At 42.9% G+C, this 67,124-nt stretch overlaps 1 protein-coding gene across 1 annotated transcript; it reads left to right on the forward strand.

The window, feature by feature from the left end:
- Nucleotides 1-8,446: 8,446 nt before the first annotated feature.
- On the forward strand, nucleotides 8,447-55,406 carry CELF4 (CUGBP, Elav-like family member 4). The gene is made up of 6 exons (XM_010023654.1): nucleotides 8,447-8,585; nucleotides 13,576-13,725; nucleotides 25,666-25,731; nucleotides 27,416-27,496; nucleotides 33,607-33,690; nucleotides 55,279-55,406. Exons 1-6 carry the CDS (start codon nucleotides 8,462-8,464, stop codon nucleotides 55,404-55,406), a joined length of 633 nt encoding a protein of 210 aa, XP_010021956.1. The 5' UTR covers nucleotides 8,447-8,461.
- Nucleotides 55,407-67,124: the final 11,718 nt, after the last annotated feature.

Consider the following 67,124-nt stretch of genomic DNA (forward strand, 5'->3'; position numbering starts at 1 on the left):
GCAGTTTTGTTCAGCCCGAACTGAAGTTGAAGAGCTAAGGCAAGTCAAGAGGAGGGAAGGTGAAACATAAAGAGCAGGGCTGTGATGACAGCTGATGCCACTGCCACCAGCAACTCATGTGACCTTGGGTGAATTGTTTGACCCCCTGGTTTCATTTCTCCATGTCCAAATAAAGCTGGTGATCACATTTATTTATTTTTCCTTCTCCCTCAGGGACGCAGGTCTCTCTTGTGCTGTCTCTCCATGGGGTATGGCGGTGACACCAGTTTAAGAACTGCCTCAGTGCTTAGTAGTAACGCCAAGACTAGCACGAGGCACAAGGTTCTCTGATTTGTACTCATAATCTGTCCTCCCAGCTATGCCACTGCAGTCCAAGCTTGAGTGATGTCTCCATATAAGAGTTCCCAAGCAATCCCCGGAGAGTTTCTAATGGTCTGTCCCCATGGAGAAGGTTGCCAAGTCCCATAGGCAACACTTTCTTATTGACTCTCCCCCAGAGAGGCATAATGCACATCACCAGCACTGGATTAGCTCCTGGAAAAAGGTCTCCATGCATCAACCAGTGCAGCAGGAACTCACACAGTGCAGCTGACTGAGAGATTGGTGGGCAGCCATGGATTTGAAACCCAGCAGCACCACTGAGGAGGGGTGGCAAGGGTCTCCATCCATCAGTGTTTGACTGATAGTTGTTAGTGTTGCCACCAGGCCTGCTTTGGGCCCCAGCTCCTCTTTAAGTTACCTCCTTTGCAGCTCAGCAAATGGCCATGTCACAGTTCACTCCCTGCTGCTGCTTGCTGCCAAGCCACTCAACCTCAGCTTGAGCAACTTTAACCTTGAGAGCAGTAACAGCATCACATCAGCTAAGCAATGAGTCCTTGGGTTCACCAGCCATGTGGCCTCAGATCCAGAGGTAAAAAGAAAATCAGGAAGCAAAGGGAGTTCTCCTTGGTGTGTGGTTTTTCCTCCCCTGCTCATGTGCCACCTGCAACCACACCAGACAGAGCTTGGCACCAACTCTGTGCGCTGTTTCAGTGACACAGAACGTCACATCAGACCCACCTCACCTCTTTTGTAGGCAGCTCAAGACAAGTCAGGTTTCATGGCTCCCTAAAGCTCCCAGAGCCCCTATACTAATTTGTTTCAGGGCTTTTGGTTTGCCTTAGGGTTTTTATTTTTTTCTTTTCAGAACTATTTTCCCATACTCATTTAACTTCCCCTTTTATGGGGCAATTATTTATTTTGGTTCACACATATACAGGTCACCAGCCCTTTTTGTTGTCAGGTTTCTGTGGATGTACATCTGCTGGCTATTGATAGCTGTTTCTGCAGTCTCAGTTAAGGCCAGCTTGAGGTATAGATCTGAACTCAGCCTGGAGAGAAGGAGACTGATGTTAAGTGGCACCACCTTTGATTTGCTGCCAGTAGAGAACAAACCTGGAGGCACTCACTTCAGCTCAGAGCAACACACCTTCTTAGATCCTGGTAAGAAGTGGGGTGGCCAAGGCTGAAGCCACAAGCAGTAAAAATCAAACCAGATTATGAATGGTGATAGTATAGTCCTGGGCCAAATAAGTAACAGTGGCAAAACATCCTGCAGGTCTTCTTTCTATGAAGAAAGTGGCAAGTAGTACTGTTGCCCCACCATGCAGAAAAGGAAATGTGCACAGATCAAAAAGGGTTGGGAAGATGGGAAAATGCAGAAGAGGAAAGCAAGAACAAAGGAAGGAGCCTTGGAAAGTGACAGATACTGTATAAATTATTTAATTTTTAAATTATTTAAAATAAGATCAAAGTCATAAATCAAGTTTGCATAAAAAATGGGGTGGGAGTGTTAGCCATGGTCTCCTGGCCACGTTCCATCCATGGGACTGATTGCATCCTGCAGCAGGGGACATGCATAGAGGTAGTGAGTAAAAACAGACGGATAGAGACAGAGGCAACACAGGCAGTGGTAACATTTGCTCTCTGGCCTGGAGCAAGTCCTTTCCCATCAGTAAATCCCTTCACTGAAAAGGTACAAATGGCTGCAGCTTGCGAACTGCAAACAATAACTGCAGCAAATCTTGGAACATCTAGCACAGAAAAGCTCTCAGTCATCGTCATAAGTGGTCACTTTGGGAAGCCAGGGGAGGAAGCAACTACCATGCTGACCCTAAAAGCCCCGGTGCCCCCCTCTGCCTCCCTATCCCAGCTCCTGTGGAGATGAAAGGATATTTTTGTTAAGTCTGAGGTAGTGCTGAAGGGAAGAACCACTTCTTCCAATATTTTTTCAATTCGTACTGTGAAATTATTTTGGAAAGATGCTTAAAAAAATTCAGCTAGCCCAATGAAATCAGGGAAAATTTACTGAATATATCTTCTGCATATAATAGCTGTTATATTTAAATGACCAAAATGGGACAGTATACTTGGTAAATACTACCTGTTATGCAAATCACTTGTTCTGATCCGTTCCAGAAGAGAAAGTTATTTTGAAGCCATAATACCTTTGCAGCAGGGCTGATACTGTATTTCTGACTGTCAGCTCCCTGGTAATTCAGAAATAATGAACACTCAGGTTTGGGTTTTTCATAGCTTTTATTTTTTTCATAGCTTTTGGTATTTTTCCAGAGTTCTCAGGAACTTAGAAATCTAAACTATTGTGTAAGAGGCTTCAGAAAAACACTAAGACATATGAATCCACATGTTCCACTTTTGTTTAGTTTTTAAAAAAATATTAACTTTAAATATTATTTTCAAAGCAGAAATATCTGTTTCCCAGAAGACATTAAAAAATATCTGAAGAACTATTATGATTTATTTACAGAATATCTTCTGTTTGTTTGAAGGCTTGGGAGGTTTTTTTGGTTATATTTCCCAGTGGCCAGTTAAGTAAAACAGATGTGAATTCATCAATTTTGTAATTTTATCAAATATGAGTCCTCTTACTGCTTGATTCATCACTTACTTACCTCTTTCTATAGATGGGATACCATGAGGATTAATTAGCTAAGTGGTTGTATAGATCATTAGAGGTGGGAAGCGTGGGACGCTGTTATTACTTTTATTATTATTACTGAATGAAGAACATGAAAAGTCAAAGAAAAAAAATCTGTAATTCAGAAACAAGGACTGAAAATATCACTAAAAAGATGAGAAGGACATCAGCTCATTCAGAGTAAGCTTTCTGCAAGGGTGATGATTGTGCTATTTCAAAATGCCCCCATCAGAAATAATCCTTCTTTCTCCTCATCTCATTCTTCAGTTTCACATGTAGTTCTTTTGGGGGCTGGGGAAAACAAGCAGTAGCACCCTTATCCTGTTTCTAGCAGGAGCTTTGGCTTTGAGAAAGTTCCTTCATCTCTCTGTATAAAACTATTCCTCCTGTAAGAAAAGGACATTCATTGTGTGACTCTCCACCTAACAGCCACCTAATGCCAGAGGCAACTGCCCCATTACCAGCCCCACCTCTGTGAGACCCTCACATTCCCTCACTCCACACCACTAGATTCCCAGTAGCCACATAGGGACCACTTCTGGGGGGAAAACTGGCACATTTGTGCTGTATGGTTAATGCAACAGTGGTGGTGTTCCTGAGCTGGTGATCATCAGTGTCACGGTACAAGATGTGGAGAGGAAGCTGTGCAGAAGCAAGCTCTTTTCTTGGTACAGCAATGCTGCAAAACTTCATCCTTTGCTGGTTTTTATCTTAACCTCCCATGCCATGATAGGGTGGATAAGCCTGTTGGAGGTACCTATCTATCCACTGATGGCAGAGCTGCCTCAAGTTTAGCCACCTCAAGCTGAGGTAGCAAAAACATATATGAGACAAATCCTCCCATCTCTCTCTGCTGACCAGCCATCACTACCACCCCTTTCTATGCTTTGGATGGCCTTACCAGTACGTCCCCAGCTGCCCCTTTGGTCCTCCAGCATTAGGATGGAGACTGCAGATTTTTAGTTCTTGAGGTGCTGCCCATTGGCATGAACTAGGTTGTTAACACCTCTTGGTCTCCTAAGAAGTTAAATATTTGAGCAATAGTAAACTCCAGGTTGTAGGAAAAAGGGAATTAAACTTTAAAATTAGATGAGAAAAAGCTCTAAATGCTGAGGTATAGATCATGCCAAGGAAGTAAGAGAAGCAAAAGGAAATACATCCTTTCAGCTGAGGAAGCTGAAAAGCTCCTCGCTATCCCCTTGGATCAGTCTGAGATAATAAGGCTGCTGCCTTTCTGATTAGTGCTCTGTGGCCCCAGCCCAGGCAGGGAAAATCTGCATTTCAAATGGCATATTTTAAAGAACACAATACCCAGGGGCCCTGCTGCTATTGATTTGCCTCTGGTGGGGTCACTGCCTCACTTTCTACAGCTTTATTAACTGGGACCATGCACTGGGCCTCTTTCAAAGTAAAAGGAGAGTGGATGGGACATTTGTCTTCAGGGGGAGCTGGGGAAGGAGTGGGGTGACTTTTATTGGGAATGCCTGGAGGTTTTTGTAAGGGAGACTGGTGACCCTCCCAGGACTTGGCTTCCTTTTGCAAATTTGCTCAGAGCCACCCTGGGGGGAAGGAGATAGATTGTTCTGTCAGCTTCTTTCAAGGTGACCGAGTCCCTGTCTTCTCATCCCTGTGATGTTGCTGCACTTGGCCAAGCTGTGACCATCAGCTTCTGGGCTGGGAACGACCTCCCTTCTCTTCCCCATTAGGAAGGGTATTCCAATTTCTCAGAATGGGAAACGTGACTGCAAAAGGGTGGCAGGAGTAATATCAAAGGTTGAGGTGTCCAGACATGTTTGGTGCATGGTTTAAGCCCCCTCTGAGGCAAAGAAGCAAACCTATTTAGCTGGGGTATATGGCTGTGTTCAGATACAGGATGCTATACTCCTTTCAGCTTAGCAGGAGACCCTGGTTTACCCATGGGCTGGCTCTGAAGGCTGAAGAGAGGTGTACATCCTCTGGGTCATAAGGTGTAGGGCTCCAGCTCATTTCAACATACCAAAAGGTTTTCCAGGTCTCTAGGGCATCTTGGAATGCACATCTGCAGAGCACTGAGCAGGACAGAAATGGGGTGGCCTGCTGTTGCAGAAGCAACTGAATCTTGTTTCCCAAATCACAGGTTAGGTTCTTATTTTAAATGTGGTAGCTTTTCAGCACTAAGCTAAATTTAACCTTTTTTCTCTTTGAGTTCCTAATTCTGTGGGAGTATGGCCAGTTTTAAGTGACTGTTTCACTGAAACTCACCAGGCTTCAGGCTGCAGACCATTCATCTTCAGCACTAATCATGAGATTAGGATTATCTAGTTCTTCTCATAAGGACAGAGAAAATATGTTCTTCTTTCTGAAGGTCTGTGGCAGAAGTGCATGAATGACATTACACTACAAAAAGGACCATACATGTAGCCAAGGTACATTCCACAGGCATGCATCTTCCAGTGCAAATTTATAAGCCCTCTGAACACACAAAAAGTCATACACTCAAGTTGCCTGGTTTGCAAACCAGGCAGAGCACCTTCTGTTGTGGGGTTAACTCTGAACCATTTGGAGACATCTATAGGCAGGAGAAGAAGTTGCATAAGTCATAAATAATGTTGAAAGTGATTGCCTAATGCAAAATGGAGATTGTCTTTGGAGCACTACAATCATTTGTACTACCACTGGCAATGCGGTATCTTTTAAAGAGAGCCCTGTTTCTTTTGCAGCACAGGTGAAACACAAACAAAAAATGGATTAACACTTTTCTTTTAAACAGTTGTGAACCAAGGCCCAGAAGTATCTGCTGAGGGTAGGGGTGGGAATGATTTCATCTGGCTGTGTTGCTATGTGCACTTAGAGCTCCACATACTCTCGATAGAAAGAAACAAAGCTGCAATTCACCTGCCCAGAGGCTTTAAGGTGCAAAAGAGAGAGGTGAGTTTTGGCCTAGAATCCGAATAGGTGACCAGCTCAGAGTAAAACCCCATGTGTATCTAGTTTACTAAATCTTGCGATGGGAAATGACAAAACAAAAATGGGAAATGACCCTGTCTGCTCTAGAAGGTTTGTGGTACAAATACCAGGTTGTTACCTGATGGTGATACTGATCACAGCACACACACAACCAGCCATATGTCACTCCATGGTTTGCGGTGGGTTTGCTCATGCAGCTCTAGTCAGCTTTTGAGTAACACAAAGAAAAGTCAGCAAAGGCCAGACTGGGCTGTCCTCAGCCCTTGCAAGTGTGTCCATTTCAGAGAGATGCTTCTTTGATCAGCAGCTCCAAACAGTTCCTATAGGTTATCATTTATGCAACCAGCCAGTTATTTCTTCAGCTGTCCCCAGGTGAAGATACCTAGCACAGAAAATGAGGTATGAGTCCATACCCCCAACACTGGAGTCAATCCAGTGTTAAAGATGGATGGATTCTCCCTTCCTTATTCGCTTCGCTGGCATACTTCCTAAAATCACCTGCCCAGTGCCTCCTCTGGAGAATAAAATCAAATGATGCCTAGAAACAAATGTACTCCTTAAGTGGGAATCAGCATTGTGCTATAATAGAAAAGATTGTCTAATCACTCCATCAGTAATTACAAAGAACAGGATATCACTAATTAAAATGTGAAAGTGTCTTATACAGGGTACAATAAAAAAGGGTAATTAACAATCAAAGGGAAAGCCACCACCTTACCACCAATCTGTATTAGGCTTCAAAAACTAATAGTACTCAGCTCTAGTACAGCACTTTCCATCTGTAGATCTGAAGGCACTCCTCGGTGGGGAGGCAGGTATCCTGTGTCCTATTTTATCACAGGAGAAACCAAGCCAGGTTTACACAGCTTGTGCACAGGTACACTGCAGATCAGTGGCAGAGAATCCTTGACTTTGGTCTCCTCGCCAATAGTGACAAGGAAAGTTTCAGCATTAGAATAAACACAGTGATTTCAAGGATTTGTTTTAGTGTGTAAGTGTACGAACAGGTAATTTGGATAATATTTCAATATTAAAGCAAACAGTAGGGAACAGCCTGTTCCTTCCCATGGCTTTTGAGGGCTGTTTAAAGCTGAGAGGTATGTCCTATGTGCTTAAACAACATCATCAGACGATGATTTCCTGATGGAGAGAATGAAACCACAGAAAGCACAAAAACAGAAGTACTACAACTCTGGAGACAGCGAAGACATAGAATCATAGAATCACAGAATCATTTAGGTTGGAAAAGACCTCTGATATCATCAAGTCCAACTGTTAACCCAACACTGCCATAAGCCGCTTCTAAAATCACTACAGAAAGTATCCTTCTCCACTATTATCATCAACTCATGCATTACCAGAGGCTGAGGAATGAACAGAGTGAGATTTCCGTCTGCTCTTCCTCTTTCCCCCACGCTTTCTCTAAGGATCCACCACTGGTCACTAGGAGGGGCTGTATATGGGCTCAGACTTACTTTGTTTGGGTCTTCATACAGCACTAGGGAGACAGACAAGAGGCAGCTTCCTCTAAACTGTCTTCTCACACCAGCAGCATTTTAGAAGCCCACTTCAGCCATTCTATACACACAAACTACACTGACTTGTGTTCGAGGTTCAGAGAGTAAAATAATGATAACAAAGTCTGGTTTTAATGTACGAAGCATTTCCAGCAGGCATAACCGTTCATCACCCTTCTGCTTCAAAAGAAACACAGCCTGGGTTCCTTATTTCTGCCTTTCTGCCCTAGAAGAGGCAGCATTTTGATCACTTTCTGGCGAAAAAAAAATACTTTGGGACGTCATCCCAGATCAAAACCACAGGGAAAGGATTTTCCCACTACACAATATTAATCGTTAAAGTAGGAGAGCTCCCATCTCTTGAGCAGCTCTTTCAGGAGTCTCTGCTTGGTTGTGCTGGAAATAGGTGCTATAACCTGGTTAGAAGGTTTGGTTACGCTGTTGTCCAGTGCCCACTAGAGGCCTCCCAGAAACACGTAAGAAAACTGTTTTTGTCACTGACAGATGGAAACAAATCAGGCTTCCCCAACAGCTCTAGACAAGCTTGCTGCTCTGGAAAAGGCATCCCTCATCCCCACTACTCTGCACAGACTGGTATCCCATCATCAGCCCCAGTGCTTTCCCAGAGCTTTGATACAAGCAATGGAAGCCATGAAACCTCCCTGCTCAAGACCATATAAAGTCTTTTCTCTGCTTTTCTCAGGGAAGTGCTGGGAAGCCAGAGGGTTGAGTCCAACTCATGGGAGACCTCCACACTGGGGAACACATCATGGGGATGGGGAGCGTAAAGATGCCAAGATGCAAAGATGCACTTTGCCTCCAGTCCCTGTATGAGGAAGGAAGGCCAAGGCTGGGGTGTACCGCAGGCATGCTGAGCTGACCTCTCCTAACAGTCTGGCTCACATCCTGCCCTGGTCCCCATGCTGGTGCCGGTGCCACGGTCCATCTTACCGGTGACCGCGTGATGTTTTTTCCCTGCTCTCTCTCTTTGTTCCAGCTGATGCAGCAGCAAGCCGCGATCATGGCGTCAGTGGCGCAGGGCGGCTACCTGAACCCCATGGCAGCCTTTGCTGCAGCCCAGATGCAGCAAATGGCAGCCCTGAACATGAACGGGCTGGCTGCTGCTCCCATGACACCAACCTCAGGTAAGGGGGCAGTGGGATGGAGAGGGGACAGGGTGGGAAAATCCTAGAAGAGACCTGTTAACTGATAGGTCTTCCCTAAGCGGGTGTCTATTGAAATGTTGGTCTTGTTGTAGAGGGTCACCAGAAGTGAGGAGTGGAGCTGATCAGATCCTTTTGTGGTCTTGGAAAAGGGGAAAGTGGCAGAGGAAGGCTGTCACTGCCTCTTCCAGGGCTGGGCCAGCTGCAGGTCAACTTCTGCACTGTGAAGTAGTTGCAAGGGTAAAGACAAAGGGCTCACCAGCAGTGGGCTGTTGGGCTAGATGTGTCCTGTGCTGAGAGGCACTTACTCGTGGGTGAGGAGAAGAAGAGGGTTGAAACCCATCAGAACCAAGACACAAAGGCTTCTTGGGGAGGAAAAAGGGTGCTGACAGAGAAGGCACTGGAAAAGGCTCTCAGACACAACCCTTCCCTTCAACCTTACCCCTTACAGAGCTTTCCTTTAGCTCTAGTACCCTGCAAATGTCACAAAACATCCCCCAGTACATATAGATACCTAAAGGGTCAGTGCTGGTGCTGTCACAGCCAGGCTGGTACAAAGACAAACAAAATAAGGTTTGTTGTGAGATGCAGTATCAGTAACAAGATGAGCTATGTCTTTGGGACACAAAAGCCTTTTCCCTGCTTTGAAATGGACAGGAGGCACTCAGGAAAGATCTCTGGAATGCAAGTGTTTGGTGAGAGGATTTTTGGCTGCTGGAACAGAGTCAGTGAAGCACTGCCAGGATCTGGCTAGGCTGCAAGGTGTCACAGGAGCCCATGCTAGGAGCCACAGTATATGATTCAGTGGACAGAGAATAAAGCTGAGATGGAAAGAGGACTGGCTTTCCTAGGGCTTAAAGAATAAGGAAATCACATGGGCAGGAACAGGACAAGGAACCAACAGGGACAGGTTGAGATAAGAGGGTCCCTGAGGTGATGCAGGTTGTTCCTATGAGAGGCACTGGAGATAGGACTGTGTTTAGACAGATGTGACATAGCAGTGCCTTTGTGTGAACCTTGAAGCATCAATCTGGCCTGGAGGGGATGAGCTTGACAAAGGTTTGGCATAAGACATGGGAGGAGTGAGGTCTGACTGAGCCAGCTGTGGTGCAGGCAGCATTGGCAGAGCAGGATCTGGGACTCCAGATCAGAGCAGTAAGAGAGGATGGGTCAGCTTCACTGCCAGACATAAAGAGTTCTGCAGCAGCCCTGGAACAGGAAAAGGCTATTTTAAAGAAGCCAGGAAGGATGCACTGGATGGCAGGGCAATAGGGCACCACAGCAATGCAGGCTGGGGTGCTGCTCCTGGCCAAGTGAGTCCTGCTAACCTATCTGCCAAAGAAAACCTCCCTTAGCATCTCTTTGCAATGGGTGGCTGGAAACAATGTCAGGAGCTACTGGATCAGATACCTATCTTTTCCTTTGTTTGTATTAGAATATGAAGGGGGAGAAAGGGGAGAGAAAGAAAGACAGATTTAATTTCACACAAACTTATGAAGACCCAAGGAAAGCACTTGACTCAAAAATCTCATACCACACATTTCAAAATACATGTTTACACAACGATAAATGTATAAACAACAAGTCGATGGAGCTACTGCAAATCCAAATAGAAAAGTGGCTTAATTATATGTGCACCCTTTAAACCCGCTGCCGGAAAGATTATCATATTTGCATTAGCTAGATTTGTTTTGTGTTGGTGGGAGCAGAGAGAACGTCAAACAAAGACTGCCTGGAATTCAAATGTTCCCAGGGCCTGGAGAACTGAATCCAGTCGATGGTTTATGATGTCCCCACCACAAAAGAGCACAAGCTCTTGTGCATATAAATGTCTTAAGAAAGAGCAAGTTCTATGAAATAGGTGTGAAAATACCAGTAGAACAGCCAAATCCTGTGCCTACCATGATATCCAGGACATGAAAAATAACCCAGCCCTTCTTTGGTGTAAACCCTTCTCCCCTTCTGGTGTGCCTGGTGCCTTTTGGGGACTGTTAAACTCTTACTATCAGAATACAGGAGAGGACAGCTCATGGTTTTTACTTGCTTTACAGAGCACCCATGGCTGGTCAGTACTGAAAATGAGATCCCTTGATCTTGTTCATGGTGGTAGATTTTGCAGTCTCCTTATGACATGATTTCAATCATGGAAGTCTACGCATTTTGGCATTACTACAGATTTATGTTGAATGGGTACCTTCCTTCATGAAAAACCTCTGTAACGGGTTGTGGAAATGTCCATTGACAATTATTCCTTGGGTGAAATGTTTATATTTTGAAATGACTCCTTGTATTAGTACAACATTCACAAAGCTTGTGATAAGATGCATAGAAAATGCTTCACATAACGTCTGAGCAAGGAAGCCTACAACAGTAGCAGCGATTTCTGAGTAGCCAGGAGATATCTGAAGCCTAACATGAATTCTCCTGCTGGCTTTTGTTAGCATTCAGAAAGCCAAATGGAAAATGATCATTCTGCTTCATAGCAGGATTTCCAGTCATTGAAGTATATCTTTGTTCTGACTTAGAATGAAAATGAAACATTTCAAAGTTCTCTGAAAAACAGGCATTAGAAAAAGCGTTTGGAACATTGAAAAAAATTGAAGTGTTTTGATCTTTCCTAAGCAAAAGAAAAATTGTGCTAGAAAAAGGACACTGGTAACCCAGAAGTCCTAGAAGCTTTGGAGCTGAGCACAGTGCCTCTGTGCTTCTATCTTCAGGCCTCCTAATCCAGCTGTTTTTCTGTGTGTCCTGCCTCTAGGAGAGTGGGTTCCTTGGGACATGGCCATGAGTTCATTCAGGCTCACGAGTTCCCATGGTACGTAAGAAAGAGTTTTGGTTCCAGGCAAACCTAACAGACTAGAGACAGGATCCATCTCACCTGGTTTAACTACACAAAAGTTAGACATTTAGTTTAAACTAGTCACTGGGTTTGCTTGCAGTCAGTGGAGTGCAGTAGGCAGTCCCAGTGGGTAATTCAGACCATAAAAATTGTATGCCGTTTGCTGGCATCTAGACAGCGAGAGTCAGGTTTCCCATCAAGAGTCAAGTTTATCTCATGCAACAGTCCGTGATTGCGAGGCAATTAAATTGACATGTCTGAAAGTTTGGTTGAAGTTTTGCATTTCTCCCATCATTGGTGTAATCTAGGTGAAAAGTGGGGCTGCTACTCTGTTAACTGAGCAGAGGGACTAGAAATGGTATTTCATTTAGGCGTCTCTCCATCCTTATCTTCTCTCTCCCTCCATATTGTAAATCTACATCTGGTGTAGCTGCAGCAAGAGACCTTAAACCAGGGAAGAAATCCACAACTGGCATACACCACCACCATTTGTTCTCTGCGGTGGCATTATGCCAATTTTACTCCAACTACAGATCTGACCTCTCGAGGGGGGATCTTTATAAGAAGAAAATTAAAGAATTCCTATGAATATGCCTAAACTTCCTTAGACATGCACAAAATAGCAAACACAAATCCCTTGCTGTGATTTTAGAAAAAAAATACTTACATTGTCTATGCAAATAAAGGAGAGATCTAGAAAAGCAACTGAAATTTTAACTAGCCTTTGTGATTTGCAAGCTGATGGCATATGCTAAGAGCATTGCCTTTGGACTCCAGTTGCCACCGCCGGCTCCCTGTACCTCCACAGAGGACATTTTTAAAGGCCAACACCATTTAAATAAGCAAAGGAGAAGCAGCAGCTCGTCTGCTCAGGGTATAGGAAAAGAGCTGAAATATTGCCTGCTTTTGGGGCTACTCAAATCAGAACATACTAAAACTTCTCATGCATCTGTATTGGCTTTCTTAAAGCACCAACACAGATTTAAGCAGTCATTAAAGTGTGTTATTGGACTAACCCATCACGGAACGCTGCTATGGAGAAGACAATCTCTGCGATTGGTTTTAAGAAGAGGTTACTGCAAAAATGGTGCTTTCAATCAGTAGTATACCCCAACACAGAAAGACACTGCCGAAGATAAGACAGTTTAACTTCTCACTCACAGCTAGCAGGAGGAAAACAATTTCACACTCATTGAAAACTCATTTTTGGTCCCCAAAAACAACCTGAATACCTTGCAAGAAGCACAGACTGTCCAGTCACTTTAAACATACATAGGAGCAGGCAGTGAGGTAGCAGAGGGATTTAATTCTCCCCTCAGAAATACAAAACTTCTTTACCAGTGGGTGACACGATCCCGCCCAAAACATAAAGACTAAATTTTTCTTCTGAATAGCAGCATTGCAGTCCCCCACAGGATGTGCCTGGGAAGAGGGAGAGGAGTATTATTCCATTAAAGAAAGAAATCTAGCCCAAATTTTGCCCCTGTTGAGTGGGAGATCTCTGCAAAACTCTACAAAGTCAAATTATGGCCAAACATTGACAAAACCAAAAAAAAGTATCACTGGCTGCCTTTAGGCTACAAATCAACTTGCCAAACCTTTTAAATCCCTGGTGCTGAGAAAGTTCAGAATGAGTCTGTACATGAAATGTGCATTCATGAGTGAATGCAGACAGAGTAGTCCTAGAAATCAGTACACCCACAAAGCTGACATCTCCAAAGAGAAACTGAGAGGGATTGCTATAGAAAGGTGGGACTGAGAATTTGCTTCTGGTGTTAAATGATATTTAGGAAAGAAACCTCTGCTTATTTAGCAATTTAAACAGGTAATACTCCAGGGAGAAAGTAGAGGAGGAAGGGTCATATTTCTATACTTTTTATTGCTTGATGTTAGCTGTGAATCTAGCCTAGAGAGACTGATCACCAAGCAAAACCTTCATTCTGTTGAAGAAAGTTTTGCAAGCCTTTCTTAAGTGCTTTCCAAACAGAGAAACAATTGGCAAGAAGTCCCTTTCTTTGCACAGCAGCTTGGGAGATCTTTCATTTATTATCAGAAGGTTTCTGTGTATTTTCGCTATGTAGTTCTTGCTTCCAGTACTCACAAGCTCTGGTTTTGTGTCCTCCTCACTTGCAGGTGGAAGCACGCCTCCTGGCATAACTGCACCAGCTGTGCCTAGCATCCCATCTCCAATTGGGGTGAATGGTTTCACTGGCCTCCCGCCGCAGGCTAATGGGCAGCCCGCCGCTGAAGCCGTGTTTGCTAATGGCATTCACCCTTACCCAGGTAAGTCAGACCAGTGTTGTTCCCACAACCTGCTCCGTCAGTCTCAGGGAGATTGTCCACACCCACAGGCTTCATCTACCATGATCCACCTCAGAAGGATTTACTTCCCACACCACTGGCACTTACTTTAGCATTGATGTAGTTATATCTTGCCCAGCTACAGTTGCTATACACTTAAATCTGGATGAGATGCACCAAGGGCATGTTGGATGTAAAAAATCTTTATGCAAAAGAACTGAGTGCTCATCTGCTGGATGACTTGTCTGGTGAATACAATCAGGACACCCAGGATGTTCTGCTTTAGCTAAAATTCAGTCTGAGTCCTGACTAGTTCATACTGACATATCTTCAAGCAGCACTCCCAATGGTCTTGCTCCTGGCTCACCTTGAAGGAGCTTTGCTAAGCCTGTTTGCATCTCCTAGCACCCACCATTAGTATCTCCCACTGGGATTCTGTTGCAGCTGGATGACTCTGAGAGGTTGAGTCCAGGGGGTTCACATGGCTGCTGACCAAAACTGCTCCATGCCTCAGACTATGTGTGCAGGCAGCATGTGTTGGTCCTGAAATGCTCACTGCATCCAAACCCTATTGCCTTACCAGGCCTGGAGACTGAAGCTCCTAAAGGAGCCACGGAATGGGCTCAGCTTCACCTCTTTGTGACACACCACCAGAGAACTGCTGCTGGGATACAGACTGTGACTAGTTCAAAAGATGCCAGCATTGAAGGAGTGATTTTGCAAGCCCTGGCAATCAGAAGTGAATGAGGGAGGTTAAAGGGTACATACCTGCCTCTATACCTGTACTTAAGTATATGGACACTCTCATGCTGTAATCACCAAGAACTCAGGAGTCTACAAGGCCTTAATGAACACCTACATGTTTTCAGCATCCTCAATATCTGAGGTAGCTGTCTACTCCAAGCTGTACTTCTGCTAGGAAGACATCCCTTACTATCACCATACTCATACTAGTAATAACAATTATAACAGTAAAAAATATAAATAAATGTAGCTAATTGATCCTAGCCACCAGCTGGCAAAAGAGTATTTCATTCTGGGGCACTCATAGATTGATCTAGTTCATTAGGAAATCAAATACTGACTCAGATCTCCAGCCAAAAAGCCCACAAACCCCCTAAGAAAATGAATTCTTTCAATCTCACCAGTCCTGAAAACTCAGAAGATTCAACATCACTGGGGACTTTGTGAGCTATAAGGAAAAATACCACGTAACGTAGAGATAAAAAGTCTTGCCTGGTTACAGTTCAGACAATGTCAGTGAAAAAAACACCCTGTGGATGCAGCAAAGCCCGGGTATACCCAGAGAACTGAAAAATAATTATCATCCTCCACACACACACTTTGTAAACATTCAGCTGTGAGTTCAGCTTTAAGCAGAATTGAAATCAAGTGCCTTACTGGGCTAAAAGTTAGGCATGTATGTACATGTTTGTAGCAGCTTAGAGGGATGGGGAGTTCTTGGAGGCTTATGGGAGCATTAGAACACATTAAAGCCCTTATGCTCAGTGAGCTCAACCATAGCACCCTGTCTCTAAGGTTCTATAAATATAACAATCTGTTTGACTATCCATCTACCTGTTTGCCAGTCTACCATCTCTCTGTTTATTCATCCATTTCTATCTTTTTCCTGGTTTATCTAGCTCCTTTTAGGTAATCTTCCATGATCCATTACTGCAGATATCAGAGAAAAGATGATCATTCTAGATGAATCTTAGCAACTTCAGCTTTTGTTACTATCTCAAACTACCCCCCATTATTAAAACAAGCTTTCAGTTAGGCATTTCATCTGTGATTATATAAAAGTCAATGGCCTTAGTCTGATTCTCTCTGAGTTGAGGAGAGACTTGCTCAGCCAGCAATTCACAGTAAGGCCCTGCACAGGTACCAGCAGCTCAACACACTGAAAGGTGACAGTCAGCCTTGCTCTGCTTTGCTGCAGGCAGAGGCCCCTTTCTGCCAGTAAAGCTGACATTCAGGTAGTCTGCTTTGTGTAAAGTTTCGATTCATCTCAGTGTGTCTTCAGCAATATATTGGTCTTTCTCGGTGCTCAGCTTCCCTGTAACTTAATGACATCTAAAGTTACACAGAGGTGTAAAGGGAACAGTGGTAAGCCATACCCTCACCTCTCAGTTTACTTCTGCCTGTCCACACGAGCAATGAAACCCTGAAAGCAAGCTCCTTTGTAGCAGTTTGGCTGTAGCTCATGAGCATCACGTTTGCTCTGTCTTATTCTCTTCCTTCTCATGAGCATTTATGCACTCTCCCAAACGTTACTTCTTGCTACAAGCTTTATTGAGGCCTGGAGCTTAGCAGCATTTAAAAAAATTGATTAGACATTTGTATGGGTAATGAGAACATCCACAGCCATATTAGACTGGATGAAAATGTAGGAAGGACACAAACCTTTATGCTTTATGATGTAAGACAGCCACTAATTGCTTGGGATTAGAAAGAAATTTTCATCACTGGGCAGCTTATTCCATCATTGTTCATTATGGGATTTTTCACACTTTCCTCTGTAGCACTTGCTATTGGCACTGCCCTGTGATTCTGCATGTCAGTGTTTCCAAATGCAAGGGTAGAAATAAAATATTAAAGCTCAGCATGCAATTGTGCTAATGTGAGAAGAAAAGAACGTGCCAGCCCCCATCCAAAGCCAGCATCTTCCAAACAACTTTATTTTATGGTATATCTCTCATTCTCAAAGTGGCTAAGAGTGTTGTGGTATTATATACATAACCATAGTCTTGCTATGATTGTGGCTTGCCATGTATTGTTTAAAGCCTGAATTTTGCTCTCAGATACTCTTTCATACTCCACAAAAATCTCAAATGTGGGCTCACACCATTCTATGCTGTAACAGAATGTTCTTTGCTGCCTGAAAATAGCAAACACAGAACTATCAAAATCTATAGAGGCATGACATACACATAATTCAGACCCAAATAAATCCCATTAATTGTGCAGTTTGTCTACACATCCACCTTTGTGTCTAGCTATAATATTTTTGTGCTACATCTAAAGGACTTCAGAACTGCACAGTCTTTGCACTATAAAAACAGGTCCATATCATGTAACTGTATTTACTCTGTAGTCTCATTCCTTTTTTTTCTTTCTGTCTTCCCCTGAGCTCTTTTTTTAAGATTCCCATTGTCTGGAGCAGGGACACACATGGTGACATTTGATTACTGAACCATCCATGGCTTTGAGGCAAAGGCAAGAGCAGGCTGAAAGTCCTGACTCACCAGGTCTCTGATCACATCCCCAGTCCATGCAGGAATCAGATATTTCTGTGGCTCTGGCCGGGTTGTGGGTCCATGCAGCAGCACTAGAAAATCATTCTTTGTAGGCATACTCTTTCCAAGCCATGCTCGCAACTTCTACAAGATCAGCCAGTACATAATGCCTCATAGTGCACCTTTTGGCATGGACAGAGAGGAGTAAATATTTCCCCTTCTACTAGTTTAAGCTTCTTTGGCGATTTGACCTTTTTGTGTATGAATGCCTGCCCTTTGGTCTTTCAGCTTGCAGAGCTACTGAACATGGCAATGTGTCACAACATATAGTTGGGACAAAAAGCATAGTCTGTTGTGCCATGATCTTGTGAGTCACTTTGCAGCAGCACAATAGCGCTTGCCATTTCCACATTAACCATAGTAACAGGAATTGTGGGTTTCTGCCAAATCTCCTTACCCACCCATCGCCCAGTGCCTCTCTCATAACAGTGTGTGATGTACAATAACAGTGGAGACCATCTGCACTGGTTTGTGCTGTGTCTCACACCATCAGCACTCTGCTCTCCAGTAACAGGTTCTGTGCTACTGGATTGCGTTGTGAAAGACTGGATGAAATGCTCGCTGCAAAAATAAAGCCTCCTTGGGAAGGGAAAGGGAGGGAGAGATGAGAAAATGGAGAGACCAAAGGGCAGGAAGCAAGAGAGAGGAGGGATTGGCTGTCAAAGGAGCAGTGAAACCAGGGAACTGGAAGGAGGCAGAAAGCAGACCCCTCAGAAAAGACTGAGCACTGCTTTGTAATCTTCTGCCCACTGATGTGCGCAGAAAGAAGCAGTAATACACCCCATAGCATCCAATAGCTCCAGACAAAATTATACCTCGTGGGCTGAGGGATGTCCAGTTTGACCAGAGCCAGGGATGGAAACAGTGGTATGGCAGCTTCGTTGAAGCTCAGGCATGGAATGCTTTCCAGGATGCTAAGTGCTTCAGTGCATTTGCTGAGGAAAACAAAAGCAAAGTTCCCTCAGTTGCTCATAATACATTAAAAACATGTCATCTCTTTTACTGTTCACAGGCACACAGTGGTTGCCCACCACTGCCAGGACTAGCTCTGTCTGTCCTCTCTACAGAGACAGCAGAGGTTCCCCCACTCCTCTTTGGTTACACTGTGGGTACATCTGGGCTAGCAAGACAGCCAGCTCCACTCCATGCCCTTCTTGGGGTTCAGCCCTCTCAGGTGAGGACTAGCTGTCAGTACAAATGGGCAGCCAAGCTTTTATGCCCACATATTTTCAAGTTACTGCTGAGATTGACAGTAAAGGTGTCCCCCACGGGTGAATTCCTGTGCTGTAGAAACTCATGTCTTAGGAACTGAACCGAGACCACCAATTCATTTTCCTTGGCTCAACAAATTGCTATCAGGCAGCAACCAGCTTCACCCATTGCCAGCAGAGACAGGATTCAAACTCTGTCTGTAATTATTATCATTACACAAGCTAATTTTGTAGGGGAGGAGTTGCCGGTAGGCTAATATGACAGGCTTATCTATTAGCTTTTCAATTGGCTAGCAGTGCTGCTGATGGGCAGGGTGCTGCTCTAGACCAGTCTGTCCCAGGATCTTCCATGTTCTTCCCTGTGAGGGTGCTGAGGTGCTGGCACAGGGTGCCCAGAGAAGCTGTGGCTGCCCCATCCCTGGCAGTGTTCAAGGCCAAGTTAGACATAATCTAGTGTGAGGTGTCCCTGCCCATAGCAGGAGGTTGGAACTTGATGATCTTAAGGTCCTTTCCAACCTAAACCATTCTGTGATTCTATGATCCTATTTTAGACAAGAAGAGCCTAGAAAGAAGGTGAATCGGGAGTTTAGAGTGACCTGCCTGCTCCTGTAGAAGGTCCTACAGCAGCCCTGAGGCTAAGCTACCACTGCAAATCTTTGGTTGTGTTGTGTTTGTCCAACCTAAATCTCTATGTGGGAGCTTTCCCATTCATATTTGTATCAGCGGTTCCAAAACTGCAACAGTGAGCACCTGAAACATCATTATGGCTAGGATGCATTTATTTGACCCATTTGTAACAATCTGCCACATACCATAAACCACACTGTACTGGTAAAATAAATAAATAAAGGAATGCACTCATTAAAACATAATAGCAAGTTGCCATCTTCAATTGTAGTCTAGGCTACTTTAATGATGTCATGTACTTCCAACAGTCATGCTGCAGCCATAATGAGTGAGGTTGTTTAAGGCAGTTGTGAGAGCCTTTCCAGAGCCGAAGTATTTTCTCCTCTGTCTGGAAGAAGGTGTAAATACAAATCAGGCTCTGTGCTGATGTTTTCAGAAGCATCTAAGTGAGTTAAAACCTTAACCTTTATTTTTAAAGGTGACTTAAACTAAGCTCCCCAACAATATGGAGTTAGAGTGCCTCAATAGCTTTTAAAACCTGACCCTGACTTATGTCTTTATGGCCATAGGCAAAGGGAGAGAAGTCTGGTCCTGACTCTGCTGCTGAATTAGTTTGTCACCTTGGCCAGCCACCTGTGCCAGTCTGCATCTCTGCGTATTCTGTGTCTTTATTGATTTGTCCACTGGAATCCCTTCACTGCCAGGCACAACTCCTGTTATGTTTTTGCACAGCACCCATCTCAGCAGGGGCTTTATTACGCATGGGGCTTGGAGGTGGGACTATTAAGAAAATAATAAAGATAATCCTGATTTCCAGGGATGAACTGAATTTTATAGTAGGCCCATATGTTGTCCCAGACAAGGGTCTACAATGCCTTGGATGCTACCAAAAGGGTTTCTCCAACTAACAGGATGGAGTAGAGGGCACAAATGCCCTGCATTTCTTGTTCGTTTGACATGTAAGGAAAAGAAAGTGCGGGACAACATGTCTTTGACTGAGCGGTGTCCAGCCCCTAAATGGTGAAACAAGACCATAAAACACAGGATCAGTCTCTGTTTTCTGCCGGATCAGCACATTCTTTCTGTTATTGCAGTTATTGTTGTGTCTGAATACCTAATTAATTACAACAGTAAACGCTGGCTTCTTTAATCACAGCATCAGCTGTCCTAATCAATCTTAATAATATGGAATCTGTACTATGGCACCCATGAATTTTAATCTACATAAATTTCTTAAGACCTCTTGCAAGCTTGTTGTACGAAATGATGTAATTATGGATATAGATTAGGGCTGTAGAAAGTGATTTAAATTGGATTTAAGGAGAAGGTGAATAGAGCCCTCCCACTCAGTTATTTATTTATTTATTTTAACCCTGGCCTTCACATAGATTTTCTTTGCTATCATTATTTAATCCTCCCCCACCCCACCCCACTGACTGAATAGCCCGGCCCCTGATTGCTCTCCACCCCATCCACCCTCCCAGAGGTGACAGTGGCCAATCTGCAGCTCCTGGGAGAGGTGTAAAATGCCTCCAGGACAGTGAGAAGAAAGAATAGATGGGGCAGAGCACAAAGCTGTGGATCCAGGTGATAACATGTGTTTGTAGACCCGTGCAGGGAGCAGTATTGCAAAATAGAATGAAATAGATGGAATAAAACATGTCTGTTGGGAAACGCATAGGCAATCAGAAGCAAGGAGCAAAGAGGGTATCATGTAGGCGTAAAGTTTGATGCTTCCTTCCACCAGAGTGAAATCCGGGGGATCTTAGCGGCTGAAAATATGCCAGACCCTGCTTTTGTCTCTCAGAGGCACTGGGCATCTCTGATTCCAGAGAGCAGATTTCCTTGGCTTCCTTATGTCCCCACACTGTCCCATACCCCACTGAGAGGGTTGCAAGGCCCCCTTTTAATGACTTGGACAGTAACCATCATCCTTTTTCCTTACCACCCCCATTGGCTTCAGTGCAGCTCTTCCTGATTCACATCCCTGCCCATCACAGCCCTCTGTCCCTTACTACCATTATCACCTGAGCACCCATATAACAGCTCGTCCTGGCCAGGCACTGTAGCTGGGTTATAGGCATCTCAGGAGGGATTCTTTATAGAACATCACTTAACCCGATTTTATTTATTTTTAACAACATGCTTCATTCTGCCACCTCCATCCTTTCATTCTCTGACAAAAGTTAAATGTCAGGTCTAACACTAGCTGAATGCCCCTTTAAAAAGTTTGATTTCAATCTCGAGATATATCAGCAGTAAGAAAGCTTCCTGGTGTTAATTTTAAAGCACTGGTATTTCATGCTGACTTGGGAAATCATCCTTGGGTTTTGGCATCAGGCAGAGGATTTGGAAAGTGACATTAACAGATCTACTTTCTTTGAAGGACTAGGGAGTCATTTCTTGACTTCTGCCTAATGAATAAGTGCTGCCTTCGTTAAATTTATATTTATGGCCATATAGTAGGTCATTGGCTTGTTTTATGTCTCCAGGTTTATGGAAGGTTATCTTGCCATGGTCACCTTGTGGCATCTTGGCCAGAATCGTCTTGCAAAGAGACAATTGTATCTGAGCAGGATTTTTCCCGTGGAGATATGGAAATGATCAAATTAATATAGAGGTGATGTCCAGGGATAAAGCTCTTGCCCTGAGCTGCCAAATGAAGTTACTATTAGCATCTGTTTTCACAGTACACCTTTATTTGCCCTGGCAAGGCCAGATCCTCAGCTTCTGTGAAGCAGCAAAGCTACATTAACTTCAGCAGTGCTGATGTGATTGATAGTTGTCCTCTGGCCTCTCAGAAGCCTTTCTACTTCTTTCACTTCACCAGCTGATCCTCAGTGTGCACATTACATCATGTTTAATCTCTTAAATGTCTGTATGTTGGACATAAGATCACCATGACTCTGACCACAAGGAAAAGCTATTTCAAATGTTACCTATAGGCACATTTCACAGACAGTCACCAGTACATCCATGGTCTTTTGATCATGTTAAAACTAGAGACATCCTAGTTTTGGTCCAAAAACCCCTTTAAGGTTCTTTATGATATCCACGTCCCTCATTTAGTGTCTCCTGTATCCCTATAGATGTTACCAGCCCATACTCAGCTATTTACTTCTGGTCCACAGTGGTCTTACACCCTGGCACAGACAGCATGCAGAGGAGCTGGAGTCTGTTCGCAGCCCCACATGCCCATGTTCAAGTAATACTTGCAGTACAGAGAAGACTGGCCAGCTGGATGGGGCGGAAGAGTAGCTGACACAGGGTAACTCCTGCCTTAACAAAGCATGACCTGTGTGAAGGCCGCAGGAGTGCACACCCTATTAGATTCTGTGCATCATATGGAGGAATAAAGCCACCTTCCCTCATCATGTCCTTGTGTGGAGACACAGAAATGATTCATGTCTCCCCATCATGTTGAATTTTGGCATATGGTCTGCTCCATCCTACAGCCATACATAAACCCTGGGGCAGGTTGGCTCTGGACTGTGAGTCCCTCGTACATCTGAGCCCTCGCTGAACTTCTCATGGGTCATTAGTATGTAGCAGGGCTGTCATTTTGCTGAACACAGCATGGCCACAACTTCCTCAAACCTCTAATCTGCGTCTTGAGATTTCTGGATCAATACCAGCCGTTGGCTTCATCCACACTACAGCTGGGAGCACAGGCAGTTATGCCCTTCACTAGGTTTAATTCATCTGGCAGAGTGAGCAGCAGCATGAAGATATGCTCATGGCTGCCCAAGCTACCTTGGCTTCGTGCCGGGGTATCCAGCTGGCCCTGAAGTCTGTGTCCCTGCACCTTCACAGGCCATGTTGGTCAGCATGGACACATCCACTGTACTGAAACCACATCTTCGTTGGCTGAATAAACACACTCTTCAAGCTACGGAAGGCAAGTTCTTTCATGAGCAAAGGTCATCGCTTCTGTTTTTAAGAGCTGCCAATTCTTGCTGGTGGTGACTCACCACAACTGCTTTTCCCAAACAGCCAAGGTAGGGTATAAGACTACAAGTAAAACACAGAGCCCCAAGCCAGGGTTGGTGCCTCCCTGTGCTGTCTGTTCCTACAGCCCAGAGATGCTTTCTACTTGCTCCTTTTCAAACGCGTGCAGGAATGGTTGGGTCAGTGCTAGGGTCTTGTGGGCTAGACCAGCCACCTTGATATTCTTTACCTATGAGCAAGTGATTCCCAGCTTGAAGCAAAGCTGGCTAAAGCCAGGGAAGAGTCTTTCCAGTAGCATGCATGTGCTGTGAGCCAGGAGGAAATTTCCAGTATGATCTAAGGTAGAAGGCAGCTTCCTGAGAAAGAAACATCCAGTTAGATACTACTCTTGCTGACAAGTTGTTAAGATGCAGGAAAATAATGAAATCTAAAAGCTTTGTGAGGGAGAGGAAAAAGGCTGCATTCAAAGGCTTGTTGTCCTAGACCCTTTAAATAAAGCATTTGTCTAGTTTTAATATTTAATCTTAAAGGTGATTTTCAGTGTATATTTCCTAAGCAGAATGGCTTAGTTATGATGAGCAGAGTATGGCTCCAAAGGCAGCTGAGATATCCATAGATGGGGTAACGAGAGGAGCTCTGCAGTGAGCCCAGCAGCTCTGTTAAGGACGTAAACTCAGCTATGGCTGAAAGAAAGGACAGTTCCCATGTGTGCTCCACTAAGGTAGGAAATAAGGGAAAGGACCACAGCCTGACAGGTACTGCTCAGTGACGTCTCCCGTGCCAGCAAAGAGGCAGTCATTGCTAATTGTCAGCATATCAGACAGAGTATGCCTGATCCAGACACAGCTGGAGTGGAAAGAAATTATGTGAGTGTATCTCTCAAGCAGCAGAGACAGTTTCTTCTTCTAACTCTATAAACTATTGAGTTCAACCAAGGAAGGATAATTGCCTTTGGGGCAGACACAGTAGATCATCTCCTTTACTGAAGACTGAAAAACCATAGTTGTCTTAAAAAGATCTGCTCCCTTTACCTCATGCCCCCTCACCTTCCGCAGGAGATATCTTCTACCTGACAGGACTTGGTCATTTTGGTGGGTTCAAGATATTATGACCTATTCTCCCAAAAGGGTGCAAGAACTGATGTATCACTTAACATTTCATAGCCATTCAGTTTTCTTCTGGAGCAATATGCTCAACGTTTCATATTTAGAGGAAAACAGTTTTGGGCAGAGATTAAAAAGAACAGGACTTAGTTGTTTCAAGATGGTAGGAATAAGTGGACAAGGTTTTTACATTTTCCAAGCATTTCCTCCAGTTTCCTGGAGTATCTACTCTTTAAAGGTACAGCTTTGCACCTCCACTATGCCTTCCACTAATCTCCCACTAATCTCCCTAAGATTGCAATCCCACTTATTTCTTCCTGTGACTTCCCCATCCTCAAAGTCCTTATGAGTCAGTTATGCTCTAATGAACAGGAGCATCTGAGCCTTAGCCAGCTAATTGGGTTTTCCCCCTCAAAGTTTAATCTTCCCAAGATTCCTCATATTTTGGGAGGAAAGTGCAAGATCTTGCAAGCTTCCATCATGATCAATGGCAGTCTTTGAAATTAAGCTTCAAGTTGGCATTTACATCTGTAAGAAAATACTTCGTCCATGTTCCTTGGGTCCTGTAACACTCATGTGCCAGCCTCCCCTACATTTCTGCATATAGCCAGTGTCTCTCTTTGGATAGATCAATGCACCAGATTCCCTTCCAAGAAGGCTACATCTTTACATCCTCCAAGCCCTTGTCTCCAGCCACATGCCTGTGCTTGCAGGAAAGAAAAAGGTGGGATGAAGGGGGGAAAGTAGCAACTCCTAAAGGATCATCCTACAAGTAAGAAGCCGGAGAGAACACATAAATGTAGAACTGTGCAGCACCAATAAATACAAATTAAACTCATAACAAGAAGTGAAATATTAGGGCCAAGGTGACATTTGGACTGGAGGTTCAGCCAAGCTTTGCTTTAAATTTTTTATTGCTGCAGATAAAGAAAGAGCTTATACAACACGTTTCTCTCTTTCTCCCCCTATCAACCAGAGGGGAAAAGGAAAACAGAAATCTTAACTAGCTTTGGTTGTATTTGAGCTAGACTTCAAAGTTTCTCAAAAATAAACAGTTTTTAAGGGGGAGGAATGCACACTTGTAAAGAGAGAAAATGCACTTTGAAGCCAGCAAGGGACTGCATGCCTTATGCAGAGATTCACAGCATCCTCCCTGGAGCAGAAAAGTGGCATCCTCCTCCCCTCCAAGCAGCATTTCCTTTTTCATGGGGGGCTGCCTGGCAGCAACACAGTCCTTCGAAGGGATGTTGGGATGGCAGGAGCCACTGCTTTGTTCTCTTCTCCTTCCTCCTGCTATGCCCCTCTTGTTTTCTGCTCTGATTGAAAGTTCCATGTGACTGTAGCTGTCACTGAGATCTGAGTTTGCACAGCACCTAGCGCAGTGTCAGTCCTGGCTTAAGATGAGGGCTCTTTGGGGTTCATTACTGCCACGCCAAAAATCCACATGATCGGAGGTGGGCTCCATAATTTAAGCTTGGGAAAGAGGGGAGGGGTTTGTGTGTCCTCTGCTCCAAGTCTCACAGGGTGGTTGGTGGCTGGGGGACAGAGCCCTGTTGGATATCACGGGAAGGCTCTGTGCTCTCCTGTCTGTAGGATGAGTGACCTGCTCCCTTTCTGGGACCTTCAGCCCCTGGGTCTGTCTGTCTCACACTACGTACTGATGAGGGAGGGGAAAAGCAGAGTGTCTGTCATGTTTTAACCCTTTGATTCCTTCTCTGTCTTGTGTCTCCACAGCACAAAGCCCCACTGCAGCAGACCCCTTGCAGCAAGCCTACGCTGGAGTGCAGCAGTACGCAGGTCGTTAGTATTAACACTTTCTCTCAATAAACCTTTCTCTTTTGTAAAGCCTTTAATCTCTGAACACACCCAAGGGGACTGGGTGAGAGAGGTGTTTGGTGATATAGGGGCAAGCTGGTGGCCACAGACTCAGGTTAAATTCACACTTCTTGTGGAAACAAACATAAAGCCCATTGCCTTCTCTCCCGAAGGAGTCAACCTCTCCCCTTCCTTCAGGGAATGGCTTCCACTGGCCTGTATCTTGGTGCAGCTTCATTATCAGGACCAGGTCCAGTCTGCTTAGCACAGTGCACAAGTGCCAAGTCAGGCCACTGGTTTGGAGGCCACTTTCTGTAACAGATCTCCTGACTACTGCAACAAGGAGGTGAGATGGGCAGCCAGACCCTGCAGAGCCACTACTGCTATGCCTGGCAGGGTTTGGTATCTCTGCATACGACCGTGTTTCAGGGTACGTCTACACTGGCCATACCCCAGCTATGTAGTTTGAGGCTTGCTTAAGAGCTATGCAGACATACTTCTTGCTTCTCAGCAGCTTTCTCCGCAGCTCCCAGGTGAGCCTCCACTTGCATTGCCCTGTCTGCTGAGCAGCTCCTTTGCAGTTGATGGACTGACACCAGCCAAAGTGACCTGGTGCAGACCATGACCCCACTGTGTTCAGCCTCCCCTCACGAGGTGTCCATGGCCAGCGTTGCAAGGAAGCTGCCACCCCAAAGTCATTATTTCCTGTGGTAACTGGAGCAATCATGGTCTCCCGTTGAGGAATGGCTATTATCTCATGTCAGCACTGTATCTGGAAACTTAATTTAATTCTCCATGTAGGGCTTCATTTGCCAGTGTTTTAGTTATTGTCATTTATTGCTTGTGAGCTTTGATAGATGGGAAGCAGCTCAACCCTTTGAGCTGTTAATTAACCCCTCTGCACACACATGGCCTCTATCCCCCTCTCTCTGGGCTCACAGGCGACCCATACTCTGTATTTTTAGCAGCAAGGCACATCATCTACCATCTGTGGTAGTGAATGGCTCCCCTTGTCTGCTTGGTGGGGGAGCTGAGATGGGGAAAATTGTTTAATTGCTCCACACTGTTTCCACCGTGTTTGTGTTGGAGAGAGGAAGTCTCTATGGACGTGAAAGAAAATGTTGTCTGTCTGAGAGTGTATGTGCAACTGTGCCTATAAGGTGTGTGGGTATATGACGGTTAAAGTAAGAGAGGAAACACAAGGGTGAACTGTTTTTATGAACATATGAACTAACCAGGGCACAAGAGGCATTACAGAGGGAAAAGTGTGCATGCATTCTGCGTGGCTGTCAGCATGGGCATCGACACACTGAGCTCATGAATGAATGTGTTTGTGGAACCATCTGGGATGCTTACACAGCTCTACTGGGAAAGATCTCGGCAAAGACCCTCATTTACATGGTATGGTAGTCCCCAGTGTTGGATTGCTGGTGAAACTGAAGGGAGGGTGGGTGCTCAGGGCCATGTGGCACCTCCTGGAGCACAACCATAGTGCTTATGACACATCTCAGGTTGCCTTTCACAGAGACAAAATTCAGAAAGCCCACCTCTAGCTTGGTACGATGGTTTCAAAGCCATCATACGCTCCTTGAAATGAAAAATGAAAGCTTCTTACTTCCCAGCACTGAAATCTGTTTCCCTTTCTTCTCTCCCTTTCTCTCCCCTGTAGCTGCTTATCCTGCTGCTTATGGCCAGATTAGCCAAGCCTTCCCACAGCCACCTCCCATGATCCCACAGCAACAGAGAGAAGGTAAGTAAATGGGCTGTCCTCCTTTCTGGCCCCAACACATCATCCCCACCACGTTGTTTCTGCTTCTCATACACCTCGAGAGGCATCCATTAAACACCCAATTTCTTTGAATCCCTGGTCCACTGACTCTTTCCTCCTTTTCCATATGAGACACAGCATCATTGGCTCTAACAGCAGTATGCAGGAACATCCTCATGGGCAATTGCCGCTGAGATCTCCTGAGTCCCCCAGGAGGGGAGAGTGCTGATGTGCATGGGCCATGGAAAGACCTGCTAGCAGCATAGGCAGTAATGTCCAGTGGGGGTCTGTGTTCAAGAGAAGCAACAAGAATGTGGATAAAAAAGCAATTTCATTGGAATAAAGAATTTAATAGGGAACAAACCACTGGTGGCCTTTCATTAGAAGCCAGTAACGTGATTTCAGACACCTGCTATTTAGAGAACAAGGGCCTGCTATTTAGAGGAGCTGATCTGGTCCTTTCAGCATCCTTTGATAATCTGGAAACACCAATCAGCCCTTTTAGAGCAAAATCTCTGTATCAGGAGGAGGTGAATCATGTAGTGAAAGTACCCATTCCTTTACATTGACTATAAATGGAGCTGGGTTATCTAGGCCACAGGACTTGATGGCTTCACTGGAAACATGAAATGTAAGGAGAGGTCAATCTCCCATTACTGCATGTAAATACTCTGGAGGGCAACCATGCCATGTGATGTTCCCTTTACAGTCAGTGGGGAGCAGTGGAATCCTCAGAGGCAACCCACTCAGGTGGTCCCAAACATCCTCCTGAGAATCACTGCTCCCTTTGGACAAGAGGACCCTGCTTGCCTAAGTGAGGCGTTTAAGTCAGGTGCTTCAGCTTAGAGACCCTCATTTTAAATAATTACATTTCAACTTTTATCCTCTACTAGATCACTAATTCAGATATACTCTATGATACACGTGTTATTATATATATATAATGACATCTAATATTTAAATGTAGTGTAATAGAATGAAATGAATCAGGATTACACTATCAAACTAAAATATTCTAGTGGGCTAGAACTACTTTGGGGGAGAAATCTCATTTTGTAAGAAAATTAGAAATGTCAGCATTTCGATCTAATTTGGAATTAATTTTTTTCCAATGTCAGAATTTCCTGGGGAACACAACTTCCAGCTCCTGATTAGCTCTAGTACATGTCCCTGCTGTGAGAACAGATGCACAGACCTAACGTATCATTACAGAGATGTTTCCCCCATGCTGAAGGACTTTGCTTTTTATTACTTACTGGGGTTAGATTAAGCACAGGACAAAATGGCGAGCAGATCATTGCTCAGCATAGCATTGCACCAGGAACCGTCAGAAGCAAGGGAGTGCTGTGAACACTTTGAAGACCCACTTCCCAAAGCTCCCTGTGTTCCAATGCATGGTGTGTTGCTGTGGGTTGACAGTGAGTGTCACCCAGTGGACAAGCTGTCTCATAACTCCTCACTTCTTCAACTAAGCAGTTGGTACCGGGCATATTTGAGGACCAGACACACGAAATGAACCATCAGTCTAATGCAGGTTGCCATTCCCAGTGTCCTCCATTTTCCTGCAGTGTTGAGATGTTGTGGCTTTCTCTGCTGATTGCTCGAGGGAGAATCTCCAAGGCAGGACACTCGCTTTTAGCAGAGGGCCAAGATTTTTAAGCATCTCTAACCCTTAACGGGAAAACACAGCAAGAGGGAACTCTAATAATAATAACGCTCAGTGCTGAGAAGAGTACTTTATGTTTGCAAGGATGTGCACAAACATTGATTCGGTAATGAACCAGCCCTACCACAACAATAACATCAATGATCACATTGTTAATAACAATGCTAATTCTCCTCTCCCAGATCCCAGTTGGATAACAAGCCCAGAGCCACTTGGCTGCTGCAACATTTCTATAGAGATTAGTCATTACTTCCATATAAGCGCCAAAGCTGCCAGCAGCTGACAGGGCACATACGGTGGAACAGATTCAAAACGATCAAAGCTATAGAGATGAAGTCTTGATTCAGGCCATGTCAACCAGGAAAAACTTGGGGCTAATTCTAAATTTGAATGGTATTATTCATCTTGACATAGCTTCTGAAACTATAAGTACACATAGATATTAAAGTGTTGCAGGCTTTTGTCTCCCATCTGCGCTATGCTCAAACATGCTGGGACTGAATAGCAGGCAGATGCAGAAGAGTGAAATTCCAGCCTCTGAGTATTTACTGTAGAGGTGAGGTGTCCAACTGACCAAAGGTCTACAAACTAACTTCAGGCAACCTTATGGGACAGCCCATTTTGAACTACTGTTGGAAGACCAGTCTGGTCATAACCTTTCCTTATGACACTGATTCTTGGTGTTGAGGATGCAATGATTGATAGACAGCTGATGTCAGCATAGGTATATGGAATTTACTCATGTTGACAGGGGACATGCAGGGATAGATTGGGTTTGCAGCTATCCCCCATATACTCCTCTCAAAAAATGAACTGGAAGGTGAGGAGCATGGGCAGAGCAATGGCTTAGCAGCTGAGCTCCAACCAAGCAGAGTCAGCATGGTCCCACCACAGAGTTCTCTACCATGCGCTTCTGTGCTCTCAATCACAGATTTTTTCATTACCCAGCATGGTCCGCCTGTAATTTACAGACTATGCATAAACTGTGTATTCTTTAAAACTTTTCTTTCGTTTTTGTCTGAATCAAGGTTATCTACGCTTCTTGTGTATTAATGAACAGCAATATCTATAACTTAAAGCTATAAAACCAAGAACTATCGTAAGTGTCAAGGTAGAAATGAACTTTGATACTCTTCTCATGATGTGTCATGAGGGTTAGATTTAGACCTGACTTACAGCCCTTTTGAAAACCAAAGTAAAGTATGAGGTAAGTAATCTTAGTACTGCATTCAGCCCTGAACTGCCAAGTATCCCGATCTCTGATAAGCATAGAAGCACAGAATCATAGAATGGTCTTGGTTGGAAGGGACTTTAAAGATCATCCAGTTCCAATCCCCTGCCACAGGCAGGGACACCTTTCACTAGACCAAGTTGCTCAAAGCCCTATTCAACCTGGCCTTGAACTCAGTCCAAAACAGGACCTTTCTGTCTAGCAAGATAGTAGGAGTCTTTCACTAAGGTTTTGCCACATCAGCTATTATCTTCTTCTTGCTTCAGTGATCCTAACAGAGTCCATTAAAACTCATTGCATGTGTACGCTTAGAACTAAGTTAGTTCTTCATAGCATTCTGAGATGAACAACTCATGCCTTTGAATTCTTAAAACTATACATGAATATATGAGGAGTTTGTCATACACATAAACATACAGTCTTCCACAGAGTGCCCAGATTAACTTGACTCAGGCAAAAAAAAACCAAAAAATCCACAAAGTAGAAGAGCTGAGGCAGACAGATCTTGTTTTGTGCATTCTTTATCAAGGAGTCTAACTGCGATAGGTAAGTTATGGATGAATAGATTTAACAAGAAATTGCCTGTTAAATTCTAATGGCAGAATTTTCATATGTGAGGATGGTAAAACAAATCAAACTACCTCATGTTGTTTCTCAGTAGCAGGTGGAGTTTTCAGCATTGGAAATTAATGAAAGCCCTCTGTAGCTGGGAACAGAGCGAGTTTGGCCTTGAATGTCTGAGTTGGTATGGGAAGCAGCAGTATGGGTTTCCCAGCCACATTTCAGAGCCGAACTGGGCTTTGAGGATGGTCTCTGCTTTTTCACATCTTCCTTGGTCTCTTTCTCTTCGTCTCTGAGGAGTGTGAGGTAAGGCTGATCTCAAGGTGAACTAATGGTTGTTCTCTCCTTGAGCCCAACCTTTAAACCTGGTGTAAATGAAGTTGTGTGACTCCTGGTCTGCCTTATGCCTTAGTAGGTGGTTCTCAGCACAAGCAGGCAGAATCCCTACTCATGCACAACACATCCAAGACCCCAGGAAATGCAGCTGGTATTTTTGAAAGAATTTGCCAGTTTTACAGAGCAAACTGCTGGCTCTGGTGATGTCGGTGGGAATTTTGCCACTAATTGCAACAAAGCCAAGATTTTACCCATTCTATTATAATGTGCATCTCAAATCCCACAAGAGAAGTGCTCTGGGGCATATTCAGATGAAGGAATGAATTTTTCCCTGCTATTCTGGCCTGTGGTCTTCTCCTGGGCAGAATTTTCTCAATTCTATCAGACACCTAAGAGGGTCGGTGTTTGTTTAACACTTTCAGACTGTTTCAGATCTAGTTTACCATGCCAATAACTCCACAATTCGTGGAAATAAACTGCAGCAAGGACTGGAGAAGGGATAGTTGCTCTGTGAGGAGGCTAAGGAAGAGGCAGACACGAGGAGGAGGATGGTAAAGCTTGGCATGAAATAGGGGAGCCTGACTGTGGGTGACTGAGGTTCAAAAGTAATTTAGCTAAGCAGATGACCGGGTGCCTAATTAGTTAATTATTCCACTATCCCCCCCATTTGGAAGAAACCCTGTTACCATCCTCATGACCTCTAGGAAATGCACAAGATGCAAAGGATCAGCTGTTCCTTCATGACAGTCCTTTTAGCAAATTAGTGGGGAAAATTGTGCTTAGCAAATATTCATTAGGGCTTCATTTTCCATTAATCCAAAAGGAAATGTGGAGAGCCTGTGACTTCAATCACGCTGAGGCCCAGGAATTTTAATGAGGTTTAAATGGGCATCTGCCAGAGTCCTGACTTCGCTGTACTTCTCCTGCCAGCCGGGGGGATGAATAATGGCTAATAAAAGGTGGGAGCATCTAAGCGAACTCCTCTCCCTAACAGGAAAGGCAAAGTTGTAATTTGCTGTGTTATGACACCATAATTGTGCCCTGATGAAGAAAACTACAGTATTAAAACACCCTTTCCTTCCCCACACTGTGTCCCAGATGTAAATGGGGGAAAGCTGGTTGAGTCAGGTCACAGGGTTATAGGCACATGGGTTGGGCGAAGAAGGAAACACTCCTTCCCTCTGTCCTCTTACCCTTGCATCAAGGATCACAAACTGTATCCTCTTCATCTTCAACCCCCTGAGCAAAGCAGAGCTGGAGTTACCTGTTGAGGCTAGTGCAGAGCTGGGTGGCAGCTGGAAGTACCATTGAAAGTAAGACCATGAAAAAAACAATCTTTGACTCCTCAAACTATACAGTTTTTTCTGATGGACTCTGCAATGGCTTTAGATGTTTATTTTTGTCAACAAAACCACTTGTACATTCCCATTCCCTTTTGACTTTTCCTCAAGTACAACACGCTTCAAAATCAAAATCCCAGTGAAAAGCTTTATTCTTGGTTATTTGATCAGAGGCAGATTTTCCCTTTTCTGCCCTAAAACACAATTTCCACCAAATATTTTCTGAAAATCTGTACTTTAACATAACTGCATATTCCAGCTAAAAATTCCTCTCAGGGTATTTTCCCACACAGTCTCTGAAGTCTGTAAGAGTATATGTTACAGCATTGAGGCAAAAAAGGCAACTCCTCTTGTCCAGTAATTCAGATTTGTAATGTCTCTTTGAGACCCTTTAGAATGGGGGACATGCTCAAACTGTGCAGATTTGGGGAGTTTTCAGGCTGGGTCGAGCTGGGGGGTTGAACGTAAAATTCTATGGAACAAAATAAGCCTTTGGGTTTTTGCATATCTTTCTACTTGTTAACACAGTCCTTACACAGATACAAGAAGGATAATGAAACTTCTGCATGTGAGAAGAAGGAAAGGCTATTGTGTGTCACCCAAAACTCTACAGATTAAATGAGATTGTGAGGAGCAAAATAAAACTATGAATGGTATTCTTTCATTCTTTTAGTTACTCCTTCTTCCGTCTTTCCATGGCCACATGTGCTGCTGCATTCCTCTGTCTCTGGGTTTTATCCTGGTGTCTGTTCTGGGAAGGCTAATGAAGTTAGCATAGCCTCTGGGTGACTTTCGGAGCTGCTGGTCTTCTGTTTTGTCCATTCCTCTGGGAGTCTATACACTGATTCCTAGAGGTGACCCCTCATCTGTCAGAGAGAGGGGATGACAACATAAATCACCATGTAATTTCTCATATCCTATTTCTCTCCATTCATGAGTCTTCTTTTCCTCTTGATAGGACCAGAGGGCTGTAACCTGTTTATCTACCATCTGCCCCAGGAGTTTGGGGATGCTGAGCTGATGCAGATGTTCCTGCCTTTCGGTAATGTCATCTCCTCGAAAGTGTTTGTGGATCGGGCGACAAACCAAAGTAAATGCTTTGGTGGGTAAAGATAACAAAACAATTAGATTCATCCAGGAAGGGGCTTTCTCTGAATACTTTACCTTTCAAACTGCTTTCTTTCTGCTTAAGCTTTATGATTTCTCTCAAATTACTCCTGTCAATACTTTCCCCCTTCCCTCTTTCTCTCCTAATTGTCTCATGCTCAGAGTTGTATGCAAGTGAAGGACTGGCATCTCACCAGGAGCAAGCTGCTGAGGCTGCTGGTGATGGGGTGGGAAATGTACTCCCCTTGGAAGGGGAGGTGGGGAGGGTACAGAAAAGACTAAAGTGTCTGGAGCAAAGTGGAGGGGACTGGAGGGTGAAGTGCTGACAGGGTCAGCAGTGGGAGCATGTGGCAGAAGAGGAATTTCTGTACCTAAACAAAATGAAAAACAGGCCATGGGATTTAAGGGAAGACAGAGATGTGAGGGCAGCTATCCAGCACCTGTGATGCATTAGACTGCAAGGGGACAATGGCTGAACATCAGCTGAAAACCTAGTCTTCTTGGGGGATGGCTGCTTGGTGGATTGCAGGTAGCCTACTGGACCCCAGACAGCACCACAGCAGATACAGGTAGACTGACCTAACCCTGTGCCTCAGCTGATTGATAGACCATGTTAAGAGGCTGAGTGTGAAAGCTGAACCATGCTCACACAACTCTGGCCCTGCTGCTGGCTCAACTCTGCCAGCTGGAGCTTGGAAAGAGCATAGCCTCAGCTGCCTGTAAGCCACCAGCTAGGGACACCCTGAGATACACCCGCAATGGGAGGCATCAGCCAGCCAGCAGACATGTGGTGTTGTGTCCATGGTGTCTCAGTAGGATCCTGCTGTCTGTGAAGGTGTTCCTGCAAAGGGTCCCCTCTGGCAGTGCAGCAGCATGGGGACCCTGTTGCACTGGATCCCATCCCACCTGGTGGGCAGGGGATCTCCCTCATCAATGTGCCTTCCACTGGGATGTGCAATTCCTGGTTCTCCACCATCTCGTTGCAGACCTTCCCTGAAAAATGCAGCCAGACACACTATTGCTTTTCTTTTCGTGTTACTTGCAGCTAATCTGGACTCTGTCTCTCAGGCAAACTTCCAGAGTTCAGACCCATTGGAGTTTCATCTGATTTTAAAGCCACTCTCAGTCTCCACACTATGCTTCCCTTCCATGCTGCCATCCCCTTTCCCCTCCTGGACAGCTCACCCCCCAAAATTTGTACCTCATCCCTTGCTAGCTATGGTGCATGTCAGACAGTACTTAAAAGTGTTTCATGCCCCTTCACCATCCACAGTTCCTCCTGCCCATCCATAGAGTGTCTGGGCAGGCTATTTTTCCCTTTGTTTGAAAGAGCTCTGTTACCTAGTGTGAGGGGACACAGCGTTCTCCTTAGCCAGTAGTCATCGGGTTGCTGCCCTCTCATGTACTAGATGAATGAAGGACAAAGAGTTTGGTTCTGTGAAGATGCAGTTGGGAAATTCAGGTGAGATATTATGAGTTAGCCACATTCTCTCCAGCACCTACCTGCTTCTTAGAGATGTAACCATGTAAAACCTCATAACAAGATGAGCAGACAAGCACAGCTCTAGGTGGCTGAAAGCTGATAGTTCAAGGATAACCACTAGTTGGACCTTTGTCAATGAGATGCCATTCCTATCGTAAATGTTTAAGGCACTACTGGACCTGGTTCTCCACATATTGACAAGTGGGAAGACCAAAGGTAAACAGAGAAATGAGCTGGAAGCCAAGTCGAGTAAGGGATAGTATCTTCTGGACAAGTATTCACCTTATCTCCTCTTAGCTCAAAGGCTTTCAGGCTACAGGGATTCACAAGGATAGCACTGACGGATCTTAGCTGAGATTTCTCTTAACAGTGAGTCTTACTGGGAGAAACTAACCAGCTTGCTTGACAAAGTAAACTCCAAAACTAATGGTGAGATATTCCAGCCTGAAAGTAGAAGGTGCTCTTTGGATGTGTTGATTTAACTGCATAGGCATGCAAAAGCAGGAATTAGAGATTGCTAATGGATCTCAGTCACCCTGTGTTAGCTTTAGACACACAAATATCCAAGTCCAGTCAGTTTCGGGTCCCAGGGTTCAAGACCCAGTTCCCTCTGGCTTTAGCTTACTTTCCAATAGTGCCTGCTGTGGGCAGGCTACAAACATGTTGACAATGCTGCCATGTGCACCACCTCCAGAAGGATGGAAATAGCAGAAGTACAGGTAGCATGTCACGCTGCTCTTCAAACCCTTGTACCCAGCTCACCCTCAACTTTAAAGCAATGTAAAAATGTAGAGTATATTACAGAAAATCAGGCCTTTGATTTGTTTTGCTAAGTCCATTGAAAATACCAATGATTCTAATTTTTTGTTCAGAAAGTCGATTATAAAAAGTAAAATTACCTTTTCCTAAAGGAAATACGGGACCTTATTAACTTTGAAAGTAAGAAAACTCTTTCCTTTTCTGCTTAAACATTTCCCCAATCTCAACATGTAAAAACATAGCATTTGCATTCTGTTTCACTTTTTTTTTAACCCAGCTAGAGCTCTCCAAATGGTAGCCTGGGGGGACAATTCTGTCTGGCCCCAGAAAGATATTCCACCATTATATGACCTTTTAAAATGTATCTGCTATGCAGATCCCAAGTAAATTGCCATAACAGAATCTAGCCCCAGGTTGTTGAGAAATTGTCAAGAAGTCCTGCTTTAGACAAACTTCAAAAATGCTATGGAGAAAAATGTCACCGTGGTTTTTTCCACGGGAACAGAAAGTATTTCATTTGCTAATCTTGTCTCACTGTTGAACTGCTGTAAGCAGCTGGTCCAAATGGAGTGAGTCAGTACAACAGCATCTCAAAAAAAGACTTTGGTTCTGAATTCTCCCCTGCATCTCCAGCTCAGAATTGTCTCCTTTGGCTACTACTGTCAGCCACAAGTCTTTGTCCTGGTTTCTGAAGTCCATACTCCTGCAGAGAACAACTAGCACCTGCATGTGCTGAAGAAACCAGGCTATGGTCATGAAGCTTTTGACTTTCCCAATTCAGAGGCTGCTGCCTCCTGGCTCATAAGGAGCAGCAAGGAATGCAAGCTACAGCAAACACCAATCTCATGTATAAAATATGAAAGTGCTCAAAATATGTCTATTGTTTTCCACAGTAGGACAGCTTGCTGTAGTAAGACTGGCTCAGAAACAACCCTGACTTCTCACAGAAAAAATTCATTTAATTTGGGAGGCTTCTTTGCCTTCAACGTTCCTTCTGCTGGTTTGCCTTCAACTTTTCTTCTTTTAGGTCTAGCCTGGATGTGTGCACACATCCAGGCTAGACCTGAATCCTTCATTTTCTTTTACAATATTTAAACCTCTGGCTTTTATTTCCTTCCCTATCCTGACACACCTGTAACATGTCCAAGACCAGAGTGGTCTTCCCACTCACCAGCACCCTATCTCCATGGCCTGTGCTTCCATCACACCAACCATATCGGCATGTCCTTGCCTTTCTCCTCAGGCACTGCCTTGTCCACCCTCTCATATTCAGACTCAATAATTTCACCTTCACAGCTATTCACTGTTCTGCCTTTCTCTCTCCTCTCTCACAAGGCCTTTACCCAATGACCAGCTGATACCTGTAACCTCTATCCCAGCTGAAACCAGGGCAAGCCAGCATGTTTCTCCCACTGGAAGATGCTGTCCATTCCAGTGAAATGGCAGGGCCGCAGCAAGGAATCACTGTCTCACTCAGGGAAAAATCACACATAAACACTCCTTGAAGACTGTGACTCTCATTCTCACAGGAGACTGGTTTAGGAAGTCTTGCACGCAGGCTTAGTGTTCCACAACCTGAACACCAACTTCTGCAGGACTCTGGAGCTTGTCTCTGTGCAAGGCAGAGACTGCACTGGGTCTCTCATTTTCCCACTGCATGTGTGTAAGTTCTTCTGTGTGTAGGTATGCTAAATATCAGAGGATGTGAAATATAAGTATGTGCTGGTCTCAATGGTTCTGATGATAATTCCCTTCCCAGCTGTGCAAATAATTTAAATGTGACCCATTTGTGTACAGGGCAAAAAAACCCAAACAAAAAGGAACACAAAATTCCAGTAAAATGACACTGTTAAGGCTGCTAAAGCAAGTAGTCAATGTGACAGGAATGATCTTCACACCGCCCAATCATGGCTAACTCTACCTGTGTTAGGGTGATGCTACAATACAGTCCTAATTTCAGGAGCACTCCCTGTTATCACACAAGACACGTTTTAAAAAGATATTTGAAGACATTAAGCTAGTGAAATACAGAGACAGATTTGTTCTAGGAAAATGTTTTAACAGAGAAGAGAGAGAAAAGCATAGGTGTGGGCAATATTAATTAGGAAGACATGACAGAAATTAGAAAAACAAGGATGTGGATGGAGCAGCAGAGGCCAAATAGTTACCCCAAGGTGTCAGATAGTGTGTAGATAAATTAAAGTTAGTGGAATTGCTTTACTAGTGCACTTGGAAATTCATTCCTCCAGTCACCCCTTTCTGAGAGCAGTGAGCACATGGGTCTGCTGGCTCCTTGCACGCCATGGAGCAGCAGACACTGTCAGGACAGTTCTGCTCCATGCCCCTACTTTATCCCCACATGAGTCTCCTTGGCATGTGCCTGTTCCTAATACCCACTGGTGTGGCAGCTTCAGCTTGTCCCCATGGGGAGGCTGTGAAGAACCTCTCTTATGCCCACAGAGACACCACCACAGAGCTGGTTTCCCTCTACTCAGCTCAACATGGTCTGACAGCCCAGGTGTGAGCAACCACAACTGTTGTATGTTCTCCTTTTCTATGCATTCCAGATGGACTTTCACACTGCAGAAGGATGACCAACCCTTTTTTAAATGTCCCACATTAAAAGTAACACAGAGTATTCTAGCTTTGACTACACACTGTGGGGGTTTCTTAGGACAATATATTGATGAGGCCTAAAGGAAATATATTGTTTGGCTTTTGGTAGAACATGAACACTGGGTTTCACTCCAGATGCCTGTATGGAGTCCACTTGAAAGTTGATAGTTGGCCACCTCATTTGGAAAAACATCTAGTCTTCTCTGAAGATGCCAAAAGAAAGAAAATAGCAACAATTGATGAGAGTCATAGTAGTTAATTACTTTAACATAGCAGTTAATTAACATTAGTCATTAAATATTTCCATTCCCCACCAAAATTCTTCTGGCTCCTAGCTTATGAAAAGAAACAGCAGAGCCCAAGGAGAGAGATTAAAGGTGAGAAATGCAGTGAGGAACGAGGACTGGACACAGGAGGGCTTGAAGCTCAGGACAATGGCTGAGGCATGGGTAGAGCTTGTATCGTGTTAAAAACATACTGACAGTTCAAGACTGCAGTGTGGTAGCTGAAAGGTGGAGTGGGACATGCAAGGCAGCAGGCAGGTCATGATGAACTACAGAGTTTCAGCCTGGAAGCTGAAACAGAATGAAGAAAGAAACGTCAGGGGACTAGGACACCAGCAAAGCTAGGCAGGACCTGGGAATGGGGACATTGCAGATGAGGTCTAAAGTGCATTGGCAGCACTCCATAAGACACAGGAGTGGAACAACAGACCCTGAGGTACATCAGAAAAATATTGTTCAGCACCTGCTCACAATGTGTCTCCAACATGCCCTGCCAAAGCTGGCAGTTTCTCGTTTAATAATAAAACCACAAACTCTCCTTAAGTTCATCCAGGGAAATGAGCTGGTCCAGGAGTAAGGTGGTATAAAGGTAAGAAATACCCGCCTCGTGTAAACTACCATGGATCAACCTAGCCGTTGGGTTCCCCTTCTTGCAGCAGGATGATGACTCCATTGTACAGGGCTTTAGGATCCATGGATAAGGAGAGTTATTTATCAGCTCAAAGGTTTTTAGGGTTTCTTTTCTGATTCTTCTTTTGTAAAATAGGAAGATTCACACCAAATAGAGGAATTAAGAGAAAGCGCATGGGAGAGAGTTGGATGGTGGCTGCTACCAGTACTATGATCAAATTGGATTTTTTCTTCTTCTTACTCTCAATCTGATTTCAAATTTCCTAAGAAAAGTCACTACCTAGGCATTTCTCCCTTTAGCCCATCGAATTGGACTATATTCTTTACTTTGCTTGATCTGGTGGCAATGCATTTAGTTCCAGGTGCCTGAACAATGTCAGATTGTCATCCCCTAATAGCTACAGGCTATGGACCAAAACTCAGGTTGTAATGGAAGAAGCCACTAATTTGAGTGCATGAGTTGAGACAATATGGGAAAAATTTTCCGGGTGCATTAGGTATGCCTGCCCCCTGGGATGTTTCAGTTCAGATCAGAACTAGTTTGTTGTCTTCCTCTCCACTTGGAAGGACCTGACACAGACAGACAGCCAAGGAGAGATTAATGAGGTGTCCAGCTTACTTGGAAAGTAAGGCAAGGGGAAGAGGACACCATTAGAGGGGTGCTTAATGTGCCCATAGGAAAGGGGAAGGAGGCACTATAGTTTATTATTTGCTACACTCCACATTCCAAAGCAGCCAGGCTCTGAGACTTCAGCTCTGCAGAGTAAGGATAGGACTCTTCTCCAGCTGATAAGGGAAGAGTTGTGTGAGTAAGAAAGGGAAGGAGCTGTTCATCAAACTCACTGCACAGCACAGCCAGCCATTGCAGTTGGTTGGGGGAGGTTTTAGAGGAAGGAGGAGGAGAGGGAGAAGTATTAGGGCTGTGAGCCACTATTCATTTACAAACTGTAATTAATTTGATGTTTAGATTAATTTCTGATGCACTCTCAAAGGTGCACTGAAAGCATTTTTCCTTTATTATAATGTTGACTGCTTATTGGGGAGATAAATCTAACTGTCAGTTATGCACTGACTTACCAAAACTTCCAGAACAAGCAAGCATGTATGCATAAGGAACAGCTGTTTGCATCTCTCTCATTAAAGGGACAGCGCTGTCTTTTCCCAATAACTCACGGTAAAGAAAATCTATACATTGTACACAGGGACTTTTGCTTTCTTTTGTAGCTTAACAATTTATTAGACAAGAATATGTTATCAGAATCTGTCTTCTATTTATCTGTCTGTCCATGTGTCTATCACTGTTCTATCCATCTCTCCACACAAGTGATAGACAGAGTCCATCCAGAATATTTTCAGGTTATGGATATGTTTGTACGTACCTACTCACATGCACGCTTACACAATCATTTTAAATGTTTTTACTTATGGGGTGATTAGATGGAGAAACTCATTACTGTAGGGTCTTTGTGGCCACTCATTTAAGAACCTTCAAAAGAAGAATGGCCATTTATGTGACTAATAGAAATGACTGATGTTAAGAGTTAACGCCAGAAAAAAGAGAGGGGTAAAAAATAAAATTAAATTAAAAGACTTTTTAAAGAGATTAAAAACTTAATGCTCTGGCTTCAAATCAGTCCATCAGCACTGGGACCTGGTAAAAGAGCCTGGCTGGTCCCTTGTGTGTCTGCACAGTGTGCTATCAGCTGCTATCCTCTAAAAACCGTTTGACATTAGGTAGAGTAGGTGAACCCAAGTCATATACAGCGGGTCCTATATGTGTTCCAAGGCTATGATTGTTTCAAACACAAACACACACGTGTGTAAAAGTGACAGAGGAGGGTCTCTCGTGCTACTTTCATTCAGGCCAGAAGTTTCTGTTCAGAAGTCAGAAATTATGTCCCCTCCAATTGGCAGGCCCATTTCTGAACTCAAGGTGATTAAGCTGTAGAGAGCAGACTTACCACATGCTGTTCTTGTGAGACTGCAGACCCACTACAGCATTTTGGTTACCCATTACATCTGGTTTTATTTTCTTTGCCCCAAGATCTCTCTGAAGAAAGGTGAATTCAAGTTGTAGAATGGATCAGTCCATCCAACCATCCATCCCTCCACCCATATACCTATCTTCAGCTTCTTTGCATCTATCTATCCTGTCTCATTCACTGCACAGGACTGTTCTTCAGCATTTTGAAGTCTGTCAGCTAACTAGTAACTGAGAATCTGTTCAATAGATCCTCACAGCTCTGTGCTTGGCCTCAGGCCCTCCTTCCTGCACAATATTCAAACCCTGCTATGAATATGAATTTATTATTATTTCCTCATATGTTTTCTTAACGTCCTTCCCAGCAGAGCATTTGAGAGGTTCACAGAGTTAAGTAACAGCATTTTCACAGTGGTCATGGTGTCTTCATTTCACCAAGGGGGTGATGAGGCATAGAAAGATATTCAGAACTATTTAATAAACTTGAGTGACTAATCTGAGATGCCATGAGCCTGATCAGTCTGTTTGCTTGCTTTCTAAAAGTATTCAGCACAATGCAGGGCATGCCGTGCTTGTGTTTGCTCCAGATGCAGGTTCAGGCAGCAACTTTTCTGCCAGTGAAACCTGAGGTCATACACTGATTACCAAGAAAAGAGAAACACAAAGTAAAGCTTCATCTTCTCTGGCAAACTAAAGAGGCCTTACACATCTGCTCAAACACTGTGCCATAACTGCCCATATCCTTTTAACATTTGTGTGCCATTGGCTCTATTTGGGTCATGGCAATTAACTCATGGCTGGACATTTCTTGGGCATGGCTCAGCAGTGGCAAGAAACAAGGACTGTCCTTAGACAGCAGTACAGATAAGGTCTCTTTCAAGGGATAAAAGAGTTTAGTCATATAGATTCAAGCCATGATGTACAATTTGCACTCAGAGCCTGCACTATTTTATTTACTAGTATAAAAAAGCCTAGAATATTTTATTAAAGGAATTTTGTGACATATGATATACCCAGCAAAATCATGATTGTCATGGTAGAAATAGGGATCAATTCCAGTTCTTCAAGGCAGCATTTGGTTATGCAACTACAAACCATCCTTTCCTTGCCTTATTTACTGTCTACATTCCAACACATGGAATAACGAGTCTGATACATTGCCATTTTCCTCACCCTGTTATGTTATTCATTCTCTACAGTAATTAAAACAAGGATGCCGTGAAGAAGAAAAATACAGAAATGAGTAGTTAGAAGCAGTGCCTTAATGCATATACAAAACAATACAGAATTAAAATTTTATAGGTAACATAATTTCTTGCATTTCTAACTCTAGTGCTTCAATTTGCAACCTTAGCATTGTTTTAATATACTGGTGCATGTGATATCTTCCTTTTTCAAGTAAGCACACCAGCATAAAAAACAATCCCCAAATGAGATTAACATCTTCAGATAGAATATATTGGCATCTTCAAAGGTCGTAATTCGGATGGCAACTTGCAGATCCCCATAAAAATAGATTTCCTTTCTTAACCATATGTTTTCATCTATCTCAAATCCCCAACTAAATTCAGATCATCTCCACTCTCCCCACTCTTGACCTGTAATATGTCACATATGTATAGGTGTTTGCATTATGTACATCCTATATATACTTCTGCATTACAAGTATGTCTGCAAGTTACTAAAAAAAATGAAAGCAACTGAGCAAGTGGTTTGAATTTTGGCAACCTGCTTCAATGCTTGCTAGCCTTCAAGGTGGAAAAGCTTTTCCTTATGTCCAGTCTGGACCCCTCTGTTTTCAATTTGTGAATCATAGAATATCTTGAGCTGGAATCATCAAGTCCAACTCCTTGCTCCTCACAGTCCTACCTGAAACTAATCCATATGATGCTAATCCAGATGTTACTTGTAACAGGCTTGGTGCCATGAACACTTCCTTAGAGAGTTTGGTCCATGGACTGACCACCCTCTCAGTGAAGTGAAGAACCTTTTCCTTGTGTCCAACCTGAACTCCCTTGATGTGAAGAGACTATCTCAGTCTCCTTGCTCTCACAGTGCTCCAGACCTTGTCCATCCTGATGGTCCTGTGATGTGATGGCCCTCACTCCACTTTGTCACCATGTTTCCTATGCTGCGGAGAAGTGATATCCAAAACTAGATGTCCAGGTGTGACCTAATGAGTGCTGAGTAGAGACCAGTAGTCACTTCACTAATTGACTGGCTGTGCTTTTGTTAATAGAGTTCAGGGTGTTGTCGGTCTTCCTTGCAGGCCAGGTGCATCTCTAATGACATCCTCAGTGATGTAACCCATGGAAAACCTAGAGACAGTGGGACTATGACCATTTCACCAGCTGACCTCCAGTGCCTGAATATTCAGCCAGGCATGTTTATTGTTATAAAAGGCAAGAAGTGCATCTCACATACAAGAGCTGCTACTGTCTTCAGCTACTTCACAGGCAACAGACTTCCTCCCTTTCTGGCAGCATGACCTTCAAATCTGACTGTGTTCTGACCATTTAAAGGCGAAATTGTATGATTCTTCTAAAGGTAGATCTATAATGACCCTTTAAAATCCTTGTCTAGAAGGATATTCAGAAATTCTAAAGTATTTACCTTTGTTATTGTGGATCTCCTGACATGGCTGAACAGGCTCCAGGAGGATTATTATGTTATTGGGCTTTTAAAAATGCTTACAAGAAAATAGTTTTTGCTACTTGATTTTAGGAATCAATGCAAGAGCCACTTTTGGGGGGGCAACTCATATTTTCACCCCATCCCTTCATATTAAGAACTCTGTCGCAGTCTTTCTCAGGTCTTCAGTTTTTCTTATGAAAGGCATTTTCATAAATGTTTTTTTTCCAGCAATATTTCTACTCTCCTCTATTTCAGTAACTAAATCAGAAGTTAAATTTCCCATCTCCCACCCACGGGTGGATCAAGAGTTCAGATGGGTCATTGGGCATGGGTCCAGAAATCAGAATTTGATCAAGATTTAGTCAATCTGCGATATGATTCAAGTCCCATAAACTAAATGTAACTCTTCTGAGGGACTGCAGAAGTTCATGGAAATCTCCAGGATTCAAAATACTCTTTTGAAGGATTCAGGATATGCTTTTGACTGCTCCGCTGGCAGAGCCACAGGAATTTATCAACACCCACACTGTAATATGAAGGTGTTTCATTCCCATTGATGTTGATAACAGAAGAACCTAGCTAATCATTTCCCTGTCTATTGTGGGTAGTTGAAAACATTCATGCTGAAAGGACCACAGATGTAACAGCTGGTTAGATTTGGAACAGTATGCTACCTTCCAGCTCAAAATGTATTTGTCTAACCCTTTCCTTTCTCCTTTTTGGTACGCAGCATAGTTCAGTGTCAGTTCACAATCTCCTGGAATAAATAGGAAATTTTATCTTTCATTTTCTTTTCTAATGACTCACCACGTATAGGAAGTTCTTTTCACATTTAGTTTTGTTAGCTGGTTTTCATACAGTGGCTTTTATAGAAAGATAGGTATTGGTTTGAAAAACATGGCCAAAAACTATTCATCACTATTTCTGGCTTCTGAACAGAAACTTCCAGACCATCCCACAAGAGAAGCTTCAAGTCTTTCAATATGTATTGGGTTGCCTCAACCTACCCATAATGAGGTATCAGTTGTGCCACAACATAAAGGGGAGAAGTGGTTAGTCATCCATCTAAGCAATGAGCATCTGGAGCAAAGTGGGGAGATTCTGTACTTTGCCACACCAAAAATAGATCTATTTCAGAGATTTTCCAAGACATGAAAGAACTGACAAAAAGTAGTTACTAGTCACCAGTACAAGTCACAGTGCATCTTCATTATTAGTTTCCTTGATGGGTTTTGTGGATGGTTTGTTTGTTTATTCCTTGATTAGTCCAGGAAAGAATTTACTTTCCCACTATAAAATATTACCAAAAAGAAGGTCACCTTTTATGATGCTTGTCTCTTATAGACCAAGAAGGACAACCAGACATTTCTGTAGCTGAAGTGTTCATACATGGCTTCTTTCAAGAAGCACAAATTGAGTGTTGTCCAAGAGGGAACCTGGGATCAGATATATTAAGATAAGAAATAGGTTGTGACATGGCTGGTGGGAGCTTCAGTAGTTATTTTCATCTTATTTATATTACACAGCTCAACAAAAACAACATATGAATTGTCTTCATCTTGATTTAGCAGCATTTTCAGTGCATCCTTTACAGAGCACTTACTTAAATCCCACTCCTAACTTGTTTAAAAAACATACTAAGTTCATTCTTTGCTTCTGGTTTTACACTGGCAAAGAGATGGACTTGTCTCATCGAAAGTTCATCTGCTTTTTCCAACCATGTACTTTCCCCATAAACCTTATATTGACCCATGATGATATCAAATATTTACAAGGAAGGTTCAGAATGCAAGTTAAGAAGAGTTCCTTCCATTTCTGAAAGCAGGTAGGAAATTGCTTCAGTTCTAATCATAATTCAAGGAAGACCAAATACCGTTCATTTATCTATAAGTAATTCCTCACTGGCTAGTTTGTTCCTTGTAAGGAAGACCATCACCATCATGTAGGTTGGAACATTATACTTTCTTTAGAACAACCACTATGCTTCTTGTCCACCGCACACATGTATGTATGTTGGTCCAATGTTTGATTCATGGGGTCTCCAAAGAATGGCTGAAGCCTGAGATCCTTCACCTATTAGACTTATTTATTGAACGACTTCAACTCCTATTTAGCAGAACAGGCAGAGCCATGGCCCACAGAGTCAGACAAATAGTTGCTCATCCTTTAAACAAGCCCTGTTTAAAGGAAAATATGAAGTTTCAGTGTTAGCTCAATTCTCAGGATGAGAAACCTGTTGTGATTTTCTATATCAGACTGTTACTGGTTCTATATCTTTTTAGAAAAAGCTGTTATTGATCAGGTGTCCTGGTTCCAGATGTACATATGAATCAAAACCTTAGGTCTGACCATACAGTAATTTAAACTGTAAAAATTCTAGTCTAATCTTGACTCTGTCTTGTACTTTCAATGTAAGTCATGACAGTAATTTCTGTATGAAAACAAACAAACAAGCAAACAAAAAACCCCCACCAAAACCAAAACGAAAAAAAACCTATAACCAATCAGATTGTAAAAGACAACGCTCATAGGAAGAAAAGTCCTTCTTGGCTTGAATCACCATATTCAGGGTCAGCATCTACAGCCTTCAACCTTCTCCAGAGAAGATACTGCTTCTCTGAAGCTCTATCTGGAAAACTTCAGGCTGTCAGTGCACAGTAACAGGCACCACTTCTCTGCACACTCTAGCTCACCCTGCCTTAACCTATAGAAGTAGTTTGATGCATGGGAAGATGGGAAGGTGACATAAGGAAGATGCTTGAGTATATCAAGCTACCTTCTGCACTGGGTGTTCTGACCTTTAGAGAAAGTTAATCATGCCATCTACTTTCACTCTTCATTTAATCTCTCCTTCCCATCTGTTCAGTTTGTCTCAGTTGGAAGCAAGATGAAGAACGAGTACCAGTCAGCTGTCTCAGTGGTCTGCAGCCCACACTTTGGGACCATTTATTATAAGGCATTAACATCAATTGTCACCTCTATCATGACTGTTACTGGAGTCCATGCCAGATTAGTAGGCAAGAATTGATTTTCCAAATATCTGAAATGTGAAATGAACAATAGACAGACAGATTTGCAGGATCAGAAGGGACCGTTCTGATCCTTTGGACTGAACTCTAAAATAACATATGCCAGATACCTCTGCTCATGTGACAGGTTCAAACCTTCTGCTTGAATCATACCATCCCTTTTGGAAAATCTCTTAATCAAGATTTCATTTGATAGGTGCTCCACCCCTACTGCTAAACAAGATGTTCCAAAATAGTTAATTACCTTCACTATTTAAAAAATGCAGACTCAGTGTCTTATTTCCATTTTAAATTTGTCAAACGTCTGCTTCCATATAGAAGAAATCATCAAGCTCTTTCTTCTTTTCTATATTAAAAAAAAATAACATGTTCTATTAGAAATTATTTATCATCTATGGACTATGGTCAGAAGATTGTTTAAACTTCTCGTCGATAAACTCATTTCTTTTTCAGATCTAGAATTATCGTTATAGCTCTGAATAATTCTTAAAACCACCAGAACTAAGTGCAGAATTCCACTAAGGATTTTTCCTGAGCCATACTCAGAGGTAACATCACCTTCCTACTTACAGAGAATATTCCCCACAGACTGCCTTCATCCCAAGGCTGTGCTGAGTATTTCAGCATAATCCCAAGAGCTCATATTTGGCTGTTATTATGACACCCATGTTCTTCTTAGAAACACAGTTCTCTAGTGAAGCTCTCCCCTTCTTACAAGTGGCCCACTTCATTTCTCCTGTGCATATTTTATTTTGCATTTGGTTGGATTAAAATGAACACTGAGTCCATCCTCCACAGTGACCCAGGTCTACATGACTTATTACTGTCATAATTTACTTCTTCACCATTTTTCTATGATTGGCAAATTTTACCTGTAATTACTTTATCCTGATTAATGCTAGAGAAACTGAATAGCACAGAGCTTTCAGCATGCTCCTGGAGGAGCCTACTAGAAATTCCTCAATATTGTAAGTCACAATTTTCTTTTTTTTTGTGATCTATTATCAAATTTTTAAGAAGTTTGATGTGGGCTGCTTTCATTTTCTATGAAGAATGGTTGAAATACTTCAGAAAATTTTAAGTATACTGTAAGAATACCTACTATATTAACCAAACTTGTAATTTCATGCAATCAGTTTCATTTTATAGATGTTATTTTCCATGAAACCACAGTGACTGGATTACTCGTACACCTTTTAATTCTTTGCCATATTATCTCATATCAAAATTTTCATAGTCTTACTTAGGCTTATGAAAGATTAAATAAGTTTACCAGGTCAACTAGTTTACATCCTTAAAAATTAATAATAGATTTTTTTTTCTGTAACACTTTGAAGGTTTTCTAATATTCCATAAATTTCTAAAATGAACATTAATGGTTCAGCAAATTTCTAAGCCAATTCTTTGAATAGTCTAAAGTTCCAGTTATCTCATCCTACAGATGTAAAATGTTTAATAATAGTTGTTTAACACAGTTACCAGTTACTGACTGTTCATACATTAAAAAAATGGGTGGATGGATGGACAGATGGATGGATGGATTTTGCCTGGACACGATTAAACATCAGTGGGAAGTTAAATATTCCAAAAAGTCATACAACCCTATTAGACACTGGAAAACAGCTGAAGTGTTATGCCCTAGATCTGCAGACATACTACTTTATTGAGTATTCCAGTACCCATAAATCACCTTACAATACAATACCTTCCAATGCACACATACATTATAGAGCTACTTACATACAGATTGTATCCTGAAATTCTTTACAGCACTAAAAAATTGCAAGACAGCAGCTAGTACATCATGTAAAGAACACAGCAAGGTAAAGACCTTGCAAGGCAATTAAAGCAAAACTTCCATTCTTTGATATAACTAAAAAAAACCCCAAACTATGGAGTAAAAGAAACAAGCCATCTTAGGAATGAAATGGACTGAAGTAGCAGGGCATGAGGAGTAGGTGGCCAGGTCCTGATGGGGAAACAAGGATGGGAGCAAAGAAGACTCATGTGATTTGAACACCTTATCATTGTCCTCTCAGCAGAAAATGCCTCCCTTATGTTCCTAGATCTCACCCTTCACTAGTTAGCAACAAAAGCAAGGAAGCCATGCACTAACGGGACAGTTATATTAGTAACTTATTATATTAATAACAAACTCCTTAATTAATAACTCAAATGTTTTAGGGAAAGAGTTATAACCAGTTTCCAGTCCTCTCAGCAGCTTTCTCCATCTTAGTACTCTGGCCAAGGTCCCCTCTTATGTCCTGAGTAGCAGCATTTCAAATGCAAGGGAAACAAGAGGCATGGACTTCTCCTGTGCTAATATCCAGCCCTTGTGCATGACATTTCTTCTCTTTCACCACATGGGAATTTGCCTTCCACAGGCTGACAAGAAGATCCTTGCTTTTCTGTTATTCTCATTTCCCTCAAGTGAAATGAACGTGGGTTGAATGACAAGAGGGAAAAATTCAGAAGAATGAGACCTTCTCCTTAGCTAGTGACTTTGATAACTGGAGGAACAAGAAGTGCCAAGAAAGATCCCTCATGGCAGCCATGCAAATACATTGACAGAACAAAAAAAATATATCTCTGGCCTAAAAAAAAATTAGTAGGCATTGATGTCTATTTGTTTCTGTTGCAACCTCTTGCAAAGTGCTTCTCTGAGGTGGTAGTGTTATGCAGCAAGTATCTGGAACATGAATCAAGTAACTCTTCTTAGTTTTAAGACAAGCTAAAAGTTTCTTTGAGGTTGCTCTTTTCCTTTCCATTGCCTGAGATCAGCCTAGCTACATGAGTGGATCTGCTGTAGGACCATCTGCCCCCCAGTTCAGGACTCTGGATCAAAAGCTTGTGTCTGGACCTGTCATCCACTGTGGTCTTGACTTCTGATTTAGGGAATTCTCAATGTAGTTACCAAGCACTGGGCTCCATCCAGAGGAAAGCTGGATGAAGAGAACATGTTGCCTCTCTGCTGAAGAGAGGCAACACGTTATTCCAACCTGGTAGCAGACCATCAAAAAGGCTGTTTTGCACATTAACCGCTAATTCTCCTTGCTGCATGCAAAGAGAAACAGCAAACTCAGAAAGACCAATTAGGGATCCATGGGAACTTAACGATGTACTCATTCAGGACTGCACTTAGTGCACAGACTAATTCATGTCCATGCAGAGACACTACTTACTGTGAATGGAAAGTTTACAGTTGCAAAATAGTCTTCGAATTCACTCTGAGATAGATTGTTAATTCCCTCCTTTATCATCTCAGCTGACTAAAAACAGAAAAACAGCCCTTGAGTAATATCAGTTACTTAGTTACAGTTTACTTTGATTCTATAAAGCCATTGTTGATCATGTTGGTGTCATAAGAAGGGCCTGCAGCTCCCTCAGTATGCCCCATGACCAAGACTTCCTGTGGGAGAAATGGGGAGAAAGCACCCTCCAAGATGCTACCCCAGTTTCTGCTCACTAATCATTTACACATCATGCAGGAAAAGAACAGAGCAGAAGTCATGGACTCCAACATCAGTATCCTCCTGGAAGGTGCTGTGCAGAATCAGGAAGATTAGAGACCCAGAACTGCAGTCCTAGCAGATTTCTTCATTCTTTGCTGCTCTGATAAATCATTTATTAGAACAGCCTTTTTACATAATCCCAGGGTGGAGAGAAAAAAAACCCAACATCCCCCCCATAAAATAGATTTATCACAATATCCTGTCCTCCTACCAACCATCTTCAGACCAGAACATATATTTCTCTGATTATTAATTAACTGATGCACAGGAACAGCTTCAAGCTTTTTAACCTCTCCCTTTCTCTTTTGTCCTTCAAGAGGTAGATGACAATGCAGGGGCAGTGTTCAAAACACAGATAACTTCTTGAGTAACAGTAATACTATCAAAATGCATTGAGCCCTATACTCATGGACTCAAACCTTAAAGCCGTTCAGAAAGCAACTATTGAAGCTATTTTCACACTGTATACATTCTGATCCTTGCCATACATGTTTAAGCTGGCATAGCACCATTAACATGGCTGACTTTGACATGGAGAAACAAAAATGGATAACTGCCAATAGTGCACATCACAACGACAAAGACATATAATACACCAGTAGATATTTGACCTGAAAAGAGAAAGGAATATGAAATAGTCAGCACGGCTTGTCTGTCTGTCTATCTGCCTATCCTTATCACTGTGACATCCCAAGTCTCAGATCAAGGCATAACTTCTCTTCTTTTTGGAGTCCATACAAATACCTAAAACAATATGAAATACAGCTCCACATAAATAGCAAAAAGATGGAGAGCCAAATGCACCAACATCATCTGAGCATGTCAAGCTCCCTGAAACTTAAATGGTATAATGAAGCTACAGGAATTAGCTGCTCTGTCCCTAGGATGTGCTCACAAAAAAGATGCACAACTATTGACGTTTGTCCTTGCACCCCAGCCCCCCAAACTTCAGCATCTAGCTAGTGGAGATTTTATATTATAGCAGTGGATATCAGGACAACTAAGGAGAAAAAAGCCTAAAAAATCCAAATCTGGCCCTAATCCATAGGTAACTAATACCAATAACATCAGAGTACAACTCCCGGCTTCATTATCTGGTCCAAATGAAATATAGTGAGCGAATGCACTTCTGATCTCTCTTATTAGTCCCATTTGTTAAAATGCTGTATTATTTACAGCTTTGCAGTGTGAGGAAATGGCCTTAGAATTCCATCTTGAAAGCAAAGTGATAATAAAAACTAGTTTAGCTTTGCGAGCTTATATAAAGGCAAGGTTCTTGCAAAGGTACAATTGTACCAGCATCCCAGCACTAGGGCTCATCACCCAACTAAATATCCAGTCTTGTCAAAAGTGGATTTCCATCATACTTGGCAGCATTTCTGGTAGGATTTTCTTTCATTAGGAGTTTGATTCAGTAATTAACAAAATTTTGAGGAGTGACTCACCTGGGCATTATTCAATTAACTATATACTACTACCTTGAGACGCCAGTCCCAACTACAGAACCATGTAAATCCCACGATAGTTTTAAGCTAGTTGCCAGCCTTCATTGCAGTCAGCACTGGTCCTTGCTACACAGCCAGTGGAACTTTGTTCATTTAGACACATCTAGGAGTGTTCTGAAAAAAGAAAGAAATCATAGAACCATAGAATCAAGTAGGTTGGAAAAGACCTTGAAGATCATCACATCTAACCACTACTCCAGCACTGCCACTGACTTCTTCCTTGTACATGTCCAAAAGGTGAGCTTGTATGAAAAGTCTGGATTCACTTTGTCTTTTAAAATGTGTATATAACATTTATTAGAATATTTCAGAAAGGGTGTGCCATAAAACCTAGAGCAGCTGCTCAGCTACTTTATATTCTGTACTTCGCTGACTATATTGGCTAGACTTACACTCACTATTTGGGGATCCCAAGGTGACTTGCTCTCAGATGGAAGCACATGTAGACACACTCTAGTTGTGCACATTTAGTCAGTAGGAGGTACCTTGCAACAGGACCTGTAGAAATAGAAGTGTAGAAATCAAAGTTCCCAGGCAAGCAAGGTTCCCTATAGACATGATATAAGCAATTATCCAGCTGCAGCCAGCTTGGCTTTGATATTTGATAGCCATGTATGTATTAGTAAAGTAAACATACCTGGCACTTTCCCCTAGCTTTGGGGCCAGCTGGCACAGGGTGGCCCACACCCGAACTATTAAATTCTCATACTTTCCAGAATATCATGTCCACATCCAAGCCAGCTACTGAAAGCAGCCTCTGTTCTTTGTTAATGGTTAGACTTAGTCCAGGAATTGTATGAAGTTAGGCACACGCCAAAACTATGCCAAGGACCTTTCTAAAAATTCAGTGGTACAGATGATTAGGTTCCAGTTTCTCTGAACTTCCCTGGCAGAGCTTTAGTTTACTGTTATAGATGTGGCTGATAGGTCTTGGAAAGGAGTATTAATAATCCAGAGGTGATTTTAAAAAGAACTGGTTTTCACTACATCCTATATTGAAAGATGTGGTATAGGTAGACAGCAAATTTCAAGTTGAAGCTGAAGTAAAACATTTACAAGCAAGCTTTGAGCAGTATTGAAAGACTGAATCAACTCAAGTGAAATCAGGAGGTGTTTAGTTTATTCCTTTGCTGAAATCAAGTCATAGGATGTTTTTGACTAACAGATTATTCAGCAGTCAATTGTACACTGGGAACATTACCAGGTGCTTACTGGATAATAAGTGATTGCAAAAGCAGATCCATTGCCATTGAATAATACTACAGCTCATTACTCACAACAACTCTCCAGTTTTCTGTCTGGAGATTGATGGGTGCTTGCGAGGCTTGAGCAACTCTTTTGCTCAGGTCTTCAAGCTGCAGTGTTGGTACCTCCTCATCCAGGTGGTTGGCAGGAAAGTCGCATGGACAGCCAATTACTTGGAGCCTTGGCTTCAAGAGGAGAGGACAAAGAGGAATGCCTGTTTATTCCATGGCCTCCTTTTTAAAGCCACATTTGCCATACTCAGTAAACCTTTTTGTCTCACTTTGAGGCTGGGACCATAAGTTTTATGATTTCTCATAAACTTATGCTATTAGCCAGAGGCAGAGCACAGCTTTAATGCAAGAGTGAGAGGTGTGTATGCATGTCGTTTGCAAATGGAAGCTACCCTGTGTCATCTGTGAGACTAGGAGGAACTAGACCATGAAGAAGGTGCTGGAGGAGGTGCTGCTGAATGCATTCACAGTACAGCCCAAGGCTGTAAGCCATGCCCGGTGCTGTTGTCTGGAGCAGGTGTATACCTGGCAGCAAATGCTCAGCATTAGCTTTTTGAAGGGCTCTCAAACTGTCTTTTCATTTCAGCCTATCTGTTGAGACACAGTGGGTTCCTAGGGTTGATTTGTGCTGCCAGAGCTTTGCAGGGGTGGGAAAACAGATGGCTTTGTCTGGAGTGCAGGCTGGTCTAGGCTAGTCTTACCAGGGTTTGTGCTCAAAAATACTGTTGAACACAGGGACATGTCTGGCAAGGTAGAAGAGGCAATTCTTACAATGTGATGCCCCCCTGCCTCACTAATATCTCAGACCCATGGTCACTCCAGCTGAAGTTGTATACAGTCTGGCCAAATGAGGCCTTTTTGTGGAGCTAACATAGGGGGGAAAAAACATAACACCCCCCTCCCCCAAACAAACAAAAAAGGAACAAACCAAACACCCTTCCCAAAGCTGCATGCGTTGGATGCATTGCAACCTGCATGGTTCTGACCTTTCTTGGCTTTTCTGATCCCCAGAGAGCAAGTCTTCCATTGAGACGAAGAATTTCATTTCAGGTGGCCTGTAGGTACAATATTCAGTCACTATATGTGTTTCTACTGCTGGGTACACTCCATGGCTGATTGGATGATTTGCTGTCAGGGTATGAAAGTACTTATGGAAACCATGTTAGGAAAACAGCAGTGTTCATCTTTCTCAACTGCAGAGTCAACATAAAGTCTGAAGAAATTGCCAGTTAATAAACCTCCTCATAGTGCTTAAGTGGCCAACAATCAAACTATTCATGCCAATGAACACCATAATGGAGAACTTATTAAATTCACATTTTACTTATATTGCCATAATAAAGACATAGCAGTAGGTGTGTCAGATTCCCTTCATCGTTAGTATTGGGAGGCAAAGGAAAGGTTATGCTGGTGAGTGAAGGAGGGCATAGAGATTTACCCCAGTCATGATGGAGGGAAAAGAGCAAGACAGAGCTCCTTGAGACCATGCATCATGTCTGCTGACACCCCAGCTCAAAGGTGACCCAAATCTTGTGTGTTCTGGTACTGTGGCACCAATATTTGGATCCTTGTGTTTCACGTAGTCTTGTGTCCAAGCTGGCACTCAGACCAGCACTACATCCTGGGACACTGATCTGTAACAACCCCTCCTATCCTTTGTTCCCCATTGGCAACCATCCTCTCCTCACTCTCCTGCCCACCCTCCTCCCTGCTTTATCCCTCCCTCCCACCACCCTCACCCCTTCCCCATGTTCATTCTCAGTGGTCGTTGCATGTACTTGCCTTGGCTCCCTTCAGATCATTAAGCCCCCTGCCTTGCCTCATGTTTTAACAGGTTTTGTGAGTTTTGACAATCCTGCCAGTGCCCAAGCTGCTATCCAGGCTATGAACGGCTTCCAAATTGGCATGAAGAGGCTGAAGGTGCAGCTGAAGAGGCCAAAGGATGCTAACCGTCCCTACTGAGGTGTTGAGGGAACCACTGGATACAAAGCACTAGCACAGGTAACTGCATGGGGAAGAGGTGTCAGCTATGGTTGTAGCCTCTCTTTGTGTTATAAACCCTCAGAAAAGATTCAATTCTGTGACTCTCTAGCTTCTGCCTTTTCCACTTAGGCCTCTGGCTAGAGCCACACTCCACAAATACGCATGCACACATAAACCAGGAACCATTTATGCGTGCGTCTCATTAGAAAAAGAGGTGGAAGGATGCTTAACAAGAGATGAGCCAAGCTCCCCACCCCAGGGGCATCCTGCATCTCTAGAAAGTCTTCCTGGTCACTAGAGGAGAGCCAGCAGCTGTCTTGATTCCCCTCGCTCAGCCAAAGACAATATTTCTGGTGTCTGAAAAAAATCTGCAATTAAGAGATGGGACTGAGCTGCAGTTTAATCCCAGGTGACTGGTCTGGGACAGTGTCTGTCTCAATAGCTCTGTGTTGCAAACGTTTCAAAGCATTCCTCATTCCTCATGCAGTATAGTCTGTATCCAATTTCATCCCAGCATAATAACTTTATGTAAATATGTCTCCCTGACAACTAAATAACCCCTAATTTCTTTCTTCTCAAGACCAAGAAATTAATAGAAAGATCCATGTTCACTTCTTCCTCAGTTAGTGTTAACTTCTGTGTGTAGATAAAACCCAAGCAAAGCCAAGAAAGCTTTGCTTGAGTGAGGACCTAGACAAATCTGAACAAGGGTCTTATAGTTAGACTCATATACTTTCTGTTGTTGGAAAAGGAGCCAGCTTGATGCTCCAAGCGAACTTCTAATACTTTTAACAGTGTCAAAAATATCAGAAGCAGCAGCTTGTTGTGTTGAAATTGCAATAATAAAAATAGAGGTGTTTCCAAAAGTGGAAATATTTTCCATTACTGGCTGGATTTTCCATTAGATAATTATTTGAGAAATAGAAATACAAAACTGCATGTTTTTGTCACAGAGAGTCTCCCTGTTGTTAAAACTGTTCTATACTGAAGATTTCCCAATAAAACCAGCACCCAGGGTGACCCTAAACTCCAACAAGCAGTTTTCACTCCCAAATTAGTGACAGGGAGATAGGTTAGGTGACCTTCCTAGGCCATTAGAGCTGTAATGTCAAAGATTCAGTGATTTTGATTCAGAATATTTTTGACCCTTCTGAGATGCAGGCAGGAAATCCCTATCTTCAAACTTCCAAAAGAACTATGAAATGTTCTAATTTTTCACTGTTATCTCCAGTATCTTTCTAAAATGTACTCTTTCAGTCTTCAGAGCAGTACCCTTTCCACGGAGAATTAAAGAGTGGGATCAAAATGTCTTTGAAAAAGTGCTGCCCTGAAAGAAACATGAAACAGATTAAAAAACCTTTCAGTAAACATATTAGGTGCATGTGCAACATACAGCTTCCATAGTTCAGACTCTCCTTTATATGTGACTATATGAAGATAACTATCAACGCATTTTCCCTCTTCAAATACCTCTTTTCCTTGCTCATGACAAGGCCTTTTGGAAGCTTGAAACCAAAATATGTTTCCATATCCAAATGCTTTTTGCTTCATCACACTGGCTTTTTATTGCAGGTTTTGCTGGGGGAGAGCAGGAGATGCATGTATGCAATTTTGTTACAGCAGGGAGTGTCTTTATCGGGGAGATTTTCAATAACACAAACAAAGAGATCAAGGAACAGAAGTGCCTTCCTAGTTTGGCGCCAAGCAATAACATTACAGCTTAGCATAGCTGTAAACACCGAAGATATGCTTGTTTCTTATGGTCATGTAAGAAACTGCAGAGCTGTAGACACGTGTGTTGTTACAGATTCACTGGTATGAGTCTACAGTGTTTTCATTATCATGGATCATTATGATGTGCTCTGTCTCTACCTTTTCATGATCAGGCTGATATTGAGGTATCAGGTTGTTTTGTATAAGAAAAGATGACTCAGTAGGAGAAACAAGATTTGTTGTTTGGGGTTTGGTTTTTGGTTTTTTTTTTTTCTTTTTCACTAGTAAACTATAAAAAAATGCAGTAAAAATCCGTATTTCTCTTTGGGCATTTGTTTTCTTTGCTTCTGCAAAGCAGGAGAACAGTCTTCAGTTGTTGCTTCTTAGATAGGAAGTCCTTTTGTCTTTCTGGCTTTTCCTTAGGTTTTAGTAGTTTGCTGTCCAGCAAAATCAGTTAAATTGTTACCACCAGATCAATCCCATCTTCTGCTTATAGGAGCCTTTATTAGAGGTACAGTCCCTATCGAAATGGCGTAAATGCAGATCACAGGTCCTTCTTCTCTTGTAGACTCCCACTTTAGTCAGCCCATTGCAGGAGATAAAGCTGTACCTATCTTTTAGCAGGAGAGAGTTCTGCAGGAGGAAAAATTGTTTGTGTATGTTTTTTTGCATATAACAAAGGAATTGGCCAAATGCATGTGACCCCAGGAGGACACTGAAAAAGCTTATTCCAGGGAAGGATCTGATTTAGCACAGGGACTACCATGCTACTTTATACCAGAGAGAATACTTGGTGACAGGAGCATACCCAGAAGTTTAGAAGGGCTTAGATACATCTCTTTCTTCAGCTTGACTTCTTTCCAGTGTTCAGGAACATCCATACAAGCACCCTAGAAGCAGGCAGAGGATTTTTAGTCATGATGGCCACAGGACATCTTCTCACCAGGGCTGTACAACATCAATCATCACAGATCTAAGCCTTCAGCAATAACCCTTACTTAGAAATAGGTCAGTTGTTCTTGGCTCAACATGGTGTTAATGTGCACCCATGACTGGTCTGATGTGCAATTTCCAGTCAAACTCCAAAATACCACTGGAAGTCTCTGACTTCCCCACTTGGTAGACAGTGTCATTAATGCAACAAGAAGTTTCCAAAAACATAAGGACAGAAGGCAGCTAGGCCCATGGGTTCGGCACAGATAGCTATGGCAAAGCTTGAAAGCAGGCAGCTCCCTTAACTGCCAGAAATACAATAACTCCTGTATGTTTTTCTCTAGTTTGACTTTGGTAGCAGCTCTTCAGGGTCCTTAATTCCAATTTGAAGCATGTACATGACACCAGGGCAATTATTCATGTGCTTTAAGAGGATGCTCAAGAAACTTTTTAATTGGGATTTTTCTAAGGAAGAACTTTGTTTTATTGAATTCCTTTCCAAAAATAAGAAGCTGACAATAAAAAAAGCAACCAGCACCCAGTTTGATGCAGTCCACCAGAGTGCTATTTCCTAACCAAGAAAGAACTCCACTCAATTTTTATTCTGGATGCACTGTTTTTTAACTTATAAATCTCCCTTTTGAGACATAAGCAGTCCTGGCCACAGTGATTTGAAGTCCTTTGTTTTCACTGCAAGTGCTCTAAAGTTGCTGTCAAACATTGAAAGGGTCTCTGAGACGTGCCAAGAGGCACATGTGAGCCTTCTGCATGGCCAACACCATGGAGGACTACTAGAACAGGCAGGAAGATGAGCTCCTCTGATCGTCCCCATGGAAGCAGCAATGATCCACGTGATTCCAGCCCCCCACACTGGGTCCTGAAGCTAGTTCCGCAGTGCCACATCCGTGCTAAGCCAGTAGTAGCTATGGTAGGACAATATTGCTTAGAAACCCCCATAATTCATAGCTCTTCCAGTGTTAAGGACTTCACAGAGCAGCACAGAAGCATCTATCTGATAGATCGATAAAAGACGTTGCAGAGAACAGAAAAAGTCCTGACCATTCCCCTTCTGTGGCTTCAATGTAGTGACTGATCGTTAGCAAAGTGTTATTTACCACCTCGGATAGATACTTGGCTGTTGAGGTTTCATTTGAAGGAGATGATAAATTTGTGTGGGATTAACCTGGAGCATTGACTGGCATGAAACTGAGCAAAGCAAAGTGAGTGTGAGTGAAGAAAACTGAGTAAGGCAAATGTGAAGCAGAAGAGTGAAAACAATGGTCGTCAGTAATAAATTTTTCTCAGCTGTGCTCCTTAGACTAGTGTCAAAACATCAAAAGAATGCATTGTCCAGGCAACCTGCTTCTCCAAAATGCCAGGGGAAATAACAGGCCAAAGCTTAAATACAAAACCCCAATATTCAGTTCCTCATTCACAGCTTCCTGAACATGAGCTGACGTGTGGTTTATTGTGGATGGTGTGAGATGCTCGTCTTTGCAGCTAGCTGGAATAGGTGATATTTTCTTCCCAGAGGAAATCTTTGATTTCTTTTCTTTTCACTGGAATGTATAGTTTACCAAACTGGAAACCTTTCCATTTTCCTTTTTCTGTGCTCTGATAAGCGAAAAGAACCAAACCAACTTATTTTAAAGTAAGCTGATGCTATCAGGCAAAATTAAAACAAACAAGCAAAAATCCAAATGCCCATAAATAACAAGGTTGTGAATGGAAAATTTCAAGTTGTTTTTTTTGTCATTTTAGATCAGCTCAATGCAAAGCCTAGTGAAAGAGTATTTTTTACTGAATTTTTGGTTGCTTGTGCCTCACAGATAGGCTTGTGTTACCTCCAGTGAAAGACTATTCTGCAGCTGCATTGATCTCACTGTTTTCTCTTAGATTCACACTAAATATCCTTTATCGGGATCTAATCCCATTTCTTGTAGTTATGCCTCCTACAGACATGCTAACCAATTTCTCTTCCCCCTGTACAGATTATCGTCGTTTTCCCTCCGTTAGTCATCACTTAGATCATTTAGGACTTGCTTACATTATGGAAATCTGCACTAGTATAATTACATCAAAACAGTTCTCCAGCACAATCTTTAATATGAGTGAATAAAGTGAGAACAAAATCAGCACAGCTTCATTTGGGAAAGTCTGTTTAGGTACTGGAAAAACATCAACTCAGCCAATATTTTTTTCTTTTCTTTGGATTACTTTTGCTTTTAATTTCCATTGACAATTGTGATAAAATTTAACATCCTTCACTGTGTTTGTAACCTAAACTTTGTGCTGTTGTGCTCATATATGAAAGAATGGAAGTGAATGTTACTGGGAAAGGCTGAAACAGAACTACTGAAGGTGTTCGCAAAACTGACAAGGAAACTCTCTTCTTCTCTGGCTGATCATTCTTAACCTGTCTGCCCATTTAAATTACTAATAACTTTATTATAGTAAAATTCTCATGTCTGTTCTATAAAACACAGTTTCCATACCAGAGCATGCAAAATCCCATTTGCTAATTATTGTAGTTATTCTAAGATTGGCACACAATATAATGCACTGATGGAAAACGACAATAATTAATTACTGCATTTACTCCAAAATTACAATCAGTAATTACTGCTCTGAGACTGAATTCCATTCAGCAATATTTGGAACTTGTTCTTCCTCAAAGCAGGGCAGCTTTTCAGGAGTATTGCTGTGTTTGCATCTAAATGAGTCCATGTAGGTCACTAACGGATCCGCACTATTTGTCATGAGAGTGATAGAGCAGCACAATGCAATGCCATAACACTTTCCTTCACTTCAGAGCATGAATTCTTCATTAAAACCCATGCCCCATTTTTTAAAAATGTTAGATAATGCAATTATTTCAGAGTTAAATAATAGATAAGAAAGCAGCCTCTCATTTCTCATCCCACTGTGATGCTGTTGGTCCTAATGCTCTAAAGTAAACTTTCAGAGGCTTGCAAGAACTTTCCCAACGACTCAGCCAGCAAAGAGCCTGCTGAGTTGTCCCTACTGTGAAAAGACCATGAGTTTGGTATGGCTGGGCCATGTTTGAAGGCTTCCAACAGCAAAACCCCCAAAGCCCCAGGGTTGACATGGAGGGTGGCAGTGTTATATTCAGCCAATTGACCAACAAGATTACTATGGGATCTCCTATGGGCTATGCAACATAAATTACCAGAGCAGGTCAGACTTAAAGCCTTTCTGATTTAAACGGTGTGAACTTCGGTTGTGTCAGTTAATGGGCAACTGCAGTAACCTGGAAACAGTAGCCTTTGAAGGAACTTTTTTATTAGGTTCATCCAGCACAGAGGTTTGCTGGGGCACTGCACGAGGGACTGCAACTTGTAGAAAAGCTAGGAAATAAAAGAAAAAAGGGTAGATTTTTTTAAGCAGCCATGATTTTAAATGAAAGCCAAGAGATGGAAAAACACAGGAGACATCCAGAGCTAAAACACTGTTCCAGCAGCAGCAAACATTGACCGAATGAATCCTCTGCTAAATAAAATAGGTACAAAGAGAATGAGGAAGGGAAAAGACCCACAACATAAGAGGCTAGTGAAAATCCTGGGTGAGGTTTAAAAAACAAATATGGTCATTTTTCCTACAGGACCTTAGAATAAGAGCAGAGTCAGCAAAATCTTTTGATACCAGTACACATAAAGAGCAGACAGGAAAGAAGCAAGTCATAAGTTTGCAAATGCAAGTACTTGGGGTGAGAGCAAAGGGCAAGTTGTTTGAAGCTCGGGGTATGAGACCATAAAGGTCTAGGACTTAGGACTGCAGGCAAGAGATGTTCTTCTTCAGACGGCCCTATGCTTCATATGCTTGAAAGCTGGTAAATCTGTTTCTGTTGTGGTTAGTCAAAAGAAAACATCAGTGTCATGAGCATGCTTTTTTGTCCAGATAAAGATGATATGGACAGTATAGGCCAAAGGCAGGGCACAGCCCTCTGGCCCTAAGGAAAAGTGAATTAACAGAGAAGGTTAATGCACGAAACTGGAAACTCTCAATAAAGTTAACATTATAAGTCAGCTCCAACACATGGTTCACAGGACACAGGTCACTTGTGCATCATTGATCAGTAGGCTGAAAATGATCTGATCTTCTTGCTACTGACCTTTGAGATCTGCTGCAGAACCATGAATTGAGGCTGTATGGGGTAGTGTTTGGCACTTATACTGTAGATATAAAGAAAAGGGAGGCTAAAAAACTCCATGAAATTTACTCTGCAGGGGAAAACTGCTACAGGAGTTGGCAAGAATCTTAATAAGGGGTTGCAGAGTGCTCCATCAATGTGAGCACCTTAAAGTGATGTCCTTATAGTTTGGAAGGCATATACAATCAGCTGCACTAGAACACTGTTTCTCATTCCCACCGTTATACCCAGTAATATATCAAATGCAATAATTGCATATTTGAATAATTCATCGGTACGGTAACTTTGGCCAGATACAAGTGAATATCAGAACTCTGGTCTCTGAAGTGTTTGATTCAGCTGTAGCAACGAATTGAAGGTTTACAGTGCAAAAGCTGTTTCTCATGTGTCTTTCAACCTGCCCTGTGACTGCAGGTAGAGAAAAGACAGTTCTTATTTCAAATGGTTCATTTTTCCACTTAGCTGAGGTTCATCCAACATTTTTGAAATATTGGGTAGAAGGCTGAGCTGGAGGGGAAAGCAGCAGTCAGGTCATTTCCCACCCAAGAAGCACACTAAATGGGAACTCAGTGCTCTGCCTGGAAAGATACTTACCACAGCCATGATGAGCCAAAGTTCTCAGGCAGCATCGATCACCAGCTCCTCTGAAGCCAGTGAAGTGATGCTGGTTTATGGCAGCCAAGGATTCAGGCCCACTACTACTTACTTAACTCTAAACATTCTCCTAGCAGAGATGTTTTAATTATTTGCAGTTCCAGAGGGAGACACAATGGTACCATTCTGGATGCTCTGGATGGTCTTTTTAGGGCAGAGAGACTAGAGAATGAACATGCCTGTCTCCAAACACATCATTCTGACTTATTTTAAAAATCTCTTTATACAATATTGACTTATAAAGAGAAGAAATTCTCTTGTGTCCCTGGAAAGCGCCAGTTGCACACTCAAGTGATCGTCTTTAAAGGAAGATTTCTCCCATTACTGGGAGAGATATTCTTCCTCCTCGCCTCTTCAGATGTCCCCTTTTTCCTCTTAGGATGGATCCAGCAGCTGGTTTGTCTGAAGCACTCATTCTATGCAAAGCAGCATAACTAACACCCTCACAGCAACAAGATGTCTACTTGTAAGATTTCTGGTTATATAAAGGAGTCCTTGAAGCCCACAGACATCTTGTGGTTGATTTGGGTGTGCTGTGGACCAGGGCCTTGGTTGTTAAGGCAGAGTCTTAAAAAGCAGGTTGTTGTAAAAGAAATAGGTTTTCATTACCTTCTTTTCAACAAATTTGGAAATGATTGGGCAATGAAACCCATGGGCTGAGCAGTCAGCTATAAATTTGTCTTTGGGGATAAGATCCTGTTTTTTTTCTCCTCTCTTGAAACACCTTCACCCATCAGTAGAGGTTGCATCCGATCTCCTCTGACATATGATAAGCGAATGTTTTCCATGCTCATGCTCTCCATCACCCTTTGTGCATTCTAATTGCATGGCACACATTGCTCCACACGACAGACAGGGCACTTGGAGAGGGAGCCAAGCAGGCAGCTCAACACCTGATTTAGGAAATTGGGCTTTAACATGTCAGTTCTTAAGAGATTTAGTGCTTTCTGTAGGGGGTTTATTTGAGTGTTTTCTGTCTTCTGCTCTTAGCTTACAAGGGCATTATCTGGTACAAACTGTACAGACCTTGTCAGAGAAAATCCCATCAGGAATTCTTAAAGGTCTTTTTCCTGTTCACCATGAGGACCAGTGTAATGCAATTTAAAGAAAGGTGTACAGACCCTGATCAAGAGTAAAGGAATACCTCATTCCTGGAGAATCATTCCTAAACTTGAACCTGAATGTGAGACTTGAATTAACTTCTCAGTAGTTGGTTTTGTTGAGATCATATTAAAAGGCTGTTAGTAAAGGCATCATGGTTGACTTTGGGGTCTTTTCTCTTTCAGCACAGCCAGACACCCTGACTGGTTTCTGGCATTGACCAGTGACTCCTGGAAGTAACCCCAGGGTGCTGCTTAGGATTAAAATGCAAACCATTTCTTTCTTCAGAAATGCTCTGAAACAAGTTGTCCCGAGAATCACATGTAGCTGGAGAAGTGCCAGGGCCGTATTTCGCCTGGGAAAAAAACCCAGACTTTAACAGAGTTATGATGATTTGTGCCAGTTAAAGACTTGTTGTGGGATTTGGCCACTTACATTCAGGGAGCAGAAATCTTCTGCTTTTTCTCTTCTGATCTTTCAAATTGCCTCTGTAATTTTTCCCCAAGTTATGTGTGCTCAGTGTGTTCTGTCGATGTGAGAAGTGGTAATGTCACTCTGCTAGGAGTTTTATGGTTCACAGAAGGTAGGATTTGTATTGAGATAGACAGATAGATGGATGTCTGGTGCCTGAACACAATGTATTACAGAGATTGACCCAAAATTTTCAACGCTAAAATCCCAAACGATAGACTGAGGGTATCTCTGTCTGGGAGATTTCAGATGGATTTTATCTCTTTTCTCTGATTAAAACAAGCCGTTAGAAGTGTATCATCCCTGTCCCTTTGCCCAAATAATTGCAGAAGATCAGAATAAAGAAAGATCATGAGCAGATAAGTAGTCTTCGTATTCTCAGGTGTCAAGGTAAAAGGAGGTCAGACATGGCACACTGGGGAGAATACAGTGTTAAGGGGTTCTGATTTGCATTCAGATAAGGACTGTTCACCACAAAAAAAGAGAAGGTGAATCCTGTGTATGTGGCAAACACAGGAAGGGTAGCAGTGATGCTCATTTCCCACCGACAAGCCAGGCTGAGGGCCACACTGAGATCTGGGCTCGCTCTGTACATGAGGGGGAGAGGGAATGGAGCAGAAGTGCCAGCTGATGGGAGCGGTAGGGACAGCACCCTGCCAGGCTGCCTGCAGAGCCTGGAGCTGCCTCCTAATGAACGCGAGCGGCTGGTCACAACTGGAGGCGAGCTGTTCCCCATTTGTTTGTGTTCCTCGGAGTGGCAGGGATTCGCTCTCCATCAGAATAATCCAATTAACAAAATGATTCATATTAGCAGGCACATCTGTCTGAGGCCAGAGCAGAACCCTGGTGTTAGTTTAATAAATGGTGTTCATTAAACTCAGCTGAAAATATAATCTGGAGAGACTGATGGGGTGAACAGAGCAAAGAATAAGCAAAAGAAGTTAGCAATTATCAGATGTCATTTGTTCTACTGTTACCACGGAATTGGGGCTTGTTTGCTGAAAACTTAATTTCATTTTGCTGAGGCAGAATTCGTCAGAGAAGCTTATGCTGCAGCGATGATTCCTGTTGGTCAGACTTTGGTAGCGAATGAGGCATTTTTCTTCTCCTTTTTCAATCAAACTGAGCATTGATGGAGCACAGAGCTGAGCAGAGAGCCCAAGGGCATGAAAGATGGAGGGAGCACCCTTGTCTTTACCATGGGAAGACCACTGAGTAAAGCTCCCTGTGCTGCAGTGCAGACGGCATGGGCAGCAGCCTAGGACAAGGACACTTGACATTACCCATGCAGTACCAGTTCTTGATATTCTCAGATCCTCTGCCATTTTCCCTCTATACCAAGGGGATTTATAAACACCCCTCGTTAGCCTTCAGGAGCATTTTACACTCTATAGGTGCCAGTGGAAAAGACTGGTGGCTGACCGAGATGGCTAAGCATCATCTTCTGGAACACAGAGGAGGAGACATAGGCTCTGAGATGTTCCAGGCAGCCCACACATTCAGAGATCAACCTTGATGGTCCCAGCCACCTCCCTCAGGCACAACTCACACCCCGTTGCTTGGCATTAGTATTCCTAGCCATAAGTCTTCTCATGAAACACTGAATCCAGAGGGCTTGCTCTTAGGCGGGAGAGCTGCCTTCACCATTTCCTGTTGAGCAGAGACAAGCTTCTTGATCTTGACTTACAGAAATTTATGGTCAGCACTTGAAGATTAGCTGGACAACCTGGGCTTTGTGAATTGCTTTGGTTTTCTTTAATTTTAACTTCTCCCTGTAAGTATCCAAATGGTCTTTGGTGTATCCCAGAGGAAGGCAAGAAAGGCTTTTATATTTATAGACTTGCCAGGGCAGTGCTCAAGTCGCAGCCAGTCAGAAAAAATCAAAAGAATAATGGAGGAAAAGGGAAACCTTGACCTCATAAGCTTTCAGCGTTGATTAGTTTGTTGGTGTCAGGAACCTTTTCTTGTGCAGGGCAGAGTAGATGTGAAATTATTTCTTTTCCCCCTTTCTCTCTAGTCTGCCTCCTCTATTCCAATGGGGAAGGAGGACCCAGTACCTGCCTTCCTGGAGTCCTGCTTCAGAGGAAGCAACTGAATGGACTTGCGCACCAACAGCAAGGGGCTGGTTTGGTTTATGTCAGAGGCTCATCTTCTCAATGTGCCCTTTGGCAAGAGGCTTAGCACCTTCAATTTCCCTTGAAACTGACTAAGAATCAGTTGCAGACATGAGTTGCTCTGGAGACAGTCAAAGGTTTTTCTTGCTCTGGAGACTGCAGGAGAGGGGGAGAGAGTTGCAAAGATGGTCAGCATCTTTCTCACATTTGTTGTGGACCCCACCATCACTAGCAGGCTTCATTCACAGCTATGGAAGAGGGTGAGACCTGAAACTCAATCCCACCTCTACTGCCACCACCATTCCTCACTGAGGTAAATCCCTAGCCCTTAGGCACAGGGAGGAGTATAAAAGCTTAGGCTAACATGACCCTGTCCTTTGTATGAGACTAGTGAGAAACTTGCTGAATTCATTGCAGCACAGAAAGCATCATCCGACATCTCACCAATGGCCTGGGTGAAATGAGCTCTTGAGTCCCACTTCAGTTGCAACCAAACACATCTCCATAACATTGTGAGGTGGGCTGATGCCAGCCTCATGA

The sequence above is a fragment of the Nestor notabilis genome, unplaced genomic scaffold, assembly GCF_000696875.1.
Source record: "Nestor notabilis isolate BGI_N333 unplaced genomic scaffold, ASM69687v1 scaffold17751, whole genome shotgun sequence".
In the NCBI taxonomy this organism is placed as follows: Eukaryota; Metazoa; Chordata; class Aves; order Psittaciformes; family Psittacidae; genus Nestor; species Nestor notabilis.

What these genes read in the sequence shown, in the direction of transcription:
- CELF4 (XM_010023654.1), top strand. Translation starts at nt 8,462, where the DNA reads ATGGCGTCAGTGGCGCAGGGCGGCTACCTGAACCCCATGGCAGCCTTT. An exon ending in AGTGCAGCAGTACGCAGGTC is followed by an intron (nt 25,732 to 27,415) that starts GTTAGTATTAAC and finishes TCTCCCCTGTAG; the next exon opens with CTGCTTATCCTGCTGCTTAT. An exon ending in CCCACAGCAACAGAGAGAAG is followed by an intron (nt 27,497 to 33,606) that starts GTAAGTAAATGG and finishes TCCTCTTGATAG; the next exon opens with GACCAGAGGGCTGTAACCTG.